This window comes from Musca autumnalis, unplaced genomic scaffold (assembly GCF_047663935.1).
Source record: "Musca autumnalis isolate F117 unplaced genomic scaffold, ASM4766393v1 scaffold_1, whole genome shotgun sequence".
In the NCBI taxonomy this organism is placed as follows: domain Eukaryota; kingdom Metazoa; phylum Arthropoda; class Insecta; order Diptera; family Muscidae; genus Musca; species Musca autumnalis.
Window position 1 is genome coordinate 113,281,042 of NW_027411644.1, and position 72,089 is coordinate 113,353,130.

At 34.3% G+C, this 72,089-nt stretch overlaps 3 protein-coding genes across 5 annotated transcripts; 1 reads left to right on the forward strand and 2 right to left on the reverse strand.

The window, feature by feature from the left end:
* Positions 1-24,513: 24,513 nt before the first annotated feature.
* Positions 24,514-26,539, reverse strand: LOC141404793 (uncharacterized). Of its 2 annotated transcripts, XM_073988523.1 has the most exons (3): positions 26,187-26,539; positions 25,959-26,105; positions 24,514-25,891 (listed from the first exon to the last, which is right to left on the reverse strand). In XM_073988523.1, the coding sequence occupies exons 2-3, from the start codon at positions 26,003-26,005 to the stop codon at positions 25,357-25,359; spliced, it is 582 nt and encodes a 193-aa protein (XP_073844624.1). In that variant the 5' UTR covers positions 26,006-26,105; positions 26,187-26,539; the 3' UTR covers positions 24,514-25,356. The 2 variants fall into 2 exon arrangements, with proteins under 2 accessions (XP_073844624.1, XP_073844617.1); XM_073988516.1 differs by lacking the exon at positions 26,187-26,539 and having other exon boundaries at positions 25,959-26,177.
* A 4,628-nt stretch (positions 26,540-31,167) lies between these two features.
* LOC141404811 (SPRY domain-containing protein 7) lies at positions 31,168-35,210 on the forward strand. The gene is made up of 3 exons (XM_073988534.1): positions 31,168-31,381; positions 32,064-32,657; positions 34,209-35,210. Exons 1-3 carry the CDS (start codon positions 31,273-31,275, stop codon positions 34,304-34,306), a joined length of 801 nt encoding a protein of 266 aa, XP_073844635.1. The 5' UTR covers positions 31,168-31,272; the 3' UTR covers positions 34,307-35,210.
* LOC141404819 (uncharacterized) lies at positions 34,735-48,086 on the reverse strand. 2 transcript variants are annotated; one of them, XM_073988545.1, is made up of 6 exons: positions 48,037-48,086; positions 47,668-47,792; positions 46,503-47,614; positions 37,338-37,496; positions 36,963-37,275; positions 34,735-35,391 (listed from the first exon to the last, which is right to left on the reverse strand). In XM_073988545.1, the coding sequence occupies exons 4-5, from the start codon at positions 37,458-37,460 to the stop codon at positions 36,967-36,969; spliced, it is 432 nt and encodes a 143-aa protein (XP_073844646.1). In that variant the 5' UTR covers positions 37,461-37,496; positions 46,503-47,614; positions 47,668-47,792; positions 48,037-48,086; the 3' UTR covers positions 34,735-35,391; positions 36,963-36,966. The 2 variants fall into 2 exon arrangements, with proteins under 2 accessions (XP_073844646.1, XP_073844653.1); XM_073988552.1 differs by lacking the exons at positions 46,503-47,614; positions 47,668-47,792; positions 48,037-48,086 and having other exon boundaries at positions 37,338-38,154.
* Between the last annotated feature and the right edge of the window lie 24,003 nt (positions 48,087-72,089).

Below are 72,089 nucleotides of genomic sequence, written 5' to 3' on the forward strand. Positions count from 1 at the left end.
GTAAATTCAAGCAAATACATATATACATTGTAATGTATAATAACAAAAAAAAACAAGTGAGCAAAGGCTATAGTCGGGACGGGGCCGACCATGTGATACCCTACACCACTACCCCTGTGCATAAGCTTTTCACTGGTAAACATTTCTTTTAGGGAATATAAACCGACTACCACCAAAAATAATATGCCTCTTTGTCTCTGGGACCCCCATAAGCAACCAAAATTTCGTGACCATCCGATCAAAATTACGACCTGTAGCTTCATTGCAAAAAAATGGAAGAATTGGATGCATTACCGACTATTGTGGTATCTCCCTTGTTTGACCACCTTCGCCAACCTGCTTTACACCAATGTAAAGGTAATATTTTCTTCTTCCATTGACAGGCTTTGTCGTTGGAATACCCCTACTAGAAGCCAATATATTCACAAAGAATAAAACTTTGAATTTGTCTCCAAATGAGTTTTTCCCCATTCCAAATAAATAGGCTTCTTCCTATGTGGGACCCGCATCAACTCCCAAAAATTTCGTGACGATCCGATTAAAATTGCGACCTGTAGCGTGATTACAAACAAATCGGAAAATGGGATGCATTACCGACTATTGCGATAGCTCTGTTGTTTGAGCAGCTACGACAACCTACTTTACATCGTTGTAAAGGTGATATTTTCTACTTTCCTTGGTTTTGCTTTTGATATACCTCTTAAAGAAACAGAGATATTGGCTTTGAAATAAAACGTAGACCTTTTCTCCAAATAAGTTTTTGCTCATTCCGACCCTTGAATATTATCCGACCATCATTAAAATCAGTGTGGGACCCCCATTAACCCCTAAACTTTCGTGACGATCCGATCAAAATTGCGACCTGTGGCGTGATTACAAAAAAATCGGAAATGGGATGCATTATCGACTATTGCCATATCTCTGCTATTTGACCACCTATGACAATCTAATTTACATCGCTGTAAAGGTGATATTTTTTACTTTCCTTTCCAGGTTTTGCTTTTGATATACCTCTTAAAGAAACAGAGATATTGCCTTTGAAATAAAATGTTGACTTTTCTCCAAATTAGTGTTTGCCCATTCCGACCCCTAAATATTATCCGACCATCACCAAAATCAATATGCTTCTTCATCTGTGAGACCCCCATTAAACCTGAAATTTTCGTGACGATCCGATCAATATTGCGACCTGTAGCGTGATTTCCAAAAAAATAGAAAAATGGGATGTATTACCGACTATTGCGATATCTCCGTTATTTGGTTATCTACGCCGACCTAGTTTGCATCATTGTAAAGACGGGATCTTCTACTTTCATAGTCAGGCTTTGCTTTTGGCAATTTTTCAACCAAAGCTGTGATATTTGTCAATATAATTAAAATCGCAAAAATGAAAATTGGGGTTTTATTTGCTACTATTGCGATATCTTCGTTGTTTGATCACCTACTAGCACCTACTTTACATCATTAGAAAGGCGATATTTTCTGCTTTCATTGTCAGGTTTTGCTTTTGGTATACCTCATACAGAAACTGAGATATTGGCTTTGGAAAAAAACGTTGTATTTTTACCCACCTAAGTTTTATGCCCTTTCCGACCCCTAAATATTATCCGACCATCACCAAAATCAATAGGCTTCTTCCCCTCCGGGACCCCCATCAACATCCAAAATTTCGTGACGATCCGATCAAAATTGCGACCTGTAGCGTGATTACAAGGTTTAGATGGACAGACGGACAGACGGACAGACGGACGGACGGACGGACACACATAGCCAGATCGACTCAGCTCGTCGAGACATTCATTTTGATATATATAAGTATGGGTCTACGACCATTATTTCGATGCGTTACAAACTTTTTGGCCAAAACCAACTTATAATACCCTCCCCACATAGTGGTGTAGGGTATAAAAATAACTGCATATAATATATGTACATTTATGTAAATATCTGCATTGTGTCCTCCATAGGGACATTTGAAGCTGTTGCTTTTTTCAGAAATTGCATTAGCCTGAAGTTTTAGGACGCATTCGTCGCATACTTTTAGATGTCTGCACGGTAAAATAACTGTATTAGGGGCTTTTGCCATGCACACAACACATAAATTTGTTTCCCCTTGTGTTTCTTCAACGAGTTCATCTTCATCTGAGGAAGAATTTTCGCCAGTTTCCTCTTGGAAAATGTCAATTTTCGGGACCATATTTGTACAAATTCCGTTTCTTTCGTATACCATACGAGATAAAAAGGTTTCCACAGTGATCATTCCATTTTGCAATTTCCTTGTCTTTAACGGCACTGCTCTTTCGCTTTTTCTTTGACAAAGATCCACCACTCTCACATAACATGTTAAAATGACGGCTTTTAAAAAATTCTTCATCGCGAATCGTTCCAACAAATTTAAAAAAGTGACCATTTTTTTCCAAATTTTTTCCTAAAACACCGTTGTAGGCTTCAACTGCAGAAGTTGTCCGAATTTTGTTATTGCAGACACTAAAATTCTTGCTGCCAATCTGCTCAAAACATTTATTTTTTAAAATAAGGCAAAGTGTAAAAGTTTTAAATATATATACGCACCTTCTGTATCCAAAAGTTTTCGAAATATCTTATAAATTACCAAAAATACCCTTCTCCATCCATTAAGAAAATTTTTGATTTAATCGTATTAAATGCTCCATTAATTAAATCTGGCGGCAATAAAGGTAATGCTAATATTTTGTGATAAAGGCCACAAGCGTTCTTGCTAGATCTTATATAATCTAGTAAGGGTTTATTTTTCATCATATTTTTCCGGACGGCCTGGCAGAAATGGAACCTTAAAATATGTATACACGTAAATATATAGCTTCATAAACTTCTGTTGTAATGTTTTGTAAAGAAGTATTAAGTGTTTGAAAGTAAATTTATTTTTTGTGAAAATAGGTTGAAATTCGCGCGAATTTTTTTCTTGATACCAAGACTCGTCCTTTTACCCCCAAACAGCCACTATCATTTCCTTTAAATTTTATATACCTACATACGTCCTTTTTTATCTCTATTCCCTTCTATCAGCTAACAGTTTAGAGTATTCAAATCATATTTCCTACTTACCAACAGCCCAATGTTTTTGCATTCGGGTAAACCAAATTTACAGCCTGCCTCATAGCTGTCTCGTAGTCCGTTATAAACGTATGTGGATCCATATTAAAAATATTGTCTTTAATGTAGATAAGGACTGCATTATAAGCGTCCTTCGTTTTACGGTCCATTAAAACGAAAAATATAGGAAAAATCTAAAGTAATCATATTATGAAATGGTGATATTTATATAGGATCCCGGGTTGGGACTTACTTCGTCAAAATATGCTATGTATATTATAAGTAACTGCTTGAAGCATCCATGTGGGACCACTTTAAAAGTGGCATCCATTAGATATGTTCTTTGTGATTGCTGAATATTTTCACGTATTAAATCAATCGATTTTAATGATGAAAACAAACAAAATGAATGGGTTTCTTCCTGTATGCAGGCAGTGAAAAAATGTCTTGGGTTATTTTCATCTTTTGTTAACCCAAATTGACTCCACACTGACTCGAAGTTAAAAGACTCAATAACTTGAGTAGCATTTTTTGGAGATGTGACCATTTTTTTTCTGACAATATATTGCAGTCCTCTCTTTATCTTTTGAAACGATATATTTTTCGTATCGTTTTGGTTCCTAAAAATTATATAAAAAATATAAATATTTATATATCTATATTTATTCTAGTTTAATTTTTACTTACTTTTCGCATGTATTCCGGAAAGATGACCGTATAGTGCTAATAGCTGTTCTATTGCCTCCTAATACACTCCCGATTTCATCGCAATCCGACTTAATTTTGTTCAACGCTTTTAGTTCCAAATAATATTTTTCTTCATTTTCGTGATTATGTTCGATGAACTTTTTTGCCAAAAAACATTTTCCATTTTCCACATTCACCCTTGCTTTGCAACTTTTAATTCTACATACATATTTAAGCACACCTTTATAATCTGATTTTTTCATATACATCATTTTTTGTTCAGGAACATATAATAACTCCGAATTTTTTCTTTGACCGGCAATAATTTCGAACTCCATGCTTATCACTCACTTGAAGGTTTTAAACAAACTGAGTGATAGTCAATAACTACATGAAATATCACAGCGACTGTCCAGTAAATATAACGGGATATTTTTACTAGTTTCTGAATAATTTGCAATTTTAGAAAAATGAAATAAGTCCCCAAATTATTTTTTGGGGATTTATTTCATTTCCAAATTTGGGGAGTTATTTCATAATGAAATAAGACCCCAAATTTTTATATGAAATAAATCCCCAAAAAAATGAAATAAGTCCCCAAAAAATAAAATTTTAGTTGTTGTTGTTTTGTGTATAAAATTTTGGGGACTTATTTCATTTTCAGTTTGGGGACTTATTTCATTGGGGACTTATTTCGTACGCCCGACCTAGGAACCCTTGTTTTCATGAAATTGTTTCAATGAAACACTCTAGTGTGACTAAGTATGTAAATATCAAGTGGTTATTTAAAATGTTCAAGATGTTATTTTTTTTTTTTTTTTTTTTGTGGACAAGTTTGTTACATGAACTTAGCAAAAGTTCATGTAACACACAGCCGTCCAGTCCAAAGACAACCGACGCTGACCCAAGAGACATTCAATCAAAGGCAGACACTCTTGGTATTCACATGGGGTCCTTTTAAGGGAATGTCCCTTCTTGACATAATAAACAAAAGCACTAAAAATCCGAGGGTGACCAAAGCCAGGGTTGACACGATCACTATCGAAATGAAAGACTCTCACATTTATGTAGATCCAGTTCCAAGATCGACTATGTTGGTCCATTCCATCAGGTACCTCCTCTACAAAAGTTTAAAAATTTTGCGCTTTAATCCTATTAAAGCCCATTCTCGGATCCTGATTAATTGGTAGTTATTGTGACCATGACTACAACATTAAAATATTTTGGACAGCTCATCCAAACTGAATCCCAATCTTCAAACTGACACTTGGAGACTTATTTTTTCAGTCTCGGAGCAGGGGGGTCTGATGATAAAAGTATCAATCGGTACTAAGGGTTATAATTATCTACGGAAACGTGAGGGCAAACGGCTCTTGGGTTCGGAATGGATCAGACCAAGACAGTACGAAAACGTAAGCAACAAAAACTTCGCATCATACGGTTTAATCTGCATCACTACAAAACGGCTGCTGCCGAACTCCTCCAAGCTCTCACCAAATCCCAAGTTGGACCCACAACACCCACCTCTATACGGTATAGATATTTATAACGATGGCTCTAAGATGCACTAAGCAGGATCGTGTGCCGGCGTCTTCAGCGACTTTTTTTGTAAAATAAACGAAAATTTTAGCGAAATTTTAGGCTCCAGACCTTATAAACAAGAATAACAAAAGGGACATCATGTGCTATTTCATTCGTCTGGGAGAACAACGCTATCGAGATAAGCCTAAGATTTGGCACAACGAACCCAAACCTAGCCAATTATCTCAGTACCAAGAACCACCTCTCTACTTTACCTATTTCTATTACTTGCAAATGGGAGGGAGATGAAATTGCTGGATACTGCAGTCTATGGAGGAGAAACAGAGACAATCTAGTGGTGGAGAAGTTTTTTAGAATACTTTGAACCCTAAATGACAAATAACATCGGCCGAAAATGCCGAGATCCAAATACCTGAAATCGTGAAGTACCGGTGTGAAATTATACGCTGCATACTTTCAGTGTCATCGTCGAGGTTTATAGTATTCTGCATGGAAGTGGTAGTGCATGAAATAAAATGTCTATGGACAAAATTTACCCAATATCAAAGGTTTTTCGTGAACTAAATCTCGAACACCAATTAGAAATTTATTTCGACAAATTTGTTGCTAAAAGTAGGACAAAATAAGGAAAAAAATGTTATGCGTCAAAAACTACTAAAATCTCCTATAATTAGCATACCAACTTGATTTTTTTACTATTGTATGTGTATAATTAAATATACCCTCAGACATTAGGCTAATGAGGTTATAGTCATGTTGGTCCACCCCTTCGGGTATATCAACCACAAAATGTTTTGCAAATATCGAATTAGGCTATGCTTACTGACATAAAAGCAATAAATCCTAAGATGACCAACTAAAATGGTTGGTAAGCGCGATAACTATCGAAAGAATTAATCTCATAACACCGTGCAAAGTACAGACCCAAACGACAAAAACCATAGTTGGGTTTTGTTATGTCAGCTCCAGTTTGGATTTTATTCTATCAACTAAACAAATCGGGGCGATATCGCTGAAACCAATTCGAAACTTGTTTCGACCTCTGCAGCAAATTTGGAGATAAGAGCACGAAGAAAATATTTTAAGAATAAATTAGTTCGAAAAACCGCATTTATTGTTTCCAAATATATAAAATATCTGAAAATTACATAATGTGTGTATATTTCGCACCATATCTCCAAAAATATTAAAATTTTTGTATTGTTTTATTTGGGCAAAATATTTGCTGGAATGTAATACACAACTCTGTAGAACATTCCATTCTCGAAATAAGCATTTAAGAGTTTCAGAAATTTCTGAAGAATTTTTGGAAGATTTTTTTGGTTCAAAACCCAATAGTTTAGCAGCTACTGATCAGAATTTAATAAATTATTAAAAATTGATGTAATTATTCTTAATTATTCTACTTTAGGACTACAATACTGCTAAAGACAGCAAGACAAAATTCCAAATTTTTTAGTCTCAATAATTACCTTCGAAAAAATGCACAGTGTAATAAGATCCACTTTCTTAATGGACTAAGTTGGCACATTCCTTCAGAAACATTCTCCCCAAATTTGTGGGGTGTGGGCAGAGTACTTGTTGATTGCTTATGTTTTAGAAATATATGAATTCTAGTTCCAATAAATAGTAAAAACGGAATCCAGAAAAGTTGTTATTGCCATCGAATTCAGAGCTTCTTCTCGTACAACTAATAAATGAATAACGCTTCGTCTGTAACATTATACCAAAAGTAGGGAATACAGGAGGAGCAAAAATATTGGAGTATTGGAGTATTTAGTATTTTGTCAGAACTTAGTTATAAGTTTGCCCATTGGTTTCTGATATTATAAAATATTTATTCGACCCTGTTCGGCAAAGCCCAAACATGTGTTTCGTAGCTGTGTGTTTATTTGTGTTTTATTACTTAAAAAAATTTTCTTAGGATACACTGTGTGTAATTTTTTAAGTCATGGTTTATTAACCATATTCTGACACCGCAACGTGATAGAAGACCAAAAATAAGAAACACATGTCCTGGCGTTTTTCCCTATCACTTCACCTTTCGCGGTTATGGGCAAAGACCTGAGGTCTTGATGTCAAAAGTGATCATTTTGTCAGGCATATTATCTTCTAAACCACTAAAAATTTGGGTTTACTCGTAGAAGAAAAGTTGTAGCTCTCGTCTTAAAGAATAATAATTGTGAACACATAAAATCCATTCAACCTCACCTTCAAGGTCAAATTTCCCTTTTAATTTATTCTCGGATTTTAGTCTACAGATATCAAACCGAAGCAAACATGAAGCACACAACCAGCCAGAAAAATGTACCTTAGATCTTAGTAAACAACTTTCTAGAACATACGAACTCTGTAGAAACGGTTCTTAATGGTCAAAATAGCAAATGAGATTTTTACCCGATTTTCTCGGTCCCTGCCCCATAGATACTAAACCGTTCATAATTCAAGAAAACAATGGGCCACAATAATGTAGCAAAGATATCAGCAAACAACTTCCTGGAACATACGAAATGTCTATAACCGGTTCTTAAATGTGAAAATAGCCAAAAACTTTTGAAAGTATTCGATTTTTATACTTTTTTCTCTGATTTCGGTCCACAGATACCGAACCGCCCAAAGTCTAAGGATTGAGTCAACTACAAAAATGTACCTAAGATTTCAATAAAAAACTTTCTAGAACATAAAAAGATTCTTCAATTTTGATTGGTTTGATATCTGTAGACTAAAATCCGAGAAAAACATTAAAAGGGAAATTTGACCTTGACGATTTTGACCTTGAAGGTGAGGTTGAATGGATTTTATGTGTTCACAATTATTATTCTTTAAGGCGAGAGCCAGGGACGTACGCAGGGGGGGGGCACTGGGGGCCCGTGCCCCCCCCGAAATGGTTTGGTCGACTAAAATTTTTTGAGCTACTTATCAAATTATTACCATTTATGCTATAAAATATATTTTGTTTTTAAAATTTCAAATGATAACTGATATTGTTCTGAAGATTCTGTAGTGAAAATGTACTTTGTCATCAAGTTGTCTAAGAAATATTTAAATTTTTTTGTTTGAATACTCTTTTTAGAGAAAGTTCCATTGAAACTGGAACTGCCATGCCAGTGTTTTGGAGTTCTGTAATAAATATAAAGGTCTTGAGGTTTTTAACTTATTTTGTATTCAAAATATTTACAAATTCAGTATTGTGCGGATTAGAAGTACATAAAATGAAATGTCTATTGGACAATATATACGACATATCAAGGGTTTTCCGTGGAGTATATCTCGAAAAGCAGTTAGAAAATTGTTTTACTGCCTTAATAAAAATGTTGTATTCCTATTTTATATAAACTTGTTGCTAAACAGTGGGATAAAATAATGGAGAAAAATGTATTGTTGTGCATAATAAAGTGATAATATCTGCTATAAATAGCGTGCCCATCTGAATTTTTTGTCCTATCAGTAGCTGAAAACTACAGTAAACGAAATTAATGCTCAAACTTTCGTTATATGGTATTGCATTAAAATCTGCTGTTATTTTATATTGTATATTACGGTGCTCTTGAACCAACTTTAAATGAAAGAAGAAAATCAAAAAACAAAAAATTGCATTTTTAGGGTTTTTTTGGTTTTGACGGTTTTGCTGGGAAACCACATGCCCTATCAAAATGGAACTAAAGAAAATGTTATAGCAGTGAAAATTCTCTACAATATTGTTCTTATATGATATTTTCGTAGGTTTTACCATTTCTGAGATATAGAAGTTCAAATTTAAACACTTCACTGACTGTATCGTCTCCTTATAAAACAATGTCAGGACTACAATTTCCCAACTTAAGCTTATATGTATATCTCAAAAATGGCACAACCGAGTAAAAAAGTTACGAATCCCCATCTTGTAAAGAATTTTCACAGCTATACGATTTTCTGTAGTCCCATTTCGACAAGACTTACTGTTTTGAAGCAAATCGTGAAAACCTAACAAAAAACCCTAAAAATGTGACCTGAACTTCTATATCTCAAAAATGGTGAAACCTAGGAACAAATCAAACAAATTTTCAAAGTTACAACATTTTCTTTAGCCCCATTTCGATAGGAGTTGTGGTTTCCCAGCAAAATCGCGAAAACCTAAAATAAACCTAAAAATGTGAACTTATTTAAAATTCCCTCCATCGATTTTTTCTTGTTTTGGGATTTTTCTCATCTATGAACATTGCTGTTTCAGAATCCACAAAAACTTCCCAGTTGTAAGCTCCATTCATTTAACGTTGGTTCAAGAGCACCGTGATATTGAACCCGCAACCATTAGGCTAACGATAAAAATGAACCTCATCGAAATTATGTTCTTAGACTAATCATATGTTTGGACGAAACACGCGTCAAACAATTTGGAGCCGATTTATCCCAGTTTGTCCGTCTGTCTGGCTCGTGCCCATTATAACTCTCGAACAGATCAACAGATTTGGTCCAAATTTTGGATCTCGCAATATTTTGTCCAACTTCCTTTGGACATCAGACTTCAAAATGTTTCCCTAAAATCTTGAGCAAAGTCCAATCCGATTTTTTCGAGACCTAGAGTAGGTTCGAATGTGGATTATATCGATTTACTCCTTCAGATACCTCCAACACAAAATTTCAATTATCCGATTTGACCGAAACTTCCTAAAATAACGTACATATTAAATTCTGAAACTTCTTCGCTATACAATTCATAGAAAAAATTAGCTATCTTGCCCGTATTCGATCTGTCTATATATAAAAGTCTCAACTCACACAGGCTGTAGGCAAACCCGATTGTTACTTTTTACTTGTTTTACTTGTTTTACAGAAATAAGTTTGTCTCCGCTGTACCGACAGATGTGATTGGTCGTTGGAAAGTTTTTAAGGTCATCGAGTCCATAAACATCTAGTCGTACAATTAAGATAGAAATGGAAAAATGGATGGAGTTTTTCGTCTTAAGCTATTTTTTGAGGATTTAGCCGTTGCCGATCTTTTTTGAGAGATATTTTTTCCATGTGTTTGCGTAGTCTCAAACAGTACTGCGAGTGGGATTCGGAGTCTATGAGTCGTAGATTGCATAGCCCGGCTCCTGATATTTTTTTCTTTTATTAATGTAATTTTCTGAATTATTAGTTGGCTTTCACGGACTCTATCACTTCTGGTAAAATAGTAAAGTTTTGGTGTTTTTATGCACTTAAAGAATATTATTTTCTTACAGTAATACAAAACTTTTTTAATGGCACTGAAGTTAGTGTGTGATAAAAAAGAAACAGCGTTATGTTCAGATCGAACGGTTTATATCCTCCAAAAAATGTATATATCTATTCGACATATTCGCGAATGCAATCCCTGCGTTCGAACGTGGATCTATTTTCACCACTTTTTGCATGGAAATTCTCCCAACAAAATGATTTCCAAAATCCATATTACTGACGATATTTTTAAAAACTATGCCAATAGCCTCGAATATAGAAAATGTTTCGAACGCTATTCGCTGCGGGATTTAGAACCCAAAATGTCAAATAAGAGCTAATGTGGTTGAAAATTCTGGGATACACCAAAACGTACATCTATATGGGTAATATTAATTTGAAAGATTTTTTAGTTATTGCTTCAGTTCTGTTGGAGAATTTGGTTAAATCTTTTGTGAGGAAACTATGCCGAACGTGGTCTGATATGGTTCATCCAAGGACTAATATATTATAATCAGTTCCAAATTTCAATCTTGTATCTAAAATATTGTGATCTCTCTCTTTTGAATGTATATACTTTGTGGCAATATTGAATATACATAAAATCAATTAAAACCCCTTTAAAATAGCTTTACGTAACGAAACACAACATTTTTAATTTTCATGATTTTTGGTCAAGTTGGGCCCCCCCCGAAATGAAATCCTGCGTACGTCCCTGGCGAGAGCTACAACTTTTCTTCTACGAGTAAACCCAAATTCTTAGCGGTTTAGAAGATATATGCCTGACAAAATGATCCCTTTTGACATCAAGGCCTCAGGCCTTTAGGGGGCCCATAAAAATGAAGTGATAGGGAAAAACGCCGGGACACGTGTCTTCTTATTTTTGGTCTTCTATCCCGCAGCGGTGTCAGAACATGGTTAACAATTTTCGTGTCGCACTGTGTTGTCGCAAAATATCAGTAGACAATTTTCGATTGGAAATATTCGATACAAGTCCAACATGTGCTGCCGGATTCGAGTTATTCTTCGTTTTGGAGGTATTTAATTCATGAAAGTCGTGTAGGTTGCACTTAGGGATTTGGAATTTGAAAGAGCTAATAAAACACCTTGACGTATTACAGAATACAAAACGCCATTAACAGATTTATAAGATACTAGCAAAATGCCCGCTACTTCGTAAACGGAAAATGAATAATATACAGATAAACAATATTTAATATGGAGAACATTGAAAATTTTGATGTACTAATGCCTATTTGAATTTATATTTAATTTTTTTCAAGTACTGCTCGTATACGTTTTGTTCGAATTTCAAAAAAAGACCTCTACACTTCAACAGCGGATGTAAAAATCTTCTTGTAAAAGATTAGCCGCATAGATCTACCTTTTCAAATGAACTTACTGTAATGTTTAGAATAGGTAACAAAAATAAAAAGAATTTAGTTGAAAAGGTACGTCTGACTTTTTGATTTCAGTACATTATTTAGAAACCGAATTCGTGTTAACCTAGAAACAATAGTACATTATTCAGTAAAATTTTTAAAATCCAGGACTTTAGCTCATATGTTACAGTTTTAGCTCTACTTGTTTACCCAATGTCAATGATATTACATTTAAACATTTTGATCCAATCTCAACAGTTATCTTCATAACAAATTTCATTTATCGATTCACCCAGTACCAGTGCTTCAATAATTAGTATTTTTTAATACTTCTAGTGCACTTATTGTACGACCACCTTTAACAATGAACCTGACAAATCAATAATATATCAGAATTTCACTTCTATTCCTTAGCCCAATACCAAATGTATTGCAATTTTGTACTTTCCACGCACTAATGATATAATTCCATCTTCATTGCTACACCCAACGTCAAATTTAATAGCATTTAGCACATTTCGTATTTCTCAATAAATCATCCCTAATAAATCAGCCTAATATTAGAATTTGTATGCATTTAAAAAAAATCCGTATCTAAACAGCAACACAATCTCTCATACAACAATTCGAAATTCCACCTATATCTCATCATGCAACACCAAACTGGTACCAAATTTAGTACTTATAGTATGTATAAATTTTAAAAAATGACTTCTTTTTATCCAAAACTATATCCCTGCCGCGATTTAGTATTTTTCGTATACATTTGTAAGAGGTTCCAAAACTTCCTCTCTATCTCCACTCTAAACGTCAACTGCTATACTAATACCGAATTTCACAATTTCAGCTCTACCCCTTTACACAATAACAATTTGAACCAAATTTCAACCCTACACACCAACAGCGGCTATTATACAAAATTTCCGAATTCCACCTCTATTCATAATACCATTAATACTTTTCGTATGAAAGTACGAATTTCAATAACTATCTCCAACAGCAATTGCGAATTTCAGGATTCTAGAGTTGGGTAATCTAGTTCCTAGTTCCTTGTACTAGTTCCAAAACGTATGAGTAACATCATGAAACATAACGTGTGATGTTAAGTATACGCAGTTTGTTCAAAGAAAAAATGTGGGCCATTGGAACTACGAAGTGAACTAGATAGTTCCATATAGTTCCTTTGGCACAACTCTACAGGATTCCACGTCTATCCGTCCACCCAAATCTAAATTGTACGAATTTCAAAACTACCTCAATGCTACACTCCATAAGTAATCTTAATTATAAATTTTAGGATTCCAGCTCTATCTGTTCACCCAAATCCAAAATGTACCAAACTTAGTACCATTTAGTACTTTCCGTACCCATAAGTACGAATTTCCGAAACCACCTCAATCCTACACTCCATAAGTAATCTTAATTCCAAATTTCAGGATGCCAGCTCTATCCGTCCACCTAAATTTAAATTGTACCATATTTAGTACTTTCCGTGCCCATAAGTATGCATTTCCAAAACTACCTTAATCATACACTCCATCAGTAACATTAATTCGAAATTTTAGGATTCAAACTCTATCCATTCAACTAAATTTAAATTGTACAAAATTTAGTTCCATTAAGTACTTTCCGTACCCATAAGTACGAATTTCCAAGACTAACTCAATCCTACACTTCAAAAGTATATAAATTCCAAATTTCAGGATTCCAGCTCTATCCGTTCACCCAAATCCAATTTGTACCCAATTTAGTACCGTTTACTATTTTTCGTACCCATAAGTAAGAATTTCCAAAACTACCTCAATCCTTCACTCCATCAGTAATCTTAATTCCAAATTCCAGGTTTCCATGTCTATCTAAATCCAAATTGTACCAAATTTAGTACCATTTAGTACTTTTCGTACACATAAGTATGCATTTCCAAAACTACCCCCATATCTCAGGTTTTCAGCTCTATCCGTTCACCCAAATCCAAATTGTACCAAATTTAGTGCCATCTAGTACTACTCGTACACATAAGTACGAACTTCCAAAATCGTTTCCTTATATCAACACCACTTCCCAACCCTGATTCCCATACACAAATATGAAGATTGTAGCTATATTCGCTCAAAATATACAATTGGTACCAAATTTAGTAACTTTTTGTACACCTATGGGTCGAATTTCCAAAAACCCTTGGGTACATCTTTCTAACTCTCCATCAGTTACCCTCATTCCAAATTTCAGAATTCTAGCTCTTCCCGTTTGCCTAAAACAAAGAGTACCATATTTAGTACCTTTTAGTACTTTTCGTACCCTTCTAGGTCGAATTTCCAAAAACCCAGCCTTATCTCACCCCTACCCACAGTCAAAATTTCAGCTTTCTAGCTTCAGCGGTTTCGTCTGGGAGATGATATGTCAGTCACTCACTCACTAAGCTCTTTTACATATATGGTAAATTTCAAATTTCCTTTACAATTACATAGAAAAAAAATTAAAAACTTTTTTGGCGAGCACATCCGCCATTTTTGGTACATGGGTTAAGAAAAAAATCGTGGTTTCAAATCTGTTCGCGTTCACAAAATTGGATGCTGCACTCAAAAGTTATATGCGGTTTTACTCTCTTGTAAAGAAAAAATATTTAAAAATTCCTATTGAGTTGTAATAAGAACATGTATATATGAATCGTTAGCAGAATGTGATATCTATCCGTAGATGCTAAAATAGTTGCTAAATTTATTTTTATTTTCGCGGTAAATTAAAAAATATTGAAGAAATCTTGGAATAAATTTTATTTATTCTAAATCAAAGTCCAAAAAATCTCTAAAAAAATAATTTAAAAATACGTACAGAATCTAGACAACGCGTAGAAAAATGTGAGACCAAAATTATAAAGATCGCGTTTATAACTTGCATATTACAGCAACAACAAAGAACGGAAACTTATTGTTGGAAATTATTTCAAAAATATATTTTTGGTTAAATACGAAAAATTTGAAAAATAAATGTTGGGAGTTACTCTATTTGCTTAAACTTCTACGAGAAAAGTAATTAGTCATCGTGAAAGTATATTTGCTTTCTGTGATAAGCTATAGAAATAAGAAGTAGAGAGTAATATTGAAATTACAACCAAAGAAAAAACACAAAAATTAAAAGGCGTGTAATTCGCGAATCCGTTGAAATCAGTTGGGGTGCATGTGCTTTTCGGATACAGGGAGTCCATGTCTATCAATATGCATGGACTTTCCCATGTTTCATTCAGCGGCCAAAGTGTGCCATCAGTTGCATCTTACTATTCAAAAAACCTTCAAGTGGGCAAAAATTACGCGATGTGCATATGATTATGAGGTGCATCCGATTTCAATGGCCCCCTATTAAAAATACGTCAATATAAATTATTTTAGACAGATTCGTCAAGAACTGCGGATGTGCCACCACATTCTATTTTGGGATAAATAGAGATATTACTCCCGAATCTTTGTAATTTGTGACACACCTTTTTGGCAAATATAATAATCGCGTATAAAGGATTACATTTATGTAAAAATAATCAAAGAAAATCGCGGTTCAATTCGCGGAATTGTCAAAATATATTTTTGTAGATTTTCCTACTTTCAAGGTATCTATATCCGGCGTTTTAGTGGATGGATTTGACCGCGGAAGAGCTCATTAGATCCGGCACGTAAAAAAACTAAAATCACGCGGGGTTCAGGGGGTACCTGTACGACAGTTGTAAATTTTAAAGCCAAAATATTGGTTTTTTCAGAAAATTTACGGACCAAATTTTCGCCTATGGACTTCTATTACTAGGAAGCTGTACGGAGCACACTCATGAGATATACATCGAACGACGTGGAATCGCGAGTTCTACAATCCTATAAACTAGTTTCGATTATTATCTAGTTGCACCATCTAATTATAAGAAAAATTCGAAAAACACTGAAATCAAAACTTCAAAATGTCAGCATCGATTTTAGGGGGATACAGTGTATATATCGAAAAGTCATACACTAGAACCATATTGCCTAAGGGGTATTCTTTAGTTCTTTCTTTGAGCATAGGTTTGAATTTTCCGTGGTTTGGCCAGAAATCAAGAAAGAACACAAAAAAACTTGTAAACTTCAACACATTTTTCCCATTTTTTTATATTACCACCAGCGCAGCTTCCACGAAAATTATTTGTTATGGTCCATATTATGAGATCGTAGCTAAAACACTTCAATATATATAAATGTATTCATATTTTATAAAATATATTAACAGTTCGCGACTTATTAAATGGTGAACCTCAACTTCAACGATTGTAAAACTTTTTTGAATATTACCATATAGATTATTTATTATTTATTATTACTTCCTTTTATAAACACCACTTCCCAACCTTCATTTACAACCCAAATCCAAGTTGTACTAAATATAGTACTTTCGTTCACATAATTTACGAATTTCCAAATCTATCTCAATTTTACACTCCAACAGTAATCTTATTTCCAAATTTCAGGTGTCGAACTTTATCCGTTCACCCAAATCCAAGTTGTAGTAAATTTAGTACCATTTAGTACTTTTCGTACACATAAGTACGAATTCCCAAAACTACCCCCATATCTCAATCCTATACTCCGTTTGTAATCTTAATTCCAAATTTCAGGTTTCCAGCTCTATCTTTTCACCCAAATCCAAATTGTACTAAATTTAGTACCATTTAGTACTTTTCGTACACATGAGTATGAATTTCCTAAACCATTTCCTTTTATAAACACCACTTCCCAACCTTCATTTACATACCAAATTCAAAGTTTCTAGCTAAATCCGTTCAAAATATACAACTGGTACTAAATTTTGTAACTTTTAGACATTTTCGTACACTTAGAGGTCGAATTTCCAAAAACCCTTTGGTACATCTTTCTAACTCTCCATCAGTTACCCTCATTCCAAATTTCAGAATTCTAGCTCTTCCCGTTTGCCTAATACAAAGGGTACCATATTTAGTACCTTTTAGTACTTTTCGTACCCTTCTACGTCGAATTTCCAAAAACTCAGCCTTATCTCACGCCTACATACCAACAGCAACGCACAGTCAAAATTTCAGCTTTCTAGCATCATCGGTTTCGTCTGGGCGATGATATGCCAGTCAGTCACTCACTCACTCACTCAGTCATCACTAAGCTCTTTTATATATATAGATTAATACACTTTTAATGGGGGTCAAACATTTGTCCAACAAAAAAATTGTTGGAAAATGGGATTGAAATTAGTGGGCGATATCTCGATATGGATTCAACGTGGGTCTTTTATACAATTTCCAGCATGTAAGTTCTCCAACCAAATGGAATCCCAAAAATCATATTACAGCCGATATTCTTAGAAATTTAGGTAAGATTTTCGAGTACTGAAGATCTTGAGATAAAATTAGAAAGAAAAATGCCAATTAAGCGCGAATGTGGTTAAAAATTCAGGGATATATCAAAACGAGAACATATATGGTTAAAAACTTCAAAATGTTGAAAACCATATCAAACGTGATCTGAAATTGTTCATTTAAAAATTGTATCCTAAATATTGTGAACTCTTTCTCTCTATTGATTTTAAATACGTTGTCTAATAAAAAAGCATCTAACAGCCTTTAAAACAAGGCTGCTCAAAGGGCGCACTTCCCCTGTCGGTGTGTGTCAATTTGCTCACTCACACAATTGAAAAAGAGAGCTTTTGTTTTTGAAATGACATTTTTTCCATTACACAAGACAACCCAACAAACCAACATTACTCGAACAAAACAGCATATTGAATTAATCACCACTGGGCTCGCGAGCCGTGTCTGTGTTAACACACACAATCCCAATTGTGGTTAGTTTGAACGTTACTCTCACCACCGATCATCTTCTTTGTTTTAGCAATGAATTAACGCACACGATGTTTATCTAGAGATGCCCAACACAAATTCAACCGCTGCGTTTGTGTTGGGCACACACACGAGATTATCGATCCCTCTCTAGATAAACATCGTGTGGGTTAATTCATTGATTGCACCCTTCGATTTTTTCAAAAAAATTTTATGTTAAACTACGTTCAATTACAAAAATTTTAAGCCCTATATCGTAATGGGATTCGAATAAATACTATTCTTTTAAAATTTTTTTAAAAATTTTTTTAGTTTACCCAAAAAGTAAACGGTACATTTATTAAATTTTTGTTTTGGTTTTCATTTTTAAACATTTTAAAAACCTTTTCAGTAGTTGATCTTGAAAATTGTTTACCAATTATTGTACCAGCATTGGTGGGTATAACAGCATGGAGTTTTTGTGTGTCTGAGATAGATTTAGCCATTCCATATCGTAAATTTAAAATTTCTTTCGTATTTAAATAATCCTGTTCTGGAGAATATACAACTTTAATACATGGTAATGTATTTGGTTTAGAAGCCCATTCGTATAGTTCCCGAGCAGTAGTAATTTGGTCGTCGATTTGTCGCTGAAGGCTTGCTCTACCGGCCATTCTTTTCAATGTGCCTCCAATCCCGTCACAGGGACCCTTGCCGTGTGCTGTTGCAAAATAATGCCATTCTGCTGCAATCTTAAAATCCTCCTTGTGATAATAGATATTGACAAATTTTTTGAAATTTTTGAATTGCTGCGGAGCGCCATCAGAAAAGTAAAATATTTTAGATGTATTTAATAATAGTTCGTTTACAAAATTAGTAATAATCTTCAGATAAACATAAACTGCAATTGCATCGTGATTATTGCAATCTGAAATTATTACCAAACTCCGATGAGTGAGCTCTCCATATAGCTTAAAATAAATGGCTATTGGGAATATCGTTGCCTGATTATTGTTCCAATGAAAACCTGGTGCTGCATTTTGTATGACAAAAGCATAGTTTTCAGCAAAATCACCACAACCTCGTCTTCCTTTAGGGATTCCTTGGTTTGTTTTAAAAATGCTGATTGTTCTTTTGCTATATAATCATGTGTTAAACGACCTTCCATATGATTGCAAAAAATATCAATAAATTCCGACGAGGTTTTCAAAATGGTCTCGAGGCTGCAACGAGGGTTAGATATCCAATATTTATAGGTAATATTTTCAACGGCACTAATATCAAATAAGTTGGTCAGCATATTTTTAAGAACATCTATCCCTGGACACATAGAACATTTCCCAAAATAGCAATTAAATGATGGAGAAAGTCATAAAATAATTTTGAAGCAGTCAGTATATTGCGATAGAGACACTGAATCGCTGTTTGTTAATACTGCTAAGTTTGCACCTACCAATAATTAAAATGATGTGTGCACAAAGCAAAACTATTAGATATATTTACCTAACATCATGAGCTTGACATTCTGATGTGTAGCACACACACAAATGGTATGTGTACCACTAGATCCAGCAAGTACACATTGCTGAGGCCTCAAATGCGCAAAACTTGAAAATCCGATGCAATGATCAGGATATTGCTCTATAAACGCTTTATGAAGTTCTTTTAAATTGCATAAAACAAGTCTTTTTTGAATATGCTCTCGTTGCCCATCTTCATTTCTAACGGAAATAAAATCTTTTTTGCCAGGCAAATTGACACTACTGCCATCGCTTTTGTAGAATTCGATGACTTTATTTTTAATGTCAGGAGATATGGAATGTCCTATAAGTAAGTTTTTTATTTTTAAAATCTACAATAAAAGAAACCCCTTCTAACTTACCTTTCTTTTTCTTGGGGACAGACATAGCACCTTGTTTTTCTTTCATATACTTTGACACGTTTGCCATATGTTTTGTTGCTCCCATGACATCACAAATCTTGCCTATGCTCCAAGAATCTGGCAACAAAGTCAAAATTTGAGTTTTCAGATTTCGGTCTGTGTTTTCATCATCAAATTTTTCTTTCAAGCTTTTCAAAATATCTTCAAAATTCAAGGAATTTTCATAAACATTGTCTGATTGCTCGAGCCCTAAGAGCGTTGCATAAGTCGAGCAAATTTCCTCATATTTATCTTTCAAATATGACTATTTCTTTGCAGAATGTTTATCTATCAACGATATATTCAATAAAGCTAAAGCTTGGTTTATGATGGGTAATTGAGTATCAATACTCAATTCAGAAATATTAGTTATTGTACTTGCAACATCACAGTCAATACCTTTCTGGAAAAGTCTTTTCTTCGCAATGTGTACTCGTTTCATAGGAAGTGAAAGATTTTTTTAAAGATAGTAAATGTTTCCTGCAAACTGAACACAGATAATGGGAACGGCTTAAGCCCCATGAGTTTTGAAGTTGTACAGAAGCTGGTCTCAAATCCCTTTTTGTCCGATGCTTTTCCAACTTTAGTGGGTTGCAACATTCATCGTATCAATGTTTACGTTCCATTTTTGTTTATATATACACACAATTTATTATTGTTCAAATGAAAGATCAGGTTGCAATTATCACAACAGTTTTTGATGATTTATTTCACTTTTTAAAAGCTAACAGAATTGACAACTATTCCAAATTAGTAAACAATTAGTCAGATAGAACTTAGAACTGAATTATCAACAAAGAAATTATAAATATGAACACATTGATCCGAAACAAATACAATTTTTCACAGTACAATGTAGTAAACTAACAAATATTGTACAACAAATCCCGAAAATTGCATTGAAGCCCACTGTACATTTTTCTTTTAAATATTTCTTTCGATAGCTGTTAAAAAAACAAACAAATCAAAAAAGATGGTCCCATTTGAAATTGAAATCAAAAATTACTTTTTTCCGAACTGTCCGATTTCACTTGGAATTCCCCATATACTTTATAGGGTCTCAAACTATTATTTGAATGCATCTAAAAGTTTAGCCATATTTAACCCAATGAATGTTATCTGATCATCAACTTAAATTGCAAGCATCTTCTTTGTCAAAAACTCAAACCTTATTTGAAATATCGAACTATTATTGCGACCCAAAGAGCAACTATTCAGTATGAGAATTCAGTAACTTTTATCGATTCAACGGTTGTTAAAATTTCTTTTGTTTTTGTAACAACAACAAAATAAACAAATGAAATTGTTGTAAAATAAACCTCAATACAAAAATTTCGACAATCGGCCGAATTTGAAAACAATTTATAGAGAAAAAATATGATTGATCCAACAATATTCGAAGAGCAAAATATGTATTGTAAAGATATTGTTAAATTCCAAATGTAGTATTGTGATTCCAACAATTGGGTTTTGTTAAATCCAAAAATAGTTTTTGACAACTGGACAATAGTTCTCTCTTTTCTTCGACAATGATTTTTCTTCTCTCGCTATTCGATGCCGTGTTGAAAAAAAACAATTATGGTGAGTTTTGTTTGTATGACATCATGCCTTTATCTTTGTTTTTGTGTGTATGTATACCAACAATGAGACTCTTGTTTTTATTTGTTTCTGTTTTGTTTCATTCTTCTATCTTCATTGTGCTTTGAGGTTTGGTGTTATACCGGAGTTTGTTATGGTGTTTAATTATTCCTTATGTTGTGGTGGGTGCTTGTGGCTTTTTGTTTGTCTTTGTTGTCAGCCAATGCAGCAAACCATGTATTGTGTTCTTCAATGATTGCAATATTATACGCGACATTTATATCCAAGTTATGTGAAAAGTGTATATGAGAAGTATATACACTCAAATCAAAAATTTCTGGGGTGGTTTTCTGGGTTGACAATACTTTTTGTAAACAAAATTAGATTTTGATAGTTCCTACAATCGGTATTGTTAACGATTTTTACAATATTGCGGAAATTCGAAAGATGTGTTTGTTTTCTATGTTTGGAACAAAAGATGGTATTTTTGGATTTGGATTACAATATGCCTGTTCGATAACTTTGCAAGTAAAAAGTTTTTGCAAGTTCTTGCAACTACTTGCTTCTGGGTTGGCAGCCGCTGGCCGAAACACTTTTGGTTTCGGGTCAATCCGGCACGTAAGAACCCGCTGCCGTGGGATTGTCGGGTCCTATCTTCGATGACATATGTGATATGTTAAATGTCTACATAGCAATTTCCGCAGCTAAATACATTGTCACACCGTTCACTAGTTGGACAGCTGAAATGAGGCTCCCACTGAACATATTGATCGATGGTGTACTGATTCCGACCCATAACTATCCCAAAATATTGGGTTAATGTTGGAAAGTATGTTTAAGTCGTCCGCGCAAGCTATTTGCGAAAAGATCAGAAGTAGGAACGTGGTCATCAAGTCGCTGGCCGGTAGCACTTGGGGTACAGATAAAGAAACCTTGTTGACCTCTTACAACACAATAGGCCGGTCTGTGGTAAGCTATGCGGCGCCAGTTTGTGTGCAAATGTTAGCGCTACGCAGTGGAAGAAGATTTAAACCTGCGAGAATGTCGCCCTGAGGACTGTAACAGGGTGCCTTCTCATGACACCAGTGGACCATCTTCATGAGGAGGCGAAGGTTTTACCGGTGTGTTGTGTATTTATATTGAAAATGCACGCGTTGATTAATGTTTAATTAATACTGCTTTATTTAATAAATAACTAACAACAAAGATTAAGGTTGATTATAAAAATGGAGTCGAACGTTTGATGAGTTTGATGATTGAAATCGAAGTGAACAAGCTAAACATAACTAGTAGGCAAAATGGCAGTTACCAAAATGTAACGAATACTAATTAGTACAATGCATAGATACTTTGATAGAAAGAAGAAAGAGAAATTATAACATAGAAACAGAGTTGCCATGAGTTTGAAATAACTATTGAAATACACCACAATCTCCCAGGCTTAATAAGGACTTGGTCCGTCAGCAGAGCCGAAGGTAGTTTCCTTAGACTTGATCGTCATCTGGCGCAGCATGCACTTGCTGTCTTCCATTTTGAAAAATGTTGATGATTTTGATTAGTTGATGATGATTTTGATGTTTGAATTGATGATTTTGATTTGATGAATTCGATGATTGGTTATGTTGATGATTTTGGAATGGTTGTGTTGTTGTTGTTGTGAGTTCCAGGAATTTGCACGTTTTGTGTGTATGGAGTTTTTACCCCATTTTGAAAAAGCCGGAGATTTCCCTTTGCACTCGGGAATATGCACTATTTCTCCCGGGCTTGAATATTTTTTTGAAAATGATTGATTTTTGAAGTTTTGATTGATGTTGATTGAATTTTCGAATTGATGAATTTGAATTGATTTGATGAGTTGATGTTCGAATTTGATTGTATTGAAGATGTTGATGCTTTTGTTTATACCAACACACCCGTTGAGGTATGTTCAGTGAGTGCCAAATGATTTGCATTGAACAGCTTATTGCACTGATCGTCCGTGTGTGCATGTGTGTATTGTTGCTTTATTTTCTTTTTGATTTTTTTTCGTCTTCACCTGACTCCGTACTTGTTGTACATGACAACTTCTTCCTCATACCCACATACACGGCACTTTAGCATCGATTTGTTTACTTTAGTCTTCATAAATTTGCAATTTGATTGGAAGGAAGGTTTTGATGGGTTTTCTTCGCTGTTGCCATTGTCGTAAAGGCATCCAGTATTTGCGCCAATTGAGTTGCATCCATTTTAGGTTATGCGTTTATCGAATTAGAAAAAAATTATTTTTTTGCACAAAATTTTATTGAAAACTCTTTGAACTTGAGTTTATCCTCGTCGCCAATTCTTTGTTGTGTAGTTATATTGAAACAATGAGCACGCGTTTGATAATGTTTAAATAATACTGCTTTATTTAATAAATAACTAACAACAAAGATTAAGGTTGATTATAAAAATGGAGTCGAACGTTTGATGAGTTTGATGATTGAAATCGAAGTGAACAAGCTAAACATAACTAGTAGGCAAAATGGCAGTTACCAAAATGTAACGAATACTAATTAGTACAATGCATAGATACTTTGATAGAAAGAAGAAAGAGAAATTATAACATAGAAACAGAGTTGCCATGAGTTTGAAATAACTATTGAAATACACCACACGGTGCGTCGATACAGTACCTGATTGAGTGTTATCGCAGTGAGCATCCCTGTCACGATTTAAGTGACAGGCTTGCCTCATCCAGGCACGTCAGGGGAGACCTTCATGATGCAGAGAGAGAGATCCAAAGGTATAAAAAAGAACCTGTAGATTAACGAGCCTATCAGGCAAGCTTGCATAGCATTCACACTGATGCCGTCGCGCAGGCAGTACGGAGATACAGTGTGAATGCCGTACTTGGAGACCACCCTCCATCCATCGCAGCAGAAGAACGCCAGCTGCCAAGGCAAACACGAGTGGTTTTAGCATAATTAAGATCCGAACGATACCCAACACATGCCCAGCATGTGGATTGGGACCACACTATTTACAGAATCACATTTCGAATAACCTTCTTCCCCGCCTTAAAATATGCAACATTTAATTGCATTTGTTAATACAAATAACCCAGCAAATCATTTCATATCAACTCTACTTGAGCGGAAGTTATTAGTTTTCATTGCTCTACTTAACCAAACATTTGTACAAAACATGTATGTCGTTTAATAATCTGTTTTGTCCAATTAATATAATATAGTCGAGTGAGGTTAATAGGAAACTTTTGAGCTGTTGTTACAATTTTCAACGAAGTTTTGGATATACACAATTTGAAGTAACGTATGTAAGTTGTGATTCTATAAAGTGCTTCATATTTATAATAAAATACACTCATTAATAAATATTGTTTCAACTAAAATACATTTATTAAATAAAATTGCAATCAAAATACCAAATTAGAAAATGGTTTTTGCGTTTCTGGGTTCTGAAGATGAAGATAATTTAACAATAATTCACATTATTTCTAAATACATTTTTTCATATAGACTAATTTCGTACACAATCTTAAAAACTAACATTTAGTAACTCAAAATAACAACTGAATTCCAGTATAGAATAAATATATATTTATTTAACATTTTATAATAAAATGATATTATAATAAAAGGATTAAAATCATGAGAATTGTGCCAATTTTTCGAAATAAAATTTCCTATAAATCGAAGCTATTACAAAATGCATTTTTTGTTATTTGTGTATCTTTCATGGTGTGTGGAGAAAGAGGCTGTGAAACCGATTGATTGATTGATTCTATGTATAAGGTACTATTTTTATTATTGGTTGCATGTACAAAATGTATTGTTTGTATTTCCTATTTATTTTGAATACGTAATCTTTTGGAATTGAGGTTTATTATGTGGAGGTCTTAAATTAACTTTGTGGTGATGTTGACAATAATCATTTCCCCCCTTTAATGTGGAAGAGATTTTTTTTTTTATTTTTTCCTTAAAACAAATTTTAATGTAAAATGAACAATATTTAAAAAGATAACCTAAACTACTAAAGCTTCTAAGTTACAAGGAGAGCAAGGTGCTACATTTGAAATCTGTCGTTTCCTTTTGCAACAACTTGTGTTTGTTTTTTTGTGTCCTCATCTCATGCTCTCCTTGTTTTCTAAAATATATGTATACTCATCATTACAAATCTAAATTCATCCTTAATAGTCCATCTTCTCTCTCAAAGCACTATAGATCGGCGGCATCGGATGCCTCTGATGAACTATCAGATGAATGTTTAGATTTCTTATTCTTTGGTGGTGCCGTTTCATCGTCCTCATCCTCTGAACTGCTTGATGCACTATCCGAACTGGAACTACCAGATGCTCCTGTTTCGGTTGAACTATCAGATTCACTATCCGATGAAGAACTGGAATCACTGGATGAACCTGAACTAGACGAACCTGAACCATCCTCTTCATCTGACGATGAATCTGATTCACTAGAACTAGAGGACGAATCACTGGATGAGCTGGATGATGATTTACGCCTCCTTTGTTTATCTTTCTTTTTCCCTGCAGTTGTCACCTCTCCTGTAGTTGAAACTATGCCATTCGCCTGACCCTCTGCAGTTTTTTCATGCAATTTCTTTTTCAATTGCTTCGTCCGCGATGTGCGGTGCACATATTTACGTTTCTCCTTGCACTCATATGACCAATGACCAAACTCCAAACATTTTTGACAACGGACTCCATTGGGAAACGCTGCAGCTAATTTGGCATTTCTATAATAAAGATGTAATTATAATAACATCACAATATCGGCACTTGCACATGACTCTGGATACCCACCTTTTCTTTATGGAAAGTTTCCTTGCCGCCAACCCCACCAGCGTCATGATCAATAATCTGCGAAAGCGTCTGTGGGAATAAATTTTGCCGGCTTTTCAATTGGCTTCTATGTTGCAATCACTGTCAGGATGTAGACCCCCAGATGCACTATTATTGAATATGTCTATTATTTCGTTCTATTGCGTTGTTTTCATCAAACCAAATGAAATTTGCAAACTTTTTTTTTACCTCAATTTGTTTTTTCCAACATATTCCACAAGAGTTTGGTGCAGAGAGCAGAGATGAAGCGAGTCGATTTGTCGGCGGCACGGCGCCGCCACTGAGTTTTTAACGGAGTTAAGGGTTGTTGCTATGCCGCCAATAAATTATGGGTGTTTTACACAATATGTAATTTTACATATGTGTTGTCACTTTGCGTATACATTTTGTATATAAAAAGTGACAACTCATATGAAAAAACATATCGTGTAAAGTACTCATTAGCAAGCATTGGAAGAATATTTCACAATTTCACCTTAAAGGGGTGCTTAAATCCATTTTTGGCCAAATCTTCACTTCGAATCACACTTATGCGGTACTGGCTGTAGATATCGAGCCCTCAAGTAGATATCGAGCCCTTCCCGCGAAAAAGATGTAAGCGACATTTTTTCGATTTTCGTTTATTTACGGAAATCTATGAAGAATATTCCAACACATCATCTGCCAAATTTTTAGAACTCAGCCATGTACCGTTACGAAATTAGAGCAAAAACAATTTTGATGTAAGCGCAATTTTTGCTTTTTGTGTACATTTGTTTGTGACAGCGAATTGTCGCTTACATCAAATTGCACATTTACATACCATGTCGTTATTCAACTATATTACAAGAAATACGTTTTACAGCCAGTTTCTGTATGTCGAAAGAAGAATGTGTGCGAATGAAACACGCCCGAACATTAGTTTTCGAAATAATTTTACCTTTGCTTTTGCTTCAAAACAAAAAACAAATTTGAAAAACACACAATAGTTTGGACGTGTTTCTTTCGCACACATTCTTCTTTCGACATACAGAAACTGGCTGTTAATCTTATAACTCTTCGAATAAATACTTGCTATAAAATTAGTGTGCTTTGTTTTTAAATTGTAGATAAGAATTACTCTAAAAATGATTTGTTTCAAATAATTTTTTTGATGTAACCGCCACTTCTCAAAGTAAAAGCCTGATTGCGTGACAGCGAAAAAGATGTAAGCGACACAAACTACCGTTATATTGAAGATATTCCACAATTTTTTTTATTTTTTCAGTAAATAGTATTTAATAACAGAACTATACCAAATTTGAATAAACAATTTTGGTTATATCAAAAGTTATTCAATAAAAACCGTCTCCTGTAAAATTAGCTTTTTGTCGCTTACACCTTTTCGCGGGAAGGGCTCGATATATTATAGCCTGTTGGAGGGTTTATATTATAGCCTTTTGCAGGGTTAACCTTCTTAATGAGGATTTATTTGAAATATGAGCAATGGAATTGACATTTGAAACCCAGTGGGTTATATATAAACGTACTATAAGTCCACATATCAAACATATGGTCTGTTCCTTTATGGGTACTTTACACGGTATGTTTTTTACATATGAGTTGTCACTTCTCCAATACAAAATGTATATGCAAAGTGACAACTCATATGTAAAAAAAAATATCGTGTAAAGTACCCATTACTTTTAAAAATGGTAACAGTGGCAGAAAATTGCAAAAGTGGTAAACTGCTATCATATAAATTGTATGCTATTAAAAGTAAGGGATCACTTTACAGGTTAAAAATGGTAAGAAATGGTAATCTCAGGCACGTAAAGGAACAGTAGTGCGATTCTGTAACTCCTTAACGACAGAATTAACGACGAATGTCGGTAGTTAACGATAATTTTCGGTAAGTGCTATTCTGTATACCAATTTTAACGATTTTTATCGGTAAATTTTGTCGTTAATTACCGAAAATTATTGTTAAGTTAACAACCAAAAAAAAGTTGTTGTTAAGTCTTAACGACAGTATATTATTGCAATATTTTGCTGATTTCTTTTAAAAACGGCGTTTTTATATGAGCATATGTTATGTTAATGAGGAGGGCACACAAGGTAAAATCCGTCTTATTGAGAAAAATCTTCTTAAAGGCCTCTGCACATACGGCGCGTAGAGCGTCGCGTTACAACAACCACATGAAAACTTCAAGAACAAACTTGGCATCACTTACACTTTTTTCATGTGGTTGTTGTTATTAACGCGTGACACGACGCACAACGGACCGTATGTGTCGGGACCATAAGGCATTTACATAGGTGTTAACTATGTAGGATAACATGGGGCAGCTTCGTCACTGTTATGCTTATGCCAGCGCCGAGTTTATTGAACCTGCATAAAGATCACCAAAGAGAAATTTTTAGAACTTCGATTAACTCATAACATTCCGTTGGATGATCTTTATGTAGCATCAATTAAATCGGCGGTTGCGAAAGCGCAACAGTGGCGATGATGCCCCATGTTACCACACATATGAACGCTGCTCTATCCTTTCTTTTAATTATTAAACAGAAAAACGCTAGTTAATGCTGCTACGTAAGACCTATACCAATATCATTAACACTATCTTTTTAGGACACTTTTTTGGCTCAATGCCGTACTGGGGCGAAAACGTGTATAGTATTTCTATACCCTACTTTGTTCTGTGGTAATCTTATACATTTAAACTCAGCACAACTAGCATCCGAATGCTAAAAATGGCGTATAAGCTTTGATTTCCGAACTTTTCATAATCTCCGCTATGAGAAGTTCCATTTAATGTGGTCGTGAATTGAATATGTGAATATATAAACTCAAATAACGGTAAAGTGGATTCACCAACATCCTAGCAGGGGCTTAAGTCATGTCAAAATTCAAATCTAAATAATCATATGGCGAAGATAACTATTTTTGCACTGCTATGAATATCCTTACAAAATCCCACAACGCAAAATACGACCCCAACTTTTAATTAGAAAAATTTAACTGCGCTTTTAATAAAGGGTTTTGGGTTTTATCACTTTTTATTTTTAAATCACACACATACAATAAGAAGTGACCGTCATGGCATCGGTAGTCATGCTAAATTGACAGCATCCTAGCTGCACCACAACACCCTTAGCTTTGTTCCTTTACCAGCCTGAGGTTACCATTTCTTACCATTTTTAACCTGCAAAGCGTTCCTTTACTTTAACAAGCATACGATTTATATGAGACCAGTTCACCACTTTTACCATCTTTTGCCACTGTTACCATTTTTTAAAGTAAAGGAACAGACCACTTGTATAATGACTTCTTTACGTAACAAGATGTAGGCTCGATTTCCTTGCACTCATTATATGTATATACTTTTTTGCTGGCTATTTTGTTGCAGATATATTCCTTGATGGCGAATGACATGTTTATTCATATCCTGAAATAAAACCACCAACATCTATGGCATGAATGTATTGGCCATTTAACTGCTAGAAATACATACATACACACTTGACACTTTAGAAATTCCTGGGTTACGCATGCTGGAATGCTTGAAGACAATTGGTTGCGCCACATTCCTTCAAATGGCAGATTTTTTGTGCACCTTAAACGCTTTACGTTTTGTATTCGCGACGAAATAATGTTTTCAGTTTCAAAATATATTTTAATTAAAATTAAAATATAATAATTGACATTTTTCATCACATCGATATTCGTCGGTATGAGTTAACGATTTCTACAATCGGTAACATAAAGTTACAGAATAACACAATCGTTAATTCAACCGAATATTTTCGTTAACTACCGATGTCGGTTCGTTATTTAAAAAAGTTACAGAATCGCACTACAGAGCAATAATTGCTATTCTGGGTCTAAAAGGGAGACCCCTTTAAGTACTAAATTTAAATGGTATGGCATCATTTAAGCTGTGAATAGGATTTTTGGATTAGTGCGAATCTTTTGATTTTCATTTCCCAAGTCCCGGTCCACACTAGCTTGAATTTCATTAAAAAATTTCATGAAATTAGGTGTTCATAAATCGAATTCCCCGCTACAGCAATTTTATGATTTTACTCTTCTATGAAACTCGATCTATATACGCATTCTTTCATGTCAAAATTTCAATGAAATTACTCTAGTGTGGCCCGGGACTTAAGAGGCTCTGACATTCCTTTAGAATTTGACATTTGTGAAGCAAGCGACGACTGATGGCCTGGGTACATAAGCTGCTTTGCCTGGTTGCCTTGCTTTCCTGCTTCATTTTTGACATAATAAAAATAAAAGAATAAAGGAGGCCGAGCAAAATTCGAACTGGGTTGCCCTGTTCTTTTTTTATTCTTTTATGAGAGGCAAGCAGGCGAGGCAGCTTTTGTACGTAGGCCTTGATTCTGATCTGGCCTTAAAGCTGTGAACAGAATGAAATACTCCGCTTTTTTCACGCCCAGTTTCATGTAAAAGATTAAAGGCCAAGTACTGGCAATGAGCGGTTTTGCCAGTTTTACCATTTTCGAAATTAAAGGAACGGACCAAAAGTGTTTCCAACTTTTTATAAAGGGGGTGAGTACATAAGCTGCCTTGCCTGCTTACCTTCTGATAAAAGAATAAAAACGAAAAGGGCAACCCAGTTCGAAATTTGCTCGGCCCTCTTTATTCTTTTATTATTATGTTCATGGTATAAGTAAAGAGGTAGATTTAAATGAAAAAAATCTATAGAACCCTTGTTTTTCTTAAATTCCTAAAACTTCAAAATAAAAGCAACAATTGGGTTTGTTTACAATGCATTTTTTGAGCATTTTATAAAAAACGCGAAAAATGAATGAAGAGTTAAGTTTTCTCCACACAATCGAGTTGTGAATATGATAAACTGATTGTTTCAATGCAAATCCCACCAATTTCTTCAATACAAATGGTCTAAAAACAATTTTAAAAATCATTCAATTCGATTGTTTTTAAAATTGTTTGGCATATTATTCAAACACCACACACACATACACAGTTTGTTTATGTTGTTTTGAAGTTTTAGGCATACTCGAATGAAAAAAATTTAAATTGACATAAAGCTTTGTCTAACCTTTCTTATTAAACCATGATTATGTTGTCAGAAATGAAGCAGGAAAACAAGGCAGTTTATGTACGCAGGCCTTAATAAATACGACTTGCCAAAGGTATCATCTCACTCTGCATAAAATAAGGATTAAAAAGAAGAAGAGTGTATGACATTTGGTTGCAAAATAATAAACAGATTGGCAAATTCAGTGATAAATAATTAAAAAATAAAAAAATAAAAGAAATAACGATATCATGTTTTGTTGCTTGAGAACTTGTTTAAATGGAAGAGTGCACCAGACAAATAAAACAGTTGTTAATCGTGTTAAGGAGCCCGAAATTCATTTAGATGTTTCTAATGCTGGTAAATAGGATTAGATTTTTGGCATAAGATGAGCTGCCTCGGTATGAATTTTTTTTTCACTGTTAGATTTCCCGAGATATGTCCTTTGAAGTACCGAGAATTCCATTGTTTATAACATGCAAATTGTGAACATACATATAACAAACAGATGTCATTGTAAAGCTCACGAAATGCTCTATTATATACAATACAATTTATCCCTAAATAGCCGGCCTTCGTTCTCCTATGGACATTTTTCCAAGCAGCCGACTTTGGCATAAATTGAATACTCTGCCGTGCGCGATATTTGTACCTGTTTGTAGAAGAAAACCCTAAATCCCCGGCCGTAGCCCGGCTAATTATGGATGTTGTATATCATAGTGAATTCCGTAACCATTACAATTATATTATCATTATCCCTTCACAAATGGCGAAGTTGGACTTCCCCCAAAGAACTTTATCAGCCCGATCATGAATATCAACTCCCCGTGAGTTGTGCCTCTCTGCAATTTAAAGGACTGAGTGAGAAAACTCACGAGGAGTTGATATTCATGATCGGGCTGTATATTTTTGTAATCAGGACAATATCTACCAGTGGTACAAATTTCAGATTTTTCCCAAAATTTTATCCCGTTCCGAGTTAGCGCGTCAGCACATCTTGTTCCCTATTTTTTAATTTCTTCAACAAAACTCTCTTCAACAGGCACTGAAGTCATATTATTATCAAACTATCTACGCATTACGGGTTCCGGAGGTGCATTGGGTACAGCTCCGCTGGTTCAATCGAAATCTTATTTTGAAGTGAAAATTCAACAAAAAGGAATTTGGTCGATTGGTTTGGCTACTCGCCAAGCGGACCTTGATAAGAAATATGGTGGCTTGGATAAGGAAAGTTGGTGTCTGTGTTCCGATAATGTTACCCGTCACAATGGTGAAGAATATGGTCCTGTTGTGGCTACAACAAATGAACCCAAAAACATTGCTGATAATGGTGATATTATAATAAATGGTACCGCAGTTCCAGGTTTAATAGGTATCGAAGATATTAATGAAGATTTGCTACTTACAACGGGCCGAAGTGATGGTGGCGGCGTTGCAGAAGTGAAAGAATCAAATCAGGAAAATAACAGTTCGACGACGAATAATCCAAGAACAACACAAAACAATTTTCCTGATGAGGGTGATATTGTTGGCGTGTCATTCGATCATATTGAACTGAATTTTTACTTTAATGGAAAGAAATTGGATGTGCCATTTCAAAATGTTAAAGCCAGTACAGTGTTTCCGGTTATATACGGTAAGTTTAATGTTTCATCATTCATACAAAAGCCATATGTTGAAAAAAACTAATTTCTAATCTAAAAGAGTATCATCTGCTGATGCATATTTATTTGAAAGACTCGAAGTTGATGGCGGTCTATTTCCAAAGAGGAGTATTATATTGTTTAAACTTTACGTTGAAAGTTTACCAGTTTTTACTCCGGTGTTAGTTATGACAGATTATATAATGTCCAGGTTCCTTTTTGTAGACAGTTACTTTACTCAATTACCAGTAAGTAGAGACAGTAGAAATCAAAGGGTCAACAAAGTATTGAGAAGAGATTTGTCGAACTCAATGAATACCGCATTCACCACCAGAAGTTACTGTTTACAAAAATTGTTAATGCAGCCCCATATAACGTTACAGTTCAAACTCTTAGTCCGTATCTATATTAGACAATTTTCCATGCGGCAATTGTCAGTTTGATGGCAATTGCCCCAAGGAAAATTGCCTAATGTAAATATGGACAACAATAGGTGTGTTCGTTTACTCAATTATTTGTGCAAGTCCAGTAACTTCTTGTAAATAACTAAGGTATTTTGCAATACACTGTAGAGTAAACGAACAACAACCAGTAACAATTTCAACAAGTTTTGGGTAAACGAATACACATAATACTTATATTAAATTGTCTAATATGTTAAAGCCAGTACAGTGTTTCCGGTTATATATGGTAAGTTAAATGTTTCATCATTCATACAATAGCCATATGTTAAAAAAAAAAAAAAATAATTTCTAATCTAAAAGAGTATCATCTGCTGATGCTTATTTATTTGAACGACTCGAAGTTGATGACTGTCTATTTCCAAAGAGGAGTATTATATTGTTTAAACTTTACGTTGACAGTTTACCAGTTTTTACTCCGGTGTTAGTTATGACAGATTATATAATGTCCAGGTTCCTTTTTGTAGACAGTTACTCTACTCAATTACCAGTAAGTAGAGACAGTAGAAATCAAAGGGTCAACAAAGTATTAAGAAGACATTTGTCGAACTCAATGAATACCGCATTCACCACCAGAAGTTACAGTTTACAAAAAATGTTAATGCAGCCCCATATAACGTTACAGTTCAAACTCTTAGTCCGTATCTATATTAGACAATTTTTCATGCGGCAATTGTCAGTTTGATGGAAAATTGCCTAATAGGAACATGTTAAATTTATGATTTCAGGTTTATATGCTATGTAATATATTTTTTGGCCATGAAGGCTTTGATATTACTGAGGAATAAATAAATAAATAATATAAATATGGACATAGGTTGTGGATTCAACAATAGATGTGTTCGTTTACTCAATCATTTGTGCAAGTCCAGTAACTTCTTGTAAATGACTAAGGTATTTTGCATTACACTGTAGAGTAAACGAACAACATCCAGTAACAATTTCTACAAGTTTTGGGTAAACGAATACACATAATACTTATATTAAATTGTCTAATATGTCTTAGGGGAAAGTCAATTTGTTCTTTCTAAACTCCGTTTTACAGTATTTTAATTTGTTAATTTTATCACTTTTCTATTTCAGTTGGTAATGGTGCAATTTTGGACATCATTTTGGATAATTTCCACTATCCACCACCAAATGGTTTTGAACGTATTATGTTGGAACAATCTCTATTATAAAATTTACATTTACCGGAAATACATTCTTTCTTCTTAATGTGAATAATTTTAAGTGGAAAATTAATGCGGAAATGTTCTTACTCTGTATTGTTGTAACTTGTAATCTAGTCTGTAGTATTTAATATTTTTTCTAATTAATTTATATATTAATTTCCAACATGGATTTAGGGAGACAATCCCAAAAAGTAATCAATCAATGCATTTCATTTACACACACATTCCTAAGTAATTTGCAATTCAATATAGGTTAGCGTTTAGAACAAACAAATGTACACGAGATTAACCAATAGATGGATGACAGTCTAAAAATTTACTCAACTGTTCTTGGCATTACGAGACTTTCATTCTAGCTATCACACATTGCAGTACGATCGTTGCTACATTTTTCAATTATTTTTTTTTTACTAAAAATTGCATTTACACCAAAGTTTTTATTTCAAAATTTCATTCAAATTTGTATTTTTATTTATTAGATTACATTGATATATGAACAAATATTATTCACACATGACTGTATGATAGTGTACTTAAAAAGAAACAGTATCCTAAATATTATTGTATATTATTATAAAATCTTTATTATTGACATATATACAAAATTTAACAATTAAAACTTATATTTATCAAATGTTAACACCAAGAATTCTAATACTAAATTCTTAAAGACTTAACCAACTATAGTTACGAACTAAAGAAAAACTATTCCTTATAATTTTGATCTCCTTCTGGCATTCTAAATTATATATTTTCTATAATTAACATATTTATTCTACGTTTGTATTATAATAAGTTTTGCGTTATTAAACAAAGCTTTGTAATTACAAATATATATTTATAAATACACATGTCCTTAGAATGTATACCTTACTCGCAATAACAATAAATAAATATATATTAATATAAATTACAGTCTTTGCAAATGTTATGAGAATAATTTGATATTATATAAAATATTACCACGTATCATTTGCACGGACAGCTGTTTATTACTCCCGAATCCACTCGAAATGGTAGTCAAATTGGTATTCTCTTCACTTTAAAATCGTTTTTAAAGGATTATAAAATAAAGGCAGTGAAAGGCGTGACTGAAACGAAATACAAATTAATATCATAGAATGTCCAAATTGGCGGGGAATAGCCGAATAGATTAGTGTATAGGATAAAATACCTCCTAGACGTCTTCTATAGAATAGAAGACCTTAGAAGGGGTTTCCTATAGGTTAAAAGACATCCGTAGGGGTCTCCTTAAGAACAAAAGACCTACGTAGGGATCTTCAAGAAAAGAAGACCTCCGTAGGGGCTTCTATAGAATAGGAGACCTCTGTAGGGTTTTCTTTAGAATAGAAGACCTCCGTAGGGGTTTTCTATAGAATAGAAGATCTTCGTAGGGATTTTCTATAGAAAAGAAGACATTCGTTGGGGTGTTCCATAGAATAGAAGACATCCGTAGGTGTGTTCTATAGAATAGAAGACATCCGTAGGGGTGTTCTATAGAATAGAAGACTTCTATACCATTCGTATATCGTAGTACTATAGCATTAAAAAGTTTTCAATGAAAACCTCCGTAGGCAGCGAATAGAAGACCTCCGTATGGGCTTAAATATAATTTAGGGCTGTTGAAGGTTTGGATTGAAACGATATAAAGAACAAATTTTCTTTACCGACCCTTCCGGCCTTTGTGGAACTTTCGAGGACTATATTTCGGGAAGTATACATTTCCGCAACAACATTTATACAGCGTTGGAATCAGTATAAAAAACACTATAAACGATCGCTATATGCGCATTTTTTAATATAATTTTTCGCCCACCTCTATAAACATCCTACGTTGGCCAACTAAAATGACTTGTGAGTTCGACAATTAAGGGATTGGCTGACGTGGGTCCAACATTTATACATGGTCATTTTTCGCTCAAACTTAAATCAAGTTAAAAAATGGACTATATCAGACAAAGTCTTATCTTTCCTTTACAAAAATGCAAAAAATTACGAAAAATTTACCACATATAGTATACTTCACGAGTTATGGGCCTCTGAAGATCCGAAAATTCCGTTAATGGCTTGCTACTTACAGCAAATTTATAATTTAAAAAATGTGTGTTCCCATTCCCTAGATTTGCATCTGCCCATAGGAGAAAGTCTCAAAATCCAGGCCAAAGGTTGGCTATTAAAAGATACTTACGATTAAAAAAAATCGAACTGTCGGCAAAGAAAAATTTGGGCATAAGACGGGTATACACGCCCACGACCTATTAGAGAAACATTTAGAATTTAAAATAAATTTCTGTTCCCGATTTGCCCCTGTCCTTAGAAAAAAATGCTTAAACACCCGGGTATTTTAAAGAAAATTTAGAATTTAAAGGCCTATATCTCGGGAAGTATGGAATTTCCAGATATGATATATATTTTTGTGTTCAAGACAACGAGAACTACCTGTGGTAAAAATTTCAAAAAAAAAAATTAGATCGTGCGGGTTTATACCCGTCTTGTTCCGAAATTTGTTCCCAAACAATTTCATTCCAAAAATGTTATTATATTTCGTATTAGTCGTATTAGTATTTGATATAAATAAGTTAATGTGTCTTGTTCATGTTTGACATACAACTTTTGGGTCCATGTTAAAGAAATCTATGTCTTATTAAACAATGATACATACGTTATTACTCTGGAACAAATTCCTCATCTTCTTCCTCCTCTTCTTCTTCTTCGGTGTTTTGCATAGTTCTCTTTTTCATGGGTACTAATAATGATTCCAAATCCAGTAATTGTTTATTAATACTTTCGTCTATCGCAACATCCTGATCCGCAGGAGTATTGGGTATAGCTGGTATAGCTGCTAATGTTGTCGATGGTGTATCGATTGCCGTTGCTACAATGGCCTTGGACGTTGAAGGCGTTGGTTGTTCATCGTTTTGACCGGAAGCCGTGTAAAGCTCAACTAAACTCGATTTTAACTGTAACTCTTCAACCTAAAATTAATAAAAATAATTTTTTAATAGCATGCTTAAGAATGACTGAAGTAGATTCTTACCTTCAGTGTATTGATGGACTCATTGATGTTTCCCAGTAATTCTTCCAGTGATTTTTCTATTTTCACTAATTGCATTTGTTCTTTTTGTATAGCCTGAACCTTTAATTTATGAGCTCTTCTCATTTTGACACCTTTAAATTAATTTAATTTTAGTTTAAACTAGACGCGAAAAAGAAGACAAATTAGCCAAAACAAAACTGACAGTGTGGGAAGTAATACGAAGGAGATTTCTTCTTCTTCTTCGACGCTGGCATCCATGTTACTATTTTTTACACACTCAAATTTGTCGAGTAAAAATTTTTAAAGAGAGCGGCATTCAGCGCCAATTTTGTTTAAAGAGAAGTGAACATTTTACAACTTTTTTGTGTACGGGAACAGGTTTTCGGGTAAAATGTGTAAAAGTCGTAAAAATTGTAAAAACTTTTTAGTTCTGGAACAAAGCTGTTATGATAGAATGGAGTAACTGTTATGATAGAATGGAGTAACTGTCGCATGGTAGAATGAACCATGAACTGTCGTTAACTTATACGCTTTATTCTTTTGATTGTTTACAAAGAAACGAACTCTTATGCCAAGTTTACACTTGCGCTCCAAAATCCACTGGATTTCACGAAATCCTGAAATACACCCCGGTGTTTACACTTATTTTTTGTTGATTTCAAACATATCGCAATGATCAAGGTAGATGCATATGCGCAGCTGAGCGAACATGAATTTTCAAAACAAGTTGTTGTAAATTGAATTAAACATCAAAAATATAAGACAATATAGAACTTTACAACTTTATTTCGAAAATTATCGTAAAATTATCTATATATCGCATTAATAGTGTATAGTACCAAAAAAAAAAAAAAATTATCGTTGAGACATCATAATAATAAATTCTGATAGATAAAAGTTGTGCTCAGAACCTGCAAAATATTAGTACTTGCAGTAGTTTTTCCGTTTAGTGCTAAAAATGCGTTCCCGTACACCGAAATCTAGCAAGACTTGCAATTCTCTTTAAAAAAAAATAGCGACGAATAACACCCTCTTCTCCTGTTTTCTGCCATAAAATTTTGGCCTAGTAGAAACCAGCAGCAAGCATGTTCTTATGTTCATTGGTATCTAATATTATAACTGATACGTTAATTTTGACATTTCTGCTGGAGTTTTTGCAATTTCCGTCATATTTCCGTTCCCGTATTTTTTAGGAAATTTGTATGGGGAAGCAATTTTTGACAATTCGCTCTATTTTTTAAAATTACCATTAAAAAGTACGGGAACACAATGAAAAATAGCATTGTAACAAAGTAATTTAATATTTTTTCACATTGTTTACAAATTTTGATACTAACATTTTTTGTTGCAGCAATTCGCACATCTACCTTGTTTATTGTCATACGTCAAAAGTGTTGCAACTTTTGGTACTTTTTTAGGCAAAAGCAAGGTTGTATATCATGTGTACTGTGATTTCGATGTTGATTTCGCTGAAATCACGAAATGAGATGATTTCATTTTTGTATGCGAAATCATGATAAATTTTGCTTGATTCCGCGCGAAATCACGAAAAGCCTTTGAAATCACGAAACGAAGCCGAATGTAAACCAAACATTAGTTTACATTTGGCGTCGTTTCGTGATTTCGAAGGCGTTTCGTGATTTCGCGCGGAATCAAGCAAAATTTATCATGATTTCGCATACAAAAATGAAATCCTCTCATTTCGTGATTTCAGCGAAATCAACATCGAAATCACAGTACACATGATATACAACCCTGCTTTTGCCTAAAAAAGTACCAAAAGTTGCAACACTTTTCGCGTATCAGAATAAACAAGGTAGATGGTCAATTGCTGCAACAAAAAATTTTAGTATCAAAATTTGTAAACAATGTGAAAAAAATATTAAATTACTTTGTTACAATGATATTTTTTATTGTGTTCCCGTACTTTTTAATGGCAATGTTAGAAAAAAGAGCGAATTGTCAAAACTTGCTTCCCCATACAAATTTCTTAAAAAATACGGGAACGGAAAAATGACGGAAGTTGCAAAAACTCCAGCATAAATATCAAAATCAACGTATCGGCTATCATATTAGATGCCAATGAACATGATTGCTGCTAGTTTCTACTAGGCCAAAATTGTATGGCAGAAAACAGGAGAAGAGGGTGTTATTCGGCGCTATTTTTGTTTAAAGAGAAGTGCAAGTCTTGCCAGATTTTTTTTTGTGTAAGGGAACGAAAAATGTGTAAAAGTGGTAAAAATTGTAAAAAAATTGTGGAACAGAGCTAAAATTTATTATAACGATGTCTCAAAGATAAAATCATTTTTTTATTTTTCATTTGTTAGTACTATACACAATTAATACGATATATAGATAATTTTACGATAATTTTCCAAATAAAGTTTTAAAGTTCTATATTGTCGTATATATTTGATGATTAATTCAATTTACAACAACTTGTTTTGAACATTCATGTTCGATCAGCTGCGCATATGCATCTACCTTGATCATTGTGATATGTTTGAAATCAACAAAAAATAAGTGTAAACACCGGGGTGTATTTCAGGATTTCGTGAAATCCATTGGATTTTGGAGCACAAGTATAAACTTGGCATTAGTGCTGTTTTACATTTAAGCGACTTGTCTTACGATTTTTTGTCTCCTCTTTGCTCATCTTCGTAAATTTCACACACAGGGTTGCATTTTTTTGTAACATGGTACCAAGTGTACATTTTGTTAAAAATACTTAATGTAAAAAGAAGGTATTTTATAAAAATATGTTATACAAATTTTAAAATGCTTATAACAAATAATCATTTTATGCTTTAAATGATTTTTTATGCACAAAATTCATTGCAAAACTAAATTTTGTTTCAATTTTTCTTACTAGGAGACAAAAAATCGTAAGACAAGTCGCTTAAATGTAAAACAGCACTTACAAGAGCGCGTAGATGTTGAATTTAGTACTTCAAGAAAAAATACATTTTTAAATCATAATATAATAATTTTGTTAAGATAATTAAATATTTTTTTCAATGCTCATAGAAAACAAATTAAATTTTAGTTCTATGCAGTTTTTTGTAGAAGTTTTCAATTATTTTCTTTAAAAAATAAGGCTTTACTCAGCTCTCGCCATCAAAATTTCAGTGTGAGGAATACACCCCAACTAGGTGTAAAGTGTGTTGCAGAACAGCTTTAATTCCATATTTACATTAGGCAATTTTCCTTGTGGCAATTGTCAGTTTGTAGGTGAGAGAGGGTGTTGAGAGGCAAAGGGTTACCATATGCCTCACCTCTCTCTCCCTTAAATTGACAATTGCCGCAAGTAAACTCGCCTAATGTAAATTGGGACTAAGCATAGTACACACGGTCCAACAAAACTGACAGTCAACGTACTTTTACGGCAATTTGCTGGCAAATAAAAACTTTTTGTTAGCTAAAAATGATTGAAATACAACATTTAAGGTATAATTTAGTGATTAGGAAAGTAATTATTCAGCTAGACTTTGATATTAACGAAATAGACCTCGATGACTGTCAGTTTTGTTGGAAGTAGAGTTGTACAATCTAGTTCATTAGAAAGATCTAGTTCAATAGCTCAGCTCTTTAAACTGAACGAGGTCAGTAATCTAGTTCATAGTTCACTGTCCAGTTCAAACATTCGGATCAAAATCGTTCACCGGCTCTTAATCGGTCGTTTGATGATAACGCATACATGCACCAAATACAAACAAACAAAAGACTAATATAATTTAACTACTCCATAGATAGAAAGATTAATTAATTAATTTTAGAAAAAACATCCTTCATTTAGGTGGCTGGCAAAAAATCGTATGTTGTGTGTGTGTGTAGAAATTGTCATTGCAAAAAAGCTTTGTGCGTGTGTGTTTCTTTTTATTTTGTTCCAGTTTTTTCTATCCAAAAATGCAGATTCAATAGGTAATGGATTCGACCATGGTTTAATAATAAAGGTTAGCCAAAGCTTCCTGTCAATTTAAATTTTTATACCCTCCACCATAGGATGGGGGTATATTAAGTTTGTCACTACGTTTGTAACTACTCGAAATAATCATTGTAGACCCCACAAAGTATATATATTCTTGATCAGCGTGCAATTCTACATCGATATAGCCATGTCCGTCCGTCTGTCCGTCTGTCCGTCTGTGGAAATCACTCTAGCGTCCGAACGGATTGACGTAGGTTGATGAAATTTTGGGAAAATATGTTATATTTACGTAGGACTTTTGGTATTGAAAGCGGGCTATGTAGGTCCACGCTTTCGTATAGCCCCCATACAAAATGACGCGTGACGCGTCGTCATTTTAAGGAATTTTTAAGATATTTGGCCCATTTTACCACCGAATTGGTTGTAATTTGGTACTTTGTGTCTCCAGAGGCCAAAAAATATTCCTACCAAAGTTGGGTTATATAGGTCCACGTTTTGGTATAGCCCCCATATAAGGCCCCATATAAAGTACGCGTCATTTTAATATATTTTGAATGTATTAGACCCACTTGACCACAGAATTGGTTGTAATTTGGTATTTTGTGTCTGCAGGGGCCAGAAAACATTCATACCAAAGTTGGGTTATATAGGTCCACATTTTGGTATAGCCCCCACATAAGGCCCCTTATAAAGTACGCGTCATTTTAATATATTTCGAATGTATTAGACTCATTTGACCAAAGAATCGGTTGTAAGTTTGTATTTTGTGTTTCCAGAGGCTAAGAAACATTTCTACCATAAAATGTTTATACAGGTCCACGTGTTGATATAGCCCCCATAATACAATATCTCCCCATTTTCGATATTTTGAACGTTTTAGCCTCATTATCACACCGAGATGGCTGAAATTTGGTATTTAGTCTTCTTTAGGCGTATAAAACTTTCCCCCAGAATTTTGTAAGTATAGGTCCACGCCATCATATAGCCCCCATAGAACGGTACCTTCCGATTTTCGGTATTTTTAAGGTTGTGGCCACATTAATCCACCGAAATGGCTGAAATATGTGGTGGAGGGTATAAAAAGTTCGGTCCGACCGAACTTAAAGCTTTTCTTACTTGTTTTCTTTCGACTGTTCCTAAAACGTCAAAACAATATACACAATCTTTGTATGTGTGTGTGATGTTTGAATAATATGCCAACAATTTTAAAAACAATCGAATTCAATGATTTTCAAAATTGTTTTCAGAACATTTTTATGGAAGAAATCCTTCAGCTTATTATTGAAACAAACATTTTATCATATCCACAACTCGATTATGTGGAGAAACCTTGGACCTTCATTCATTTTTCGGGTTTTTTATAAAATGATCAAAATTGGAATTTTGTAAACAAACCCACTTGTTGCCTTTTTGTTTACTAATTTTGAAGTTTTATGAATTCAGGAAAAACAAGGGTTCTATAGATTTTTTCATTTAAATCTACCTCTTTACTTATACCATGGATTCGACATATTGTAATATGTTATGTCTCGTATGTTTTTGTAGAAATCTTCATTTTCGGACAGCTATTCCATGTACCTTGATCCAAACCATAAACAAACTGATCACTAGACATCGGATTTTTGCATGTTTTTTATTTCTCATCCGATTGGACTCAAATTTTGGATCTAGGCGTTTTGAGGGTCAATTTTTCGATATTTGGGGTCATATCAAAAATATGCAAAATATATGCAAAAAATATGCCAAAAAATATGCAAAATATTCAAAAAAATATGCAAAATATGTAAAAATATGCAAAAAAATATGCAGAATATGCAAAATGTGCAAACAGTTTTTGGTCGAAAATCGTCAAAAAACTCGTAAAATTTACAATTAAAGTTGGAAAAAATCATCAAAAAAAACTTTAAAGTGTCCTAAATTAAGACTGTGGTGTAGGGTATATGGTATTGTAATAATATTTTTATTGTTAAGCTATGCAAAAATATAAAATTTGATAAAATATCAATCATTTTATGTAAATTTAATATTTTCTTTGTCTTAATTTGTAGCTTTAGGCTGGTTTTAAGTCAAAGGGAAGAAATCGATGTCGGATTTTTTTAGGCGGGGGTGCCGCCTAAACTGTTTACTTAGATTAGAATTTAGATAGATTTAAGATTAAGATTGTCAATTGAGCACCATTGGAATAAGTTAATACGTGCTACTGGAGCCTCGAAGTTATGAAAATCTCGTCTATTTGCCAGTATTATGCATTAAAAGCCATTCTATTCTATTCTATTCTTCATTTTATATTCAAAAACAAAATGGGTAAGTATTACTGAATTCGAGATGTCCCGATTAACGTGACTATCTGGGAACGCATTGTTTTAGTTATTCGTCCTTTGTAATTAATTGGTTGTAATCTGTGGTGAGCTCGACTCGGAGTTAATGTGACTTTTTTATGAATTTCGAACAGAAGTTTCCATCTTCCGGAGAAGTTTCCATCTTCGCTTTGTTAAGATTTTTTCGCCGTTTGACCCTTTACGGTGTTTTGCACTGTCGGATCAACCAATGTCAAGCCAACAAGTTCAGGACTAAGATACCACAGGTGATTTATCATTTTTTATTTCCTTTTTCTCTCTATGTTTTCGTATTTCAATAGATTTTCAATGAGGTCTAGGTCTTCTTTTGATGCTAAACGCTTCGTAGAATCTGAAGAACCATCTGTAGTTTTAATAGTCCCGAAAATAATCAAGCGCAGCTTCAACAAAAACTCCTAACCATGAAATTGTCATTGCTGCTGGATCCCTTTAAAGTGTCCTATAGGAACCTAAGTCGTATAATTTTTTCTACAGTAGAAGCTCTCGGAGAGGACACCCAAAAAATATATGATCTTTAGAAGCTTTATCCGTTTATTCCGGAGATTAAACAGCGAAAATACTCGCAACAACTTCAAGCAAGATACCCCAAAACAAGGCCATTTGCGTGCACTGGCATGGAAAACTATTACCAGGTATTCCCAAAACAGTGCAGAAATAACGGGTTGTTGTTCTGGTATCATCTGGTATGGGGGTAAAGAACAACTCCTGGGCGTTCCTGAAACTGACAGTAGCTCAGGGGAGAAACAAGACTTAGCAGTGTACGAATGCCTAGAATAATGGGGCCTTACCAGCTTGAGCAGATGTTAAGTCGAGAGTTTCTGTACCTGCGTTCAGATTTATAAGAAGTATTGTTGAGAGGGATTTTTGACTGCAAGTTTGGCAGCACGTCCGGACATCAAATAAACATTCACGCGATTTCTATAAGAATAGTCTGCGATTGACAAATCCAAGTTCGATGCAGGCGGGAATGTTTTAAAACTACTTCCCAGCTGACTTCCCAAGAACAAGAGGTCGTAGAAGCACTTTGTCTTTTCATCTTTCGAGCCCGGTTTAACGCGCCCAGAACGTTTCTTATTTTGTTTATTTATTTTGTATCAAAGGACAACATCTGAGTGTTATAAATGAGAGTGTGGGTTATTGATTTTACAAAACCTATAATGAACAAGATAATGTTTATGTAGATATAATATTGGATGGATTGGGTAAACATAATCAATAGGTTGAAAAGGATTAGACAATAAATTGAGTTTAATACAACAAATAGTGAAAGCGAAATTCAGATATATTTTTTAGGTCGAAAAAAAAAGACTTAAACCGCATTGAAGATTTATTGAAATACGGAACAAATATCAGATAAAGGAAATAACAAAATGATATATCATCTGTGGTATCTTAGTCCTGAACTTGTTGGCCTGATCTGATAGTTCAAACCACCGTAAAGAGCCAAATGCGACAAAAATCTTAACAAAGCAAGCAGAAGAAGATGGAAAAAACCAAACTAATAGTACGGTTACACTTCGAGAGGATTTGACGTTTGCGCTATGGAATTGACATTTGAAATCCAAACCCACTGGGTTAATCCGGCTAAGTGTAACCGGGGTATAACAAAAGAACAACTGCCGAAATTTCAAGAAAAAGTCTACCAGGCGTAATTACAGGGTATACTTACTTGTTGCTCAAGAGATTAAGCACTAACTCCGAATTTTTTGAAAATGATCCTGTAACTTGACCGCAGAACATCAATTACCAGGAAGGGTAAAGGATGTTAAACAACTTGAAAGTTGTGAACGACATAGCAGAGCAAGGAGTCGAGTTCATCACCAAGTAGTCATCTTTACCCAGATGTCTCCACAACCACATTATGTCAGCCCCTTAAATAAATTTAAATATGAACAAAATGTAAAAGACATTTGCTTTCATTCCCAAAAATTGATAATATGGGAAGAAATAAAAAATAATTTAAAAAAATTAAGTTACAATGTTTGTAATGTACAAGAGTATAATAAAATGCATTGCTAGCATTTGAACCTTTGACCAAGAGAAGGACTGCGGGAGCCTTTGATTGGAAGCTTCAGTCGGTGTTGGGGGGTTCTTGTCCTCCCTTTAGTCAGCGCACGTTCACCTACAGATATTATTATAGACTCCCTACTAAACAAATTACAATATACTTTAATATGGACCGTGTATTAAATTAATTAAAAAAAATAATATATTACTAAATCCCCAATATAAAAAAAGAGTAAATAAAAGGAAAAATGAGTATGGTCATTCTAATCACCTGCTTTTTAATAAGTGGGAACTTCTCAGATGTTTTGAGAAGTAACCTCGAAACCCGCACCTACCTTTGTCCATAATGGTTAATATTGTATGGACCCCTACTTCTACTACTCCGTATCTAAATTGCTACCCCTGAGTGTAAGAAAACGTCGTTAATTTAATTAGCAGTTAATTATGAATTCAATTATTTGTTTATTCATATCAAATTTAAAGAAATATTAACAAAATAATACCTAATACTATGCATTCTAATCAAAACGATTTACATATATATCAATGTTATTTATGTGATTAATAATCTAGTTTTAATTATTTAAAATTTTCTGAATTGTTATAGGAAAGTGTAAATTCTGTCCCCTTTAAGGGGTTAATGACACTGAATGCAGTTGTTAGAAATCACCACAACAAGAGAATAATTATCTTTTCTTTTTTTTTTTTTGTATTTTAAGAGCAAGACATCAATGACGAGATTTAGAGATCGAGTAGTATGAAATCACATTTCAAAAAAAAAAAAAAAAACTATGTAAGATAAAAGAGAAATTTCACATATTGCAACAGAGATGTGTTGCTCTTAAAATTTTATAACAAAATAAGCAAACTTACCGAGCTCTCCTCGTGGATGAAGGCCTTCTCCTGGAAGCTGGTTGATCTAGATAGTTTCTATGTGGATGTTATAAACGTTCTCTTTAAGTTGTGATTGATTTCTCGCATGTGATAAGGTTTTAGGTTTTTGATATGCAATAAAATTTAAAATTTTAGATAAGAATTACACTGACGCAACATGATATATGTACAGTATGTGTGAAGGATGTTAATTCAAGACAATTGGAATAGTTTTATATCAACTGATTTCTAACAATCATATGTGATGTAAAAGTATTCCATTGATTTTAAAATATACATGAATTCTTCCGTAAGTTTTTTTTTTTTTTTAATTTTTCATATGTAAAATTGAAGCAAAGTGATGTGTTCTAATATTGAAAAAAATATATATATACACTGTAGGTATATCACGTTGTTGGAAAAAGCATAAGAAATATTAATATAATACTTAATGGTTTTGTATTTTTTAATATACTCCGCATGACCATGAAATGGAATCTGCCATGAAAGATTATGTCTGTTGTTAATTACGCTGAGGCAACATTTTTTTTACATCTTCCGAGGTTTCATATGCTGATGTTGCGTTGTGTCTTTATATGGTTGAGTTCTTCAAGGAAAAAAATGCTCGTATAGCCAGCACAGATAAATGGGGAATGGTATATGACACCCTTATAGAGCTTCCAAGGTGCCCTTATCAGGTTATGTTGGTACAAATCGTAATACTGATCGATGTATCACTGGATGAATATAGATGCACGACTACCCTGTGGGCAGCGTGATCTGGTGTTGTGTATAATATGTGCGGGAAGTTTACTTTTTCTTGGAGACACTACCACTTTATGGCTTTGATCCAGATCCTAAGTCTGGAAGGACTTGGTTTCCAAGTTGGACTTGCAAATAACGTTGGTACGTACTTAGCTCCTCTTACGACCTTTGAAATCTCTGAAGGACGGTCATAAAATGTCGAGATTGACAGGTACCCTATTTGATGTGGAGTTTCCGTATGGTTTTGGTACAGTTCCAAGTAAAATATTGTGGCACTATCACTAGGGTCTTCAGAACCACGTATAGCGGTTTAGTGGAAGCCACAATTGCACAGAAATTATATTTGCCTAAAATCACTTTGGTTACACATTTGATTTCACACTTTATATGGTATATTTACCTCCAAGATTTGATAAAATATTTTGGTGATGTTGAAAGTGAATTATATTTTCAACTTGAAATTTGTTAAATATATGGATTGACAAAATTTTTATAGATTTTGTAGCGGACGATTTTGTTCTGATTCTTTCAAAGTTTTTAATAAAAAAGGAAGAATTTTGTTTCTGACTTGATAATAATCTTAAGTTAGTCGCAAAGAATATGAACAAAATAAAATGCAAAATTCCTGTATCGATATGTACACAGTGTGTCCTTTTGTTCTCGAATTGTTATCGAATTTATAAAATTTAATGTATTTTCAAAAAGTATATTGTGTCTACAAAAAAATAGTGTAGATTTCGAAAATTTTGCTAAAATTATTATTTAATACCTCTTTAATAAGTAATTTTAGGAAAATATTCGGCCACTGTGATTTTTGTAAGGTAGTACATAAACCACTTATCTGCACGGTGGTGAATATAGTAGTAGGGGGCTAGCAAAGAAAGGAGTGTAAATTTATGAATGAATGAAATGTCACCAAAGAGAGGAATAACAAAAACAAACATTATAAATTTAAGAAACTTGTAGTTTGGAGTAGAGAAATTCTTCATAATTGGAAATTTTTCCCAAACGAAAAATAAAGTGAGTGTAAATAACCAATATAAAAAGTGTTCACATTTACTCATTATGTTTAGTATTTGATTGCAGTGAGACGAGAATCACTGATAAAATTTGGTGTGGGCAAATATGATATGTGGAGCAACAGTGGTCCCTGAACAACAACGCTATGTATAGGAAGTGAATGTTTTCTTTTTCAGCGTTTATTAAATATATGCAAAATATTTTTTTTTTGGTCTCGAGCGGTTTGCGTAAAATAGTGTGAATATACCAAATATCTTTGAGTATCATCTATTTTGTAAAATGTTTAAAATGATAACCAAATGTGAGCAAATAAATGCGAATAATTTTTTATGTAAACTTCCGTTGAATTTTCTGACCAAACGTCCACCACAAACCATATAATTAGCCACGATTTCGTGGGATAATTAGAGGGAGAAAGGACGTTTTAAGGTTTAATGTCCTTACCATGGTAAGTTCCCATTACCTTTCCTTCCAAGTCCTCTAGGACATAGTAATGCTTACCTAATGTTTCTTTGACTTTTGCCTTTATAAAAACTGGAGCGAGCTTGGCATTAAAAGATTTTTCTTGGCTGCTCTGAGCAAAATTTCGCCTATAAACTATTTGACCCACATTGAAATTTTGTGGTCTTGTTCGAAGGTTGTAGGAGCTTTGGTTCTTATCGTACGCTTTTTTTATATGCTTTTTAATGTCGTGACGAATTAGTTGAAGGCTGTCGTCTTTCGACAAGGCGAATGTTGGCTCATTCAGAGCGTTTAAATTTCTTAATAGCTCGTATGAAGAGGCGTGGGTGACCATATCAAATCCATATAATGCATAATGCATGGTATGGGGAGCATTGTATAGATTGGTGGAATGAGTTTCGGAGAGCACAGCTGATGTGGCTCAACTTCTCATCCCACTGTTTATGGTCTTTTTTTAGATATGCCCGTATTCCCGCAATCAGTGAACGGTTGACGCGTTGGATTGTGGGGAATACAGGGCAGTGTAGGTGTGTTTGATTCCATAGGAAGTCAAGAAGGCATTTAGCTCATGTGACCTAAATTGGCTTCCATTGTCGCTCACAATGGTCTCCGGCACCCCATACACATGAAATACATGTTTTAAGAGGAAATCTTGTATGGGGGAGGAAGAGAATTTCCTAAGGGGACAAAGCCAATGGAATTTTGATAGGTGGTCAAGGACTATCAAAATTCCAATGTTACCGGACTTACTGCGTCGATAGGGACCGAGTATATCGATATATAATCGTTGGAACGGACGCACTGATTCGGCTTGGTGACCCATAGGGGGTTTCATGACCATATTTGGGGCCTTGGTCGTTTTACATACGTCGCAATTGCGAACGTATTCTCGTACATCTTGAACCATGCCGGGCCAAAAGAAAGTGCGCCTTAAGAGTTCCAATGTCTTGGCCATACCTCCATGCGCTGCCTCTGGTGCATCATGGGCTTTTGCTGGGACTCATCTCCAGTATAATGTTCTGTCCTATAGTAGACAAATTTGTCTATAATTTTGAGGTCGGGATGTTTGCTGGGGTTTTTCCAGATGGTTTCTTTCAGTTCAGTGTAGTCTGTGTCATCGAAAGAAGGAGAATCGAAGTCAATTACTGGGTCCACTATTTCGAGGCCAGATATTTCGTCTTGTGGAATCCTTGACAAAGCATCTGGAACCACGTGATCTCGGCCTTTGCGGTGGCTGATGGTGAATCGATAGGGTTGAAGTTTGAAAACCCATCGAGCCAACCTGCCGCTGAGATCTGGCTGACGCATGAGCCATACTAAGCTTGCATGATCCGTAATGACTTCGAATTCTTGAAGTTCCAGGTAGCACCTGAACTTCTTTATTGCTTCGAGAGCCGCCAGACATTCACGCTCCGTCACGCTATAATTGCGTTGAGCGGTATTGAGCTTTTTGCTCATAAACGCTATCGGACGTTCATTGCCTTCATTATCAAGTTGGACGAGGACGGCACCTATACCAAAGTCACTCGCATCACAGTGAAGGTAGAACTTTTTGGAAAAGTCCGGGTTTGCCAAAAAACCCCTAACTTGCTTCAAGTTTTTGGGTACAGGCCAGTTGGATATAGCCGTTATCTATTCAGGATCTGTCGTGATACCGCCGTTTCCAATCACATATCCAAGGTAATTTACCTTGGTTACACAAAACTTGCTCTTCGATATATTTAGAGTCAAGTTTGCCTTCCTAAACTGAGACGAAATTCGAATAAGAATCTCCAAATGGGTTTTAAAATCTTCTGAGATGATAATCAAATCATCTAGATACCCAAAGACGGAATGGCGAAGGTTTGGCGGGATTAGCTCGTCCATAAGTCTACACATCGTCTGCGGGGCATTACACAGTCCGAACGGCATAACCACAAATTGGTAAAGTGGCCGCCCGGGGACTGTGAATGCCGTTAGATGTTTGGACTTATGGTCGAGACTAATCTGCCAAAAGGCATCTTTAAGATCCAATTTGGTGATTATATTCGCCTTTGGAAGACGTGAAAATATGCCCTCAATATTAGGGAGGGGGTAAGCATCTTTTTTCGTCACGGAGTTAAGTTTGCGGGCGTCGAGGCATAGCCGAACCTTGTTTGGCTTCACAACTAGCCTCATGGGGGAACTCCATGGGGAGTTGGAAGGTTCGATAACACCGAGCTTCAGCATTCGGTCTATCTCGGCAAACATTAACTTTTCAACCGCCGGCGAAACGGGATAAAACCTTTGTTTTATAGGGGATGCTTCCCCTACATCAATTGAATGAGTGATCAGATTGGTTCTGCCAAGTCCCTGTTTCTCGAAATTTGGGAAAAGTTCGATAACAGTGTTTAATTGATTTCGTTCATCATTGGAAAGGGGGTAAAACGTGTTGTCAATGTCTTTAGAGTCCTCTACTATGGGCGGAATATCAAAGGTAGACACATCAGGTGTACAAATACCATTAATACTTACGCCAATTATGTCTGTGGAATCTAGAAAGTTGTCTAACAAATTAAAGGTTTTCCAGAAGTCTATCCCAAGGATTAATCTTTGGGATATAGTTGGAATTATGTATAAATTAAGATCGCCTGTTTTGTTTTTGAAAGAAACATTAACTTTAAGCCAGCCCAAAACTTCCTGGCGATTGCCATCGGCGGTCTTGACATAAGATTTGCAGTCAAAAAAGTTAGAAAATTTCGAAAAATCCCTCTTGGCCAAATCTCCCCCGAGACAGCTAATATTGGCCCCTGTATCTAGTAGGCCATATTCATTCAAATCTAGAAATGATATCTTAGCATAGTATCTGAGGTCATGGAGGTTTGAAATTATAGTGGAAATCTGTATTTTCGAGCAGATTTTCCGAATCTTAAAAAATCTTCGTAATCGAAGAGTGGATCGCTTGGGAGTTTTAACTGAAACGAGGGAAGAGACATTAAAAATTTCGTTTCGTTTTTTAATGTACATCTCCCAACGTTTATGTAGCGGAAGTCTAGGGTATATGCAAGGTGATCTATTGTATATATCAGATGGGCCTTCAACACTACTAGGCCTTTTAAGGATAGTAATGTAATATGCTGTTTATATTAGTGCTTTTTGCAGGGTTAACCTTCTTTATGAGGATTTGTTTGAAACACAAGCAATGCAATTGACATTTAAAACCCAGTCGGTTTGTTAAATCCGGTTATATATAAACGGGGTATTATTGTAATTAGGTCCCACAGGATCTGGAAAAAAGTCATTAGACGATGGTTTTAAATTGCTGGAGAACGGTTTATCGTTGTTATTCGGAGGTTGCAGTGTAGTACAGGCTGGGTGATGGTCGTATTCATGATATACTTTATTGTCATGGACCGGAGGTGGTTTTATTGAAGGTCCCTCTGTAAGGATTGGTCCTTTGGAGGGCCTGTTGGTTTCTGGTTTTTTGAATTAGACTGATTTCGAGAAGTACACCTAGCACATTGTGGCTTGTAAACATTTTTTATGTCACATCCGTAGCAGAAAACGGTTCTGGTCTCCAGGCAGTCCTGCCAATGGTGACCCGTGTTGTCACAATTCCAACACTTATAGTTGGGTTCATTTCTTTGGAGTGCTTCAACCTGGAATTCGGTTTCAGCCTCTGGAAGATAATCGTGATGGTCGACTTCTGCAACCATTCTACGTGGATATGCATTCGTGTTTTGACTGCGCTGAGCTAACGTTTTGCGTACGTACTCGTCGCTATGGAAGTTCTCACGCATTTGAACTAACTTCCTTAGGTGTGATAAGGAGTTTATGGGTACATATAGCAGATCCTGACGTACCTCAGGGCGCAAGTTGCGGGCTATAATCTCTATAAACTCCTGCTCAATCATGGGCCGGGGTAGTCTGTCTGCTATCATGCATAAAGCATCGAAAAAGTTATCGTAACTTTCCCCAGGCTTTTGCTTGCGATTCCTTAACTCCTCCCTAAGGTCAAAAGAGGACTTCATGTCCTTGTATTGGCCACGAATATCCCTACAAAACTCCTCCCAGGTAATAGTCTTAACCGATTTGTGGTACCGCCAGCACCACTCGCGTGCTTTACCAGCTAAAAGTGTGTTTAGGTTTTTACAAATGGCCCCAAAATCCCCATTAAGATTTTCGTTTGTTAGAGTTTTAACTCTATAAAGAAACTCGTCAATATTAAGGCCATTGGATGAACCATCAAATTTGAGATTCCAGTTATTTATAATCGAAGTAACCTTATCGGCCTGAATATTGCTACTATTGGTTAAAACAGACGAAAAATTTGAGTTCTGAGGGTTATTTGTGTCTTGACTGCATTGAGGAACTGGAATTTGTTCATTATTATTAGCATTGGGAACATTTCCACCATTGCCATAAAGAATTAGTGGGATATCAGTTCCATGGTTGTTGGGAACCTGGTTTTGATTAAAAGGTAAGGGATTGGGAACATTTCCACCATTACCATAAGGAATTAATGGGTTATCAGTTGCATGGTTATTGGTATTAGACGGTGGTAGTTGTGAATTGTTCATTGTCCCTATTGAATTTGGATGTAAGTTCAAATTGTGTAAAATCCGGGTAATATTATTTTCAATCATACGATTGATACTGGCGTAATTAACAACATGATTATTAATACTTGATGGACTGTTATTATTGTGTAAAGGTGATATTACAGAATTATCAATACCTAACGAATTGTTCGTTGGGTTAGGAGATTGTGGTTGTTGTTGTTGAACTGGGGGTAAGTTACCATTATCAACGATTGAGTTATTTGGTAAGTCCTGGAACAAGTTCCGACTTACGCTTCTTGTAGTATATGTTCGTGTCCATGTTCCTCTCCCCATGCCACGTTTAGTGTGCTTTGGCATATGAGGTTGTTTTGGTGTGACAACATATGTCCTCCTGGGGGTAAGTTACCATTATCAACGATTGAGTTATTTGGTAAGTCCTGGAACAAGTTCCGACTTACGCTTCTTGTAGTATATGTTCGTGTCCATGTTCCTCTCCCCATGCCACGTTTAGTGTGCTTTGGCATATGAGGTTGTTTTGGTGTGACAACATATGTCCTCAACTCGTTGAGCTGACATGGATGTTGACACACAGGACATTGGGCTGAGGCAGACAAATGTTGCTCTATGCAATCTCTATGGAAAGAGTGCAAGCATTGACTAATTACTAGGCAATCTTGCCCTTTAGACATAGGTTCTTTACAGATATGGCAACCAGGCGACATAGCATTTGTCGAAGCCGAAGGCTGCTCCTCCGGTATTGCGGATGCTTTTTCAGCCATAATAATAGATCACAATACACAATTTAAAAAGTACGCAAAAATAAATTTCCCAGAAAATTATCTTACTTTTCGTATAGAAACTAAAAAATACGAAAAAGTCCAAAATCTAATGTAAAAATTGGCAAAAGTAGATCTAAAGGAACAGTATAGTCCCTTATAGGTCCAATATATGTGTTCAAAAGTGTTTTAAAGGTTTTCAGATTTATGACGTTTCTTACCAGGTAATACGCAAAGTAGATAGGAGTGAGCAATAGCTTGTGATTAAAATGAATGGAACAAAAATATTGGTCTATGGAGTTTTGTATATATGCCTGGAATCCCCTTATATTCAACACACCAGCTTTGACATTCAAATAAGGTTCAATAGTCACATCTTTGAAACAGTGGTCAATATATTGCAATAAGCAGAGATATTGAAAATCCATCAGTTAAAAAGGTGCTGATTTCACAGTCAAAAATATAAAAATATACAGCCATATACGCTAAACTATTGAAGGTACATCATCTGCCCTTATTCCAGGATCATATAGAAGAGAAAGTGTCACCAGAAATCCATCGGTCAACTAATCGGAAGTCAACTCCAAATTGTCGAAAATCCAGAGGGACTCTGATAACTATTCTGAATCTACATGTTCTAAAACAACAACATATAAATAACCTCCATACTAATGAAATCTACATAGAAATCGGAAAAGAGCCGGGATTCACGATAGAATTTTCCAGGCCCCACGTTTTTGGGCGCCAAATACTGTAATGTACAAGAGTATAATAAAATGCATTGCTAGCATTTGAAGCTTTGACCAAGAGAAGGACTGCGGGAGCCTTTGATTGGAAGCTTCAGTCGGTGTTGGGGGGTTCTTGTCCTCCCTTTAGTCAGCGCATGTTCACCTACAGATATTATTATAGACTCCCTACTAAACAAATTACAATATACTTTAATATGGACCGTGTATTAAATTAATTAAAAAAAAATAATATATTACTAAATCCCCAATATAAAAAAAAGAGTAAATAAAAGGAAAAATGAGTATGGTCATTCTAATCACCTGCTTTTTAATAAGTGGGAACTTCTCAGATGTTTTGAGAAGTAACCTCGAAACCCGCACCTACCTTTGTCCATAATGGTTAATATTGTATGGAACCCTACTTCTACTACTCCGTATCTAAATTGCTACCCCTGAGTGTAAGAAAACGTCGTTAATTTAATTAGCAGTTCATTATGAATTCAATTATTTGTTTATTCATATCAAATTTATAGAAATATTAACAAAATAATACCTAATACTATGCATTCTAATCAAAACGATTTACATATATATCAATGTTATTTATGTGATTAATAATCTAGTTTTAATTATTTAAAATTTTCTGAATTGTTATAGGAAAGTGTAAATTCTGTCCCCTTTAAGGGGTTAATGACACTGAATGCAGTTGTTAGAAATCACCACAACAAGAGAATAATTATCTTTTCTTTTTTTTTTTTTTTTGTATTTTAAGAGCAAGACATCAATGACGAGATTTAGAGATCGAGTAGTATGAAATCACGTTTCAAAAAAAAAAAAACAATGTAAGATAAAAGAGAAATTTCACATATTGTAACAGACATGTGTTGCTCTTAAAATTTTATAACAAAATAAGCAAACTTACCGAGCTCTCCTCGTGGATGAAGGCCTTCTCCTGGAAGCTGGTTGATCTAGATAGTTTCTATGTGGATGTTATAAACGTTCTCTTTAAGTTGTGATTGATTTCTCGCATGTGATAAGGTTTTAGGTTTTTGATATGCAATAAAATTTAAAATTTTAGATAAGAATTACACTGACGCAACATGATATATGTACAGTATGTGTGAAGGATGTTAATTCAAGACAATTGGAATAGTTTTATATCAACTGATTTCTAACAATCATATGTGATGTAAAAGTATTCCATTGATTTTAAAAAATACATGAATTCTTCCGTAAGTTTTTTTTTTTAATTTTTCATATATAAAATTGAAGCAAAGTGATGTGTTCTAATATTGAAAAAATATATATATATATACACTGTAGGTATATCACGTTGTTGGAAAAAGCATAAGAAATATTAATATAATACTTAATGGTTTTGTATTTTTTAATATACTCCGCATGACCATGAAATGGAATCTGCCATGAAAGATTATGTCTGTTGTTAATTACGCTGAGGCAACATTTTTTTTACATCTTCCGAGGTTTCATATGCTGATGTTGCGTTGTGTCTTTATATGGTTGAGTTCTTCAAGGAAAAAAATGCTCGTATAGCCAGCACAGATAAATGGGGAATGGTATATGACACCCTTATAGAGCTTCCAAGGTGCCCTTATCAGGTTATGTTGGTACAAATCGTAATACTGATCTATGTATCACTGGATGAATATAGATGCACGACTACCCTGTGGGCAGCGTGATCTGGTGTTGTGTATAATATGTGCGGGAAGTTTACTTTTTCTTGGAGACACTACCACTTTATGGCTTGACCTGCCTGCAAACAAAAGACGCATTTTCCCAAAATTTCAGCGTCCTATCTCCATTTTTGTGGATGCTAGAGTGATTACCACAGACGGACGGACGAACGGACGGACGAACGGACGGATCGACTTAGAATTTTACCCTGATCAAGAATATATATACTTTATAGGGTCGCAAATGAGTATTTCAATGCGTTACAAACGGAAAAACAAACTTAATATACCCTCCATACTATGGTGGAGGGTATAAAAATGGATCGATATTGGTTTTGGTTTCATATTCATGTATTGTCATCCAAGTCTAAAAGTGTGCAAAGTTTTAGTTCGATTGGTCAACTACAACTGTGTGGAAAATAAGTTACTAGATTTGAACTAAACAGACACAAAAAGTTAAATTAAACACTGTAAAAAGTGTTTTTTCACAATAGACTCCATTTTCACCCTAAGGCGTTTTCGGGACATTGGCTTTATTATCTTGAATTCAGTATTGCTTACGTATTTTGTTGTTCGGCAAGAAATATTAAGAATAGTATGGCATTTAATTTAATGCATAACACGGGCAAATAGTTTTAACCGTTCCATAGATATGGGTAGCTGAAGTCGTCAAATAGCCAAAAAGTCGAGATTTTCATAACTACGAGGACCCAGTGGCATGTGTTAACATATTCCAATTGTGCTCAAACTTTAACAATCTTAAAATCTAACCAAACTAAACACTTTAGGGGAGTGCCGCATAAAAAAATCCGACATCGATGTTTTCCCTTTGAGTTAAAACCAGACTAATGCAACAAAATAAGACAAAGAAAATATTGAATTTTAAATAAAATATTTGACAATTTAACAAATTTTATATTTTTTAATAGGTTAATAATAATAAAATGGTATTACAATATACATATAACCATATTTTTATATCCACACTGTGATAAGGGGTCTCAATAGCATAATAATCTGCTAAAAAACGACGTAAACGGCCAACAATTTTAATTTAGGAAACTTTGATGATTTTTCCCAACTTTAATTGTCAATTTTACGACTTTTATGACGATTTTCGGCCAAAAGCTGTTTGCATATTTTGCATATTGTTTGCATATTCTGCATATTTTTTGCTTATTTTTTGCTTATTTTGCATATTTTTTGCATATTTTGTGCATATGCAAAATATGCAAAATAAATACAAAATATGACCCTGCCATTGAATTTAGATTTCTTTGAAACGAATTTTGGTCCAATCAGAATCTTCGTATCTCTATTATTAAAAAATATGCAAATATGCAAAATCCGATGTCTACTGATCACATTACGAAGGCATCCCTTAACATAGACGACGCCGTCACTTTATGTATTTGTGAACGACATGTTGAACTAGATTGTGAATCTATCGCTGATCGTACGGTCACCGACTGATTATAGATAGTTCAGTGAACTATTGAACTATAATGAACTATATCGACTGATCTAGTTCATACGCTCTTTTCAATGAATCGTTCAATTGAACTAGTTCGTTCATGAACTATACAACTCTAGTTGGAAGGTGTGTACTATGCTTTAGGTGTGTTCGATACACGTGAGGAGCAGAGGTGAATGCCAGAACATGCCCGAATAATGGGGACATTTGGCTACAAACTGATGCAAATTAGTGAACGCTGTCTTACGATGATTGTAAATTTCATTGGGACGGAGGAAAAAGTTATGAAGTGCGGAACGTGTGATGGACCAATATACAATTTGTATATTAGTTGATTCTTTATGGGAAAAAATCTGTTTTTGTTCGAGAAACTACAAAAATGTGGTAGCGTTGTAGTGTTTATTCATTTTTTCGATATAAGTACATTGGCAACATTAATGTAATCGAAAAGTAAAAGGTACGCTGTGGCTATTAAAATATTTCTTGCAGGCTCGATATTCTGTCAAAATCGCAATAATAAGCTATGTGGTAACACATTTGAAATTTCACAGTAACGTTCCATTCGTTACTTTATGGCATGGTAGAACAAGAAAAGGTAGCAGCAATACCCAGCTGACTGAACTGGGTTGTAGTGTTAGTGTCAAATTCCATTCGACATTTTATGTATTTATTTCTATGTTCGATGTATATTAGGGATATATTTTTGAAGAACAAATTTATTCATCAGAAAAAAAACTATTTCCCATAAAGACGGCTTCATATCATTGACATGTAACCTCCTCCAGGTCCGAACGACATGCCGCACACTAAAACATCGCTTATAGAGGCGGTACAATATTTGTTAATATGTGTGGTATTTTGTTAAACTTGAAAAGAATAAAGCCCTAATAAACATGTGCTTTTTTGTTTTCAAAAGCAAATTATTGAAACATCTTCTCTTTTTTCAATGAATTACCAGCGACCCGAAACATTTTTGCAAGTATTCTACTTTCTGCGAGAAATTATGCATTTAGTGGAATGATATGGAAACGTTCAAATTGAAAATCTAACGAGTTTTCATTCATGTTTTCCAAAATATTCAATCAAATGTGAAAAAATATTAGTTTTTTAAATTCCAATAATTTATAGACATTTCCTTGTTTTGTTTACATTTACGTTGACACTAAGGTTTACAAACAAAAACAAATTCCTTTGTGGTTGTTGTTCGAGTTGTATTTGTTGTAGTATTAACTTTACCTTGTATTTGTTCTACCATGACTTTATGGTAAGAAAAATGTTGCAACAAAAAATTAAACACGTTTTTTTTTAATTACAATGGAATGAATATATTGTTGGTACCTCAAAGTAATCATTGGCAAACAAATAATCATTCGCAAACAAATATTTTTCATTTTGATTTGTGTTAACGGATTTCATTATTATCCTAATTAGTTAAGAAGATGTGATCGTTTCCAAACATTTCATTAGTATGTTCGTTTAAAGCAAATAGAGCAGTATTTAGTGATGTTCTAAAAGTAAGTACAACAATTTACAGTCAACCAAAAAAGTCTACATACACCCTATAAATCTCGAGTTTTAAGGATAAGGACGCATTTCATATCCCTAATAAACAATATTACTTACAACAAAAATATATTCCATAATACAAATAACGGTAAATTGTATAACAATTAAAAAATTAATAGGAAAAGAGTGTACATACACCCAATAAAATATTAAGATTACCGTTATAGAATAAGCAATAAAAAATTTAGATTTTATTGCTTTATCGAATGTCTCTGGTTGTCTATGATCTATTTTAGACAAAGTAAGAACATATTTGTGCTTTCAGACTTCGCGTATAGCTCGTTAAGGCGGAATGTTGTGAAAACTATAAAATTTATGAAAAACTCAGGAATTCACATATTTAGCGAAGCTCAGGAGCATATGCTATCCATAGGAATAACTTCAAAGCACTCTAGGATCTCAAAATAATTAGTCCCACTGTATTTCCTGGGGTTTCATAAACTGCCAGACTGAAAAACTCAATGAACTCTGCAAGGGTCCGCCTTAACGAAGTCTGACCTTAAATAACGCCAATTAAAGCACAAATGTGTTGCTATTTTGTCTAAAATATAGCATAGACAACCAGAGACATTCGATAAAGCAATAAAATATAAAATTTGTATTGCTTATTTCATAAATTTTATGGTAATCTTAATATTTCATTGGGTGTATGTACACTTTTTCCCTGTTAATTTTTTAATTTTTATAGAATTTACAGTTATTCGTATTATGGAATATAATTTTTGTTTTATGTAATATTGTTTATTAGGGATATGAGATAGAACTATGTACTTGGATTTTCATAAAAATGCTTCCTTACCCTTAAAATCCGAGATTTATAGGGTGTATGTAGACTTTTTTGGTTGACTGTATGTTTATGCACATGCATTTCTATCTCTTATCTGGAAACATAACATTAATGTAGCGGTATTTTCTGAAACTTTTACTTTCAGATTTTCATAAAAGATCCAAATCCACATAGTAAATATCAAAAATGTAGCATATACAAGGCCGGCCAGTTAGACTAATTTTCACAATTGGTAATAATTAGACATCGGATTTTAGCATGTTTTTTATTTCTTATCCGATTGGACTCAAATTTTGGATCTAGGCGTTTTGAGGGTCAATTTTTCGATATTTGGGGTCATATCAAAAATATGCAAAAAATATGCAAAATATATGCAAAAAATATGCAAAAAATATGCAAAATATGCAAAAAATATGCTAAATATGCAAGAGTTTTTTTGACAAAAATCGTCAATTAAATTTAGAAAATCATCAAAAAAGCATTCTAAATTAAGTTTTTTGACGTTTAACATAGTTTTTTGCAGATTATTATGTTATTGAGACTCTCCAGATATTCCGCCACAGCAATAAATCTAGACTAACAAGTCTTAAATCAGTTTTCAAAAGGTGAGAAAATGTCAAATAACGCAGGATTCCTAGTACAACATAATTTGCTTCCTATACAAATGTAGATAGATAATGGAAAAATTTCAAAAACTCAATCAGAAATGTCAAAATCAACATGTCCAAATATGGGGATTGTTTCTAATCGGACAAAATTGTCTAGCAAAAAAACAAAGGAGCTAGAGTTAGTCATCGCTAGTTTTCTTTAGATAAAAGCGCAATTTTTTCTAGTTTTTGGAAAAAGGGTTCGTTTTTTAGCGCAAAATGGGAAAAAGTACTAAAGGACCATTTACGATTCCAGGTTCTGGAATATAACTATAATTAGAAGTATACGTTTTGAATATCCACATATTAGATTTGAATATATTTTATAGTTTTTAGTCCTATATTTGTGGTCAAAAAGCTTCTTTGGAAAAATGCTCTAACTGCCTCTTTAATATTGATGACATGGTTTTAGTTTAATGCACTAACAATACATAATTTTATATGAATTGGGAAATGTTCACTCCTAGACGAAAAGTAATGCATTATTTTTAGATTCACTTTTGGCAGTTTTGTTGAGATGTCGGGTTTTGTTGTTTTCAAATTTTTAAAAACAACAAGTTTTATTTAAAGTGGGATGTAGTTAAAATTGATGCGAAGAACACCAAATGATTACTGCAAAATGCCATCACTCAGAAAAACCACACAACAGCGTGGTAGTGGTAAAATAAGTCAAACCCTTGGAATTATCTTTAACATGGCAAAACCACTCACATATTTCTGCTAGAAAAGCATTTGGAATGCTAAAAAATATAGTTCTTTAATTCCTGCTACAGGAAAACAATTTTGATAACACAGTCGAAAAGAAAATATACAATTAATTAACTTATACCTGACCGTGTACTCGATAATTTGAACTAATAATTACAAATGCTTCGAATTTGGACAGTTGTTTAATGGAGGAGTTGCTGTAAAAATTGTTTCAGCAACATTTAGAAAAAATTATCGAGTACAAGGATATAACATCTTTTATAACACATTAGTCTTGTTGTCTAGGATATAAAAAAATATATTAAGAAAAATATTCGCCGCAATATTGTCATTAAAGTTGCCAAAGGCACTATACACCTAAAAGGCAAAGATTTCAAGGAATCTTAATTTTCCCAAAAAATTTAATTTCACACTTGCCCCGTGTTTTGCTTACATCCTGATGTATACTTTAAAAACGTCATATTTTTAGCTCTACTTTCACAATCTGATTGGCGTTTTCTGTAATTTGGGAAAATTGAGTCTTGTTGCATGGTAAATTGGTAAAAAGTAAGGAAAGGCACAAATACGGGCAATGCCAATAAAAATGTCCGGATGGTCGTACAGAAAAATCTCACTATTTTTAACACTTAGAGCACGTAGAGTATTATATAACTACCACGAGTTATTTAATCATAGAAAATAATTTATTTTCTTTACTATTCGTTAATCCGGACAATTTGATACACCGCCGAAACCTGTGGTATAGGGATTATCGAGATTATACTGTATATATTGGTGCATTATCCAAATCTGAATCGATTCTTACCAAAATAAACAGGGATCGCCCTAGGGCCAAAAAATCTCCAATTTTTATGCGAATTGGTCTATAAATGTGACCTTTACTTTGTTTTCAAAAAGACCTGGCCAGATGGATAAGCGCGAATCTATGCAGATCATAAAAAGGAACTGTGGGTCTACTTCGTTTCCTTTTGCATGTTGCAAACTCATTCACTAAGACATAATAATTGTCTTAGTCTTAATATCTAGCTCATTTGTTATTCTGTCAGACAATTTGGCCAAGCAGAAACTATCAACATTAGGGTTAGTCATTTTTTTTTAGATTCAAAATCTGTGGAAATAGCATATAGGGCAGGCAAAAACAAGCAGAATTGCGTTTTTACTTTTTCGAAATTGTGAAAAAACGTTCCGCACAAAATGTAATTACTTTAGCTCAAAACCAACTTTTTTATTTGAATTTTTTTGTGATTTTTAAAATTTGATAATATTTTTTTTTTTTAAAATTTAGATTTCTCAAGCACTAATCCTCTATATCTTTCAATTATATTGATTTCTTTCGGAAATTCGTACAAATGGTATAGCGGCAAAACAGCTTTTTTTATTTCATTCGGTCTTTTTGCTTTAAAATTTTTGACCCTTATCACTGTTTTTTTGGACATTTTTGCAACTTTTTTTTAAACGACATGGCGATGTGAACACAAGCTATGAAAAAATAATTTAAAACTCATAACGATATAAATTATGTATTATGACATTACTTCTGTATTGTCAAACTTTTATTAGAGCAACTCGTTTAAAATTTTTAAAACTGGGAATAAACCGAGTTGCAAATTTTAAAATCGATGTAGCTTAAAAACTAAATGACAGATTTTTGATCAAATTGCATATTTGAAATCGATGCACTAAAACCAACTAAAAAAATTATTTTCAAGAACAACTATTGCAGAAAAAAATTTCTCAAATTTAAAAATTAAAAAAAAAGTAAACTAAAAAAGTTTGTTTTTAGGTAAAGTAATTGCATTTTGTGCGGAAGGTTTTTTTACAATTTCGAAAAAGTAAAAACGCAATTCTTATTATTTTTGCCTGCCCTACATGCCATTTCCACAGATTTTTGATATTCGAAAAAAAATGAAAAAATGACTAACCCTAATCAACATATTTGGATACGTACATTTTGATATTTCTGATTGAGTTTTTGAACAAACTTATGTTGTAATAAGAAGGCTGGGTTATAGGAAATTTTCTTTAGTCCAGATTTATTGCTGTGGCGGAATAATAATTAATAACATAATAATCTGCTAAGAAATCGACGTTTAACGACAATAAACTCAATTTAGAACACTTTTTGATGACTTTCCAAATTTAATTTGACGATTTTCGTCAAAAAATTTGTTGCATATTTTGCATATTTTTTGCATATTTTGCATATTTTTTGCATATTTTTTGCATATTTTGCATATATTTTGCATATTTTGCATACTTTTTGCATATTTTGTGCATATGCAAAATATGCAAACATGCAAAAACATAAAAAATATGAGCCTGTCATTGCATTCAGTTTTCTTCAAAACGAATTTTGGTCCAATCAGAATTTTCGTATCTTTATTAATAAAAAATATGCAAATATGCAAAATCCGATGTCTAGTAATAATTAATGTTTCATTATTGCAATTAGTCATTAGGCAATTTTCCTTGCGGCAATTGTCAGTTTGTCGGTGAGAGAGGATGTCGAGAGGCAAAGGGTTACCATATGCCTCACCTCTCTCTCCTTCAAATTGACAATTGCCGGAAGGAAAATTGCCTAATGTAAATCTGGACTAATAGTACGTTTATATATAAGCGGATTTAACAAACCCACTGGGTTTTAAATGTCAATTCCATTACATATACGTCAAACAAATCCTGATAATGAAGGTTAACCTCCCAAAAAGCTCTAATATAAACAGCATATTAGTATTAGCATTTATTTGGATTTGAAATCAAAGTATTTGACAGCAAACATAATAAGTAGGTGGGCTTATAGGCCGACCTCGTATAGATCTTGATTGTAGTTTTATGTCGTATTTAAATTTTTTTATTTTTGAATGAATTATTTAGTATGAATTAACAAAAGCCATTGTTTGTACATTGATTTTTAAAACAATGTTATGAAGAACAAGTAAAAAGTCGTTAAGTTCGGCCGGGCCGAACTTTTTATACCCTCCACCATAAAATAGTCGTAATTAAAATGCAATAGTTAGGGTCCTTTCACAATTTTAGGTGGAACAACTTTTCGACAATGGATAGACTCCTACTGCCTCCCACTATTGCTTAAATTACACTGTGAACACAAATGTTGGGGCAGAGATAATTCCTTTTGGAGATAAAAGCACTTGGTGTGTGTATATTAAAAACCCCGAAGAAAGGCCTTGGTGAGTACATTATGAACCCCGAAGGACAGATCCGCCGTGAGTCGAACTTCCGCGTTATGGCGTGATGAAGTTCTTGCAAGAGACAAAATTGTAGCTAAAATTCTCAAAATACCGATCATTATAGCTAGTTCGGTTCAAAATTGCAGCTAAAATTCTCAAAATACCAAAAATCGGGAGATACCGTTATATGAGGGCTATACCAAAACATGGACCTATGTTGACCATGTTTCGTTGGAGATGTTTTATGACCACTGAGAACTTCAAATGTCAAATTACAGCTATTACGGTTAAAAACTAGCTAAAATTCTCAAAATACCGAAAATTGGGAGGTACCGTTATATGGGGGCTATACCAAAACATGGACCTATGTTCACGATGTTTGGTGGATATGTTTCATGACCACTGAGAACCTCAAATGTCAAATTGCAGATATTTCGGTTACAAATTGTGGCTAAAATTCTCAAAATACCGAAAATCGGGAGGTACCGTTATATGGGGGCTATACCAAAACATGGACCTATGTTGACGATGCTTGGTGGAGATATTTCACGACCACTGAGAACCTCAAATGGCAAATTACAGCTAGTTCGGTTAAAAATTGTAGCTAAAATTCTCAAAATACCGAAAATCGGGAGGTACCGTTATATGGGGGCTATACCAAAACATGGACCTATGTTGACGATGTTTCGTGGAGATGTTTCATGACCACTGAGAACCTCAAATGTCAAATTGCAGATAGTTCGGTTAAAAATTGTGCCTAAAATTCTCAAAATACCGAAAATCGGGAGGTACCGTTATATGGGGACTATACCAAAACATGGACCTATGTTGACGATGCTTGGTGGAGATATTTCACGACCACTGAGAACCTCAAATGGCAAATTACAGCTAGTTCGGTTAAAAATTGTAGCTAAAATTCTCAAAATACCGAAAATCGGGAGGTACCGTTATATGGGGGCTATACCAAAACATGGACCTATGTTGACGATGTTTCGTGGAGATGTTTCATGACCACTGAGAACCTCAAATGTCAAATTGCAGATAGTTCGGTTAAAAATTGTGCCTAAAATTCTCAAAATACCGAAAATCGGGAGGTACCGTTATATGGGGACTATACCAAAACATGGACCTATGCCCATATCCTTTGGGATATAAGTTTGTTGATCACTAGGAACCCTAAGTGCCAAATTATAGCTAATTCGGTCTGCAAATGTGGCGAAGAACGTCAAAATACCTCAAATCCGGAGGTACCGTTATATGGAGCTATACCAAAAAGTCGACCGATATAGCCCATCTTCGAACTTGACCTGCCTATGGAAAAAAGACCCTCGGGTGCAAAATTTTAGCACTCTATCTCAATTATTGCGGACGCTAGAGTGATTACAACAGACGGACAGACAGACGGACATGGCTAGATCGTCTTAGAATTTTATCCTGATCAAGAATATATATACTTTATAGGGTCGCAAATGATTAGTTCGATGTGTTACAAACAGAATGACAAACTTAATATACCCTCCATACTATGGTGGAGGGTATAAAAATTCCGAGATAGGCCTGGTACTTTTTGCGGTGGTCACTGCACTCATTAAAAAACCATGGAAAATGTTCTTCCAACTTGACTATTATTCTCCGCAGGGGCACAGATTTCAATCTGCAAAGATGGGGAAGTTTTCAAAAACGTTTTTATAGCTATACACTACGCATTGGTATACGAAAAATGTTTCGTCATCCGGATTAATAAGATAATTCTTCGAATTATAATTTTTCATTTTCAGAAAGAATTCTGAAGTTCTGTCATCTGTTGTTGCCATCGTCATGTGAGCCTTACATTTCGTACACTTTATTTTGTTTATAATGGGCTTCAGAATAGTATACCCAAGAACATAACGCTCGGCTTGGCTCTCGATGTCGGTAGTTTCAATGTTGTCGAATTCATCTAAGAACGACACGATTTTCTTCACGTCATCATCATTTCTAAAGGCATCATTGCTGGGTTTTATTGTTGGAGTTGCATTCCATTCGAGGTACACATCGCTGTCTTGCTCGCAATTTTTAAGTGCACTGCCACTAGCGCTATTCAATATTTTTTGAGATGTGTATCGAGTGAGATACTACATATCACTTCTCTTACTGATGGGTGGGTGTTATTTCCCTGGCATCTAAAGCGGGAAAAAGCATTTTCCAGACAATTCTGGCTTAATGTTCCCGTTAAAATGTATTGGACATCATCGCAATATTTGAATATTTCCTGTGATATGGTAATAAATCCTTGTATGGTCTGCATTAAGCCCTTAATATATTAAATATATTTTTTCCGGTTGCAGTCTCTTTTAATCGGTAGATTATTTGGATTGGCGGAGGACACATCCTTAACATTTAATTCATCAAATAAATCGTTCATATTTTGACTAATATGCTGTTTATACTATAGCTTTTTGTGGGGTTAACCTTCATTATCAGGATTTGTTTGCCTAATCTCATCAAATTTATGAAGATTTACCATACAAAGTTAAATCTTTTCATGACCGGATTTGTTTGAGATCCCGCATGAAATCTGGATACTTATGTAATCCAACACTGTTTTTGTACTAAAAAATGCAACTCATTTCCCATTGTACGAAAAGTTGCAAGCGTTTTCACAAATTATTTGTTTACATTTTTTTTAATTTTCAAAAACACACAGCAACATACATAAATAAAAAAAGAAAGAAAATTTCAGAAAAGCAAAAAATTCGAGACTTATTCGCAGAGAGGTAAGTAAATAAATATTTTTTTGAATAACAAAATAAAATAGCACTTCTATTTCTTCGCAGGAAAAGTCTAAAGCAAGCAGGAAACGTCGTTCGCAAATTACAAAAGACAATTTGCGATATGATCAGAAAAACAAGGAGGTCCTCTAGTCGCTGGCCGGCAAGCACTTGTGTGCAGATACAGAAACCTTGTTGACCTTTTCTAAAGCAATAGGCCGGTCTGTGGTAAGCTATGCGGCGGCAGCGTGATATGCAAATGTTGGCGATACGCTGTTGAAAAACATTTAAACCTGCCAGAATGTCGGTCTGAGGACCTCATGACATCAGTGAACCATCTTCATGAGGAGACGAAGATTTTACCGGTGCTTTTTTGGTACAGGAATAGACTTCACAATTGAATGAATACTTGGTAAAAAGAAGCATGTCAACAAAAACATCAACATGAGTCAAAGGTAAGCGGACCTTTTTATAAATACATATTAGGATAAATACTTATATTTTTTATTAATTTAGTGGATCAAGAAGAATCTGGCCTTTATGATGTTCTATAAGGATTGGCAAAAACAAATCTGTCATGAAAAGAAAAAAATGTACTGCAAGATATGTTTGAACGAGGATTTGAGGTTGGTAGTTGATAAGAATTTTGTATATCCATTGTTTTTTAAACTTACGTATCCTTACAGGACACTAGTATCACAGCAAAGGCACTGGAAAAAAATGAATACATTACAAACAGCATATTTGAATGAAATAGAGAAAGGAAACTGTAAAAATTTCGCGTCATATATAAAGTTAATGGACACTTTAACAGAGGATTTGTTTGATTCGGAAAAAGGCACTGTTTCCGATCTGATTGATAGACAATCTGAGCAGGAAGAAGGCACATCTTCGAGCAAAAAGTACAATAATACGAGCGAATAGCCGCTACTAATATAGACAAACAATAGTCAAAAAACCCCTCATTGACAAAAAAAAGCAGGAATGGAAAGTGTCCGAAAGAACCAAACTGCTAAGGTGGTAATTGATGTTATTGATGGCAAGTCTTGTTTGAACTTTGCCTTGTTTTTTGAAGCCCACAAATTGCCTCCTGTGCTTGGAATTGATGACATGTGCATAAAAGCCCAGTCCAATGAGTGGAAAGAGAAAATGGTGAAGGCCCTAATGGATAAAAATCTGTGGTATATTGTAAGTTTCCTAAAACTTTCTTTAATATGGCTACTAAATATATCTTCAATTGCATCTTTAATACAATAGGAATACATGTGTACCTTATGATTCTTCTGTTTGTCTCTATTGTTGGGATGTGCTACATGAATTTCACTCTATACAAAAATAAAAGAAGCTGAAAGGGTCCTCTACAAGGGAAGCTTCAAACGAAATATTTTTTTGAAGTTGAAGATGTGGAACCGTCGTCTAATTTAATGGAATATGATAAAGATGAAAACAATGATTTATACAATAAAAAGATGTGAAGAACAGAAACCCAAACATAAAGCTTTTTTAAATAACGTTTTTTTATTTAAACGTCTAAATTAAAAACAAGAAAAAGAAAGTTTCTATATTGTTTCGATATTTTTTATTTATGTCGTATAAAAATTGCTCATTATTATTGCCCATTTGTGTGTGGTATATCTAATCGAACACTGCTGCTCAACAGCATTCAAAATTGAAATTATCCTTAGCACTAATCGGACGATCCTAACATAAACAGGACCTTGAATTTCACGACCCAAGGCAGTAGTTGGGCATTTGTTAGCCTGGATGAACCATAGACAATACGTTTACTAACATTGGCGCTTTATTTCTGTCGTATACAATCCACAAGATTCTGGTATTCAATATAATTGCCACCACCCACCACAAAAAATACAGCATCCTGAAAGGGTCCACGATTTTTGAGCATGACATCACCAACTTTAATAGTTTTGGATCTAAATGAAGGTAGTCATCGGTTTCGGGATAATTACGGCATTCCGTCACTTGTTCGGTGATTTTGGAAGATTCTGTGAAAAATAGCAAACTTGTTAGGAATTGTTGTAGAACAAGGTCTTTTGTTTTTTGGGCTTGTTGCACAATTCGTAATAGCTTTTCAACGTTGTATATACGACAACAATGACAAATCACATCCATTCTCTTGCAGCACTTCCTTTAAACGTTCTATCTCAAAGTCGTGAACGTATATAATAGATAATGAACAAACCCAGTATATCTTCAGGTGCACCAAATTCTGGATTATTTAGTAGATTCATCAATGGTTTATCTAAAGTTTGGTTTGGCATTATTTTCGGTATAAGTTGAATGTTTTCATTAAGCTCGGGTCGGGACCAAATTTTTTTCACAGGTAGGTCTCGTCACCCTGATCACAAATATATATAATATTTATTGCGGAAGTCCATACTTCAAGAGATATGGGCCTCTGAAGTTTTTGAGTAGTGGGAATATAAATATTTGTATTTTGTTTTAGCCTTATGGCTTGGAGTATTTGTAATTATAGGATTATATCATATACCTAGTTTTATATGCACTCTGAGTAGTGATAACATACACATATGTAATATAATGTAATTCATTTAAATTGGCACGATGGCTTAGAATTATTGTAAAGTTGATAAATAAATAAATAAATAAATAAAATAAATATCAATTAAACGTTTCTTCTCCACTAGTTTAGGCAGCGAATTGACAGCATTGATAAGATTAGCCTCACCATCAGGCCCATTGATGTTTTTAGACATTTGATTTCTTCCTCAGAATTGCGATATGATTCTAGTTCTTGTATTGCCTCAGCCACAGTGGGAAATGGACTTTCTCATGAAACCAGTGGAGGATGAGGAGACGAAGGTTTCACCGTTGCTGGTGTATCACTAATGATGGCCTTCTCTTCATAGGTTATACCCGTGGCGGTAAGACCCAAAAGTCAGTTTACGATCAAATTCTTCTTTACAGATCATCACATAGCTGGGACGGATATTGTGATTCCTTTGGGAAACAAAATGGGATTCATCAACACAGGCAAATGCTATTGGTGGTACTTGACAGAATTGAACTAAAACCAGTGAAACCACCGCCGTAGATCAATTTCTCCATCGCCTATGAGCGGCATGATTTTCATTCTTATTTGGGGCTCTTGATTTGGCTGAAAGCACTTAACACTGTCATCCGGATTGAGATAATAAATATTTCTGGAATTTATTTTCAACATATGTATGTTTTTAATTGCCTATTGTCCATATAAAATCCATCTAACTCGTCATCTGTTTCCACAACTATATCTCCGGGGGCACCATCATTATCTTTATCATCTTCTTCGCTACTGTTTTTGTCATCGGCTGGGACTTTAACAAAAAAAAAATTATTTAGATTAACAGTATACCCAACAAAATAAATCATACCAACCTCATTTTACTGTTCTTTTCCAATTTGTCTCTTTGTCAAATAGCCGCATTAGCTGCCCGTGACATTTTGGAAATACTATTTCGACTATGTACCGACAATTCTTTTGTTCAGCTTTCTCCAAGGTTGGAATCGGTGATGGATCTTCCTCCAGTTGGGTTGTCAGGACCAGTCAGATTTTCATCTCGGCTTTTTGATTTTGCTGTTGCAACCGTTTCCCGACATATACACATTAATTTTCTATTTTTTAGCGTTTAAATAAAGAATTAAAATTTTTTATGTATGTTGATTTTTTGTTGACTTGCTGTTTTGTATGTATACACAAACAAAAATCAGCTGTCATTTATATCCTCACAAAGGCATATATAAACGGTTGAGATTAACCCACTGGATTTCTTAACCCCATAGGGTTAACCTTCAATAGTATAAACGCCCTATAAAAGAGCTGGTGGCAATTGCGTCTTCTGTTAAGTTTCCATTATTGACAAGCGTTATGATGGCAGTTGAGACGGAATGGCTAAATATCTGAATTGCCCTTGCCACATTGATCTTGTCCCAGTTTGTTATATGGATGTGTCTCCCTCAATTTTGGACACAATTTCACATTAAATTTTTTTGGTCATAATCGTACACTGCTTTTATACACTCCTTTTTGATTTGTTTGTCATCAATAACATAACCTTTTGAAAGCAGATTGTTTCTGTGTGACTTAAAAAAATGGGGATAGTCCCATAGAAAAACTATTTTTCTATTTTCAAATGTAAAAAACATTTATCCGGTTCACACAGCTGATTATGCAATTTCAAATTACTGGCTCCTTGTTCACAAACTGGGCCCCTAACGGTCAATACAATTTCCTCAGCAGCAATAATATTTTCTAATAAAAGGACCTGCAAATTGTCTGCACTAACGCTATTAGATGATCCATAACAACTAAGAATGTATTTCCAGTTGCTGCAGCAACCTTTTACCATAAAAACTAACACTTTACTAGCAATTCGCTTATGCCTGAGGCCATTTCCATAATCTTTAAATCCGTCAATAACATCTGCCGATTTATTGTATTCCAATTCCTTCCTAATTTCCATCTCATCAAAAGCAATGAT

Excerpts from the sequence above, each read along its gene's own strand:
- LOC141404819 (XM_073988545.1), bottom strand. The coding sequence starts at position 37,460 with ATGAGAAGAGCTCATAAATTAAAGGTTCAGGCTATACAAAAAGAACAA. Across the intron at positions 37,276-37,337 it reads AGTCCATCAATACACTGAAG|GTTGAAGAGTTACAGTTAAA; the intron begins GTAAGAATCTAC and ends TATTAATTTTAG.
- LOC141404793 (XM_073988523.1), bottom strand. The coding sequence starts at position 26,005 with ATGACGCTGGTGGGGTTGGCGGCAAGGAAACTTTCCATAAAGAAAAG. Across the intron at positions 25,892-25,958 it reads AAACTTTCCATAAAGAAAAG|AAATGCCAAATTAGCTGCAG; the intron begins GTGGGTATCCAG and ends TCTTTATTATAG.
- LOC141404811 (XM_073988534.1), top strand. The coding sequence starts at position 31,273 with ATGTTTTGTTGCTTGAGAACTTGTTTAAATGGAAGAGTGCACCAGACA. Across the intron at positions 31,382-32,063 it reads TTTAGATGTTTCTAATGCTG|GCACTGAAGTCATATTATTA; the intron begins GTAAATAGGATT and ends TCTCTTCAACAG. Across the intron at positions 32,658-34,208 it reads AGTGTTTCCGGTTATATACG|TTGGTAATGGTGCAATTTTG; the intron begins GTAAGTTTAATG and ends TTTCTATTTCAG.